Source organism: Mercenaria mercenaria, unplaced genomic scaffold (assembly GCF_021730395.1).
Source record: "Mercenaria mercenaria strain notata unplaced genomic scaffold, MADL_Memer_1 contig_2963, whole genome shotgun sequence".
NCBI lineage: Eukaryota > Metazoa > Mollusca > Bivalvia > Venerida > Veneridae > Mercenaria > Mercenaria mercenaria.
In genome coordinates this window covers 3,018-75,106 of record NW_026461059.1, presented here as the reverse complement: position 1 = coordinate 75,106, position 72,089 = coordinate 3,018, and the positions used below count along the sequence as shown (strand labels likewise).

The 72,089-nt window shown below is 34.8% G+C and overlaps 3 protein-coding genes and 1 non-coding gene across 5 annotated transcripts; 1 reads left to right on the top strand and 3 right to left on the bottom strand.

Moving 5' to 3' along the window:
• Window positions 1–438: 438 nt before the first annotated feature.
• Window positions 439–9,985, bottom strand: LOC128552621 (28S rRNA (cytosine-C(5))-methyltransferase-like). Its single transcript, XM_053533665.1, has 5 exons — window positions 9,746–9,985; window positions 9,010–9,127; window positions 5,912–6,014; window positions 3,804–3,945; window positions 439–465 (listed from the first exon to the last, which is right to left on the bottom strand). Exons 1-5 carry the CDS (start codon window positions 9,968–9,970, stop codon window positions 439–441), a joined length of 615 nt encoding a protein of 204 aa, XP_053389640.1. The 5' UTR covers window positions 9,971–9,985.
• Window positions 9,986–17,204: 7,219 nt separating this feature from the next.
• Trnaa-ugc (transfer RNA alanine (anticodon UGC)) lies at window positions 17,205–17,277 on the bottom strand. Its single transcript has one exon. It is a non-coding gene; the product is annotated as a tRNA-Ala (tRNA).
• Window positions 17,278–29,700: 12,423 nt separating this feature from the next.
• On the top strand, window positions 29,701–38,086 carry LOC128552618 (ultra-long-chain fatty acid omega-hydroxylase-like). The gene is made up of 11 exons (XM_053533662.1): window positions 29,701–30,139; window positions 30,436–30,583; window positions 31,493–31,674; window positions 32,338–32,462; window positions 33,299–33,361; window positions 33,782–33,905; window positions 34,576–34,708; window positions 35,357–35,486; window positions 36,106–36,384; window positions 37,081–37,146; window positions 37,614–38,086. The coding sequence occupies exons 1-11, from the start codon at window positions 29,930–29,932 to the stop codon at window positions 37,714–37,716; spliced, it is 1,563 nt and encodes a 520-aa protein (XP_053389637.1). The 5' UTR covers window positions 29,701–29,929; the 3' UTR covers window positions 37,717–38,086.
• Window positions 38,087–38,227: 141 nt separating this feature from the next.
• Window positions 38,228–44,774, bottom strand: LOC128552619 (uncharacterized). Of its 2 annotated transcripts, none has more exons than XM_053533663.1 (9): window positions 44,631–44,774; window positions 44,036–44,208; window positions 43,333–43,438; window positions 42,800–42,922; window positions 40,879–40,956; window positions 40,625–40,685; window positions 39,643–39,758; window positions 39,160–39,271; window positions 38,228–38,842 (listed from the first exon to the last, which is right to left on the bottom strand). In XM_053533663.1, the coding sequence occupies exons 2-9, from the start codon at window positions 44,173–44,175 to the stop codon at window positions 38,628–38,630; spliced, it is 951 nt and encodes a 316-aa protein (XP_053389638.1). In that variant the 5' UTR covers window positions 44,176–44,208; window positions 44,631–44,774; the 3' UTR covers window positions 38,228–38,627. The 2 variants fall into 2 exon arrangements, with proteins under 2 accessions (XP_053389638.1, XP_053389639.1); XM_053533664.1 differs by having other exon boundaries at window positions 44,036–44,203.
• Window positions 44,775–72,089: the final 27,315 nt, after the last annotated feature.

The following is a 72,089-nucleotide window of genomic DNA, read 5'->3' as shown; positions in this document are numbered from 1 at the left end:
AGCCCTAGAGAAGCAGAGTGCTCTAATGGACAAGGTATTAGAGAGATCGAACAAAGCTTATGAACTCATTTGTTCGGTACGTAGAGAGCAGGACCGGTGCAGAGAGAGGGAGGCGAGGCGCTATGTAGCCAAACCACGGGAGAGATCACGTTCTCGACATTAACTGTAAATCATGATGTGCTTCAGACTTAGAGACTCATGAAATAGTTTGTAATTTCATGAATAAATAGTTTATATTGTGCTATTTCTTTATATGTTTGTGTATAATTTATTATAACAAACATTTAGCAGGGGGTGGATGTGGGGCCCAGGTGACCATGGTTGTTGGATACAAGAATAGTAATATGATACTCTGTTATGGTTCGAATCCGGTCTTAAGGCTTATCCGAATTTGTGCAACTTTAAATGTTATTATCGGCTTATTTTCTGCTAACGGTGTTAACACGCTGTTTCTGCATAGTTTACCTGATGAACAACGTACAGACATATGAACAGGTTGTCATTTTTAACGCTAGGTGTCTCTGTTAGGCCATTTGATAAATATTCATAACTTCTGTTGATTTTGTGGGTACAGTGGCTGGAAATGTTGGAGTTTACGACATTCCATCTTTGAGTAACCCCTTCCGGTAGTCGATAAAACTCATAAATCAGGCCAGAAATTGAGGATTTTATCACAAATATATTATTTTTGTCTTGCATGTGTTTAAAAGATTTATTTTAGGTACAACACAAGTTATCTGGAGGTAGGATCGATCCCGAAAGACTTGTGGAACAAGTGCGTTGACGATTTGACGATAGTAATGGCGGAAGAGCCGAGACCTTGAGTTCCAGCAATTCTGACCGACTTTCCAGCAAATCCAGCATCGCATGGTATATAACGAAGAGCGCGCATTGGATCTACCTCTTCCACGCCTTGGAAACATTCAAACAAGTCAATTCATTAGATTTAGTGATTTTTTTTAAAGTTATTTACGCTAGTACTCGGAACAGGAACATTTCGAAAGTGAAAGTAAGGATGGCGTTCGATGTTTGGATTCAAGTTGGAGTTTCTGGAGTTCAGTTAAGTTATTTCTTGTTTTGAATTTTTATTTTTTTAAATCATGTACAAGAACATGGCGGACGATGATTATTTATCCTGAAGATTGATGACAGTTCTTGGACTATATTGTTTATACAGCGGTGTGTGATGCGGTCAGCCAATCAGAATGCTCAGCGCCGATGACGTTTGTTTTGTTTATGTTTTGCACATGTTCTTCTTTCGTTTTGACGGATAGACAGAAAGAAATGCTGCGATGATCCTGGGAGTACTGTCAGCTGCCGATCGTTATGAAAACTTGTTACTTCAATGGTTTTTACAGTTCTGTTATATTCCGAGTTGCTCATGTTGACTGATTCATGGATTAACTTGATGTACAGAAACGATTATTTAACTATGCATAAAGATGAATGTTTAGCCTAACTGATGTTTTTATCTTTGTGAATTGGGCGATATGGGGGTTATGCTCGTGTCCAACCCTTTTCATTTTTTATCAAGTGCTGCATTATATTTGAGGAACTTCGATTCATTTAGAAGATGCTGAATTTCAAGATACATATTTAATACTTATTTCCGCATGAAACTTTGCATGTATTTTATTTACATGGGCAGTGGTATATGAGTGTCTCACTCGTCTCACTCTCATATTTGCAGTTTGCACAGCTTAGATGAGTAATGCTCATCTTTGTGCCTCCTAATGTCCATGATTGAAGACCTAGATCCTGACCAGTCATTTAAAAGTTCTGAAAGAACAAGGGGTACAGAACAGAACAGTACAGAACAGAACAGATAAATACGATTTATGAATTTTACATGTACACATTTTTTTTTGAGAGTATTTTTCAATTATATTGTTGAAACTTATCAGATATGGCTTGTACTTCATCCCTCATGTCTCTCATTCTTCAGTTGGTATATTATAGGTACATCGGGAATTTAGGGTACGGCTCCTTAGGTAAAATTGCTTAAGTAGCCTTGCATGAACTAGGATTTGAACCGCACATTTTTTTTAATGATTGTTTTTAAGTTCATCGTCCCTGGACCCCGACAATATATCAACCAACAATACAAGAGCTGTCCAATAACAGCTCGCTCAGCTATTTGAATCCCTTCCACCTAGTAAAAGCTTGCATACAAAAGCTTTAGCAAAATTTTGAAAGCTGGAAAAGGGACATAACTTTACTAAAATGAAAGCCAGAGTTATGAAACTTGCCATGTGATGTAAGCCTGTGATATCAATTTTGAAACTCTGCCTGGTTATGTGAGTGCCGAAGAAAAGGTGATTACCAAAAGTCTACTATTAAAAAAAATTCAAATAATCGAGCTAAAAATGCAGAGCTAAAAATGCAAGTGTTTTCATTATCACTTCAAAATATTTTCATATCTTGAACTTTACATCCAATAAACAACTTGTACACCATATAGTAAATACCACACAGGCACTGCTGGTAAGGTGCCAGCCATAAAAGTTGCAGATCATGGGTTCAAAATACATTTGGTTCACAATCAATGCTTCTCATAATTTTATGACATTAGACATACATGTGATACGTCCCGGATTGTCCGGGATTGTCCCGGAAATTACATACTCGTCCCGGTGTCCCGGACAGTCTTAAAATGTCCCGGAAAAATAAAAATACAGGAACAAATAATGATAATCCCCCAAAAACTTGTTTTTGTCTATAAGTTGTTAAATTTTACACAATAAACAGTCCCGGTGTCACATTGTTTATTCATAATCAGTTTCATGCCCTCGAGCCACATGTTGATTAAGCCCGCTTTGATCACGCGACGATCTTTTGGCGACACTGATTAAGTTACAGTCGGTTATTATGATGACCCTGATTAAGAACTGACAAGATTATGCAATCAGTAACTGTTTTATGATAGTTAGATTAGGAACAATAGTCGTAAATCTCTTTGTTTTTAGCACGTTGGCGGTAATGGAAGAGATTGTTGAAAACGGTCAATTAAACGATAATTATTTTAAAAGGTTGTAATTATTTAAGATCTACATCGATTGTCACACATATTCTGAATGAAAATGCTGAATGCCTTTGCCGACCGACCCATGAAAATTGACCCGACTCCAAACATTTTATATTGTCGATTTTATCTTCAAGATTTATTTATTCCTTTTAGGATTCAATTTAATTATTAGATAAATGTTTAAGCTTTAGAATGATACCAAATTAGCTAGAATCTAAATCACGATGACCAGGTTGATTCTTTGTATATAGTAAGTCTCCTAATTCTGTTCACCTTGGGAACGCAATAAATTCACGTGCCGAACTATAGATGTATTACTGTATACATGTATTTACCTCCCTTAGAAAGCTAGACGACATTTGCCGCAAATTAATACAAGCGAGTGAACAATGTTTATCTCGGGGAAACTACATGTATATTATGATATTTTTGCATGAAACAGACGAATACCAATGTCACGGTGTATGTCCCGGACAAAAGGTAAAAATCCCGGAAATTTTAACTCAGAATCCCGGAAACGTTCTGAAAAATTATGGCGTGTATGCATTAGAGCTGGTTCTTGAGATACAACACTGAGACCTGAGACCAGTCTAATAATGCTGTTTTACCACTGGTCAAGTTCAAAATGAGCAACCAGATGCTTGAGCTTTTAGACTGGTCTCCAAACAATAACCTGGCACCCTGGTTTTTCCCAGACTCAGAATTCATATATCCTCTAAGCATTTTTACAATAAAACTAATAAAGAAATGTATAATGTAAGCAGAAAACGAGACTGACCTTGTCCTGGATAATAACTTTACCAGACAAGTACAATGGATGATTATGAAGCTGTGTAGAAGAGGGAAACATCAACACGTTAGGTATATGTTCATCCTCTATAAACCAGTCTCCGCTGTCACATTCTGTCATGCTGACCGACCTGAACAAAAAACACAATGACCGTTACCACGGTAATATGTAAACAATACAGTAACAAATCAGTACTTGGAGGAACTGAATCAAAACATTTTTCTAATGAACTGTTGTCTAATATCCTTTTGCAACTGAAAACATTGTGCAAAAAATATGCAAATTCAAGACAATTCATTATCAACAGGATCTATGTTGGATTAAAAGAACAAAGGGCAATAATTATGTGGAGACAGACAAAACAGTTATGGTTCTTGCATAAGTATTTCCTCTCAATGTCCTCTACCATTGTGAGATATATAAATTCCATCCCTTGAATAGCTTTTCAGTGATATTCCAGGCATTGTCTGGAGCATAACTAAATACAAGTAAAAGAAAGGTCATAGCTCTAAGTGGGGCAAGGTAGAGTTATGTTTTTTGAACAATGCACTTCTTCTACATGTCCTTTACATTTATGAGAAATATGAACCAAATCCCTTTTTTAATTCTTGAGAAATCTTTATGATAACAAGAATACTGCCCAAAGCAAATTGCTGCAATGTGTATATCAAGTTTAACCCTTAGCCTGCTGGCGGCAAGTGATTCTGCCTTTGCGACCAGTGCAGACCAAGATCAGCCTGCACATCCGTGCAGTCTGATCATGGTCTGCACTGTTCGCTATTCAGTCAGTATCTTTTTGGCAAGGACCCCTTTTAACAGTTAATGGAACTGTCCGAATTGAAAGATGGACAAGTTCATTATAGAAATTTAGCAGGGTAAGGGTTAATGATATGCAATACCTATCTTTCACTAAAATATTTTTGGTTAGACATCAAATTCGAATGTAGACAGTCCTAATCAAATGTATTAAATTTTACTTATATAAATTGATTGTTTATATAGAACTATATTCAGAATTAAATGCCACATTGGAGGGTAGTACACATTTATACTGTGTTAAGCTGTACATGGGTTAAGTGTGTGCTATTTCAAACCTAAGGCATAGTACTGTTGATACACATAAACCATTTTATCTTATGTTTACGTGAACTATATATAGCAATCTTGTTTATATTTTCAAATATGGATTTTCCAACTAGTATACCTTTAACCCTTATCCTGCTAAATTTCTATAATGACTTTGTCCAAATTTCAATCTGGACAGTAACATTAACTGTTATAAGGGGTGCTTACCGAAAAGATACTGACTGAATAGCGAACAGTGCAGATCTTGATCAGACTGTGCAGGCTGATCATGAACTACACTGGTCACCAAGGCAGAATCAGTCGTATCAAGCATGATAAGGGTCACGAATCATCAGTCAAAGCTTGATGTAAGTCAAAGGGTTTTAAAGATACCAAACGGTAACGTTTTTGTACACACTGTCAGTCTCGCATTGACCAACTGACCTCAAAATCAATAGGGTTTATCCACTGCCCATCAGCAATGTGTGTGATAAGTCTCCCAATCATAGATCCAAGCATTCTTATCATACTGATCAGAAATAAAACTCAGCAGCTAACAGATGTACAGACAGATGACCAGCCCCATCAACTAATACCTCTCTTCAGGTATATACAAAAGGGAGATAATTCCAAATGTATAGAAGGTAGAGTTAAGGTTCTCATAGTATTATACACTGCACTTCTTCCTAATGTCCTCTGTCAATGTGTGGAAGCTCAACAGAATCCCTAAAAAGGTTTACAGATATGGAAAAGGACTGACACTGGTTACAACTGGGCTTCCACCAAAAAGGTGAGTCCCTAAAAAGTAAAGATACATGCTGTAGGTATGATTGCATAATGTTTTTGTTAGGTCAATGTCTTAAAACTATACAAAGTAAATAGCATGTTAAACTTAATTCATACTGAAAGCAAGGTAAGCTAGTTAAATGAAGTCAATGAATTTTGTCTCTATTTGCAAGAAATACGAATTCCTGAAAATGACCAAGAATTCTTTAAAGAGCCAGGACAAGTAGAAATTTGTGACAACTCACCTTGAATGTTCTCTCAACTCAAATTGTTTTTGTAGTTCTCTCATCACATATTCTTTTCTGCCCAGTATTGTGTTGATCCTTACATACTTTGGTAGTGGTTTATCTATAACAACATGGAAGAAGAAATGTGTGTAAACTATTAGTATTTAAGGTAGCTGACCCAGAAAACAATCAGCTATTTGCACTCCACTTAGTATTCTCTAGCAATCTGGACTTGACCTAATATTCTCTGACAATTTGGACCTGACTTTGTATTCTCTGGCAATTTGCCCCTGACTTTGTATTCTCTGGCAATTTGCACTTAACTAAGTATTCTCTGGCTATCTGCACATGACTTTGTATTCCCTGGCAATTTGCACCTGGCTTTGTATTTTCTGGCAATTTGCACCTAACTAAGTATTCTCTAGCTATTTGCACATGACTCTGTATTCTCTAGCTATTTGCACTTGACTGTATTCTCTGGCAATTTGCACTTAACTAGGTATTCTCTAGCTATCTGCACATGACTTTGTATTCTCTAGCTATTTGCACTTGACTGTATTTTCTGGCAATTTGCACTTAACTAGGTATTCTCTAGCTATCTGCACATGACTTTGTATTCTCTAGCTATTTGCACTTGACTGCATTCTCTGGCAATTTGCACTTAACTAGGTATTCTCTAGCTATTTGCACATGACTTTGTATTCTCTACCTATTTGCACTTGACTGTATTCTCTGGCAATTTGCACTTAACTAGGTATTCTCTAGCTATTTGCACATGACTTTGTATTCTCTAGCTATTTGCACTTGACTGTATTTTCTGGCAATTTGCACTTAACTAGGTAATCTCTATTTGCACATGACTTTGTATTCTCTAGCTATTTGCACTTGACTGTATTCTCTGGCAATTTGCACTTAACTAGGTATTCTCTAGCTATTTGCACATAACTTTGTATTCTCTAGCTATTTGCACTTGACTGTATTCTCTGGCAATTTGCACTTAACTAGGTATTCTCTAGCTATTTGCACATGACTTTGTATTCTCTAGCTATTTGCACTTGACTGTATTCTCTGGCAATTTGCACTTAACTAAGTATTCTCTAGCTATTTGCACATGACTTTGTATTCTCTAGCTATCTGCATTTGACTGTATTCTCTGGCAATTTTCACTTAACTAGGTATTCTCTAGCTATTTGCACATGACTTTGTATTCTCTAGCTATCTGCATTTGACTGTATTCTCTGGCAATTTGCACTTAACTAGGTATTCTCTAGCTATTTGCACATGACTTTGTATTCTCTAGCTATTTGCACTTGACTGTATTCTCTGGCAATTTGCACTTAACTTAGTATTCTCTAGCTATTTGCACATGACTTTGTATTCTCTAGCTATTTGCACTTGACTGTATTCTCTGGCAATTTGCACTTAACTAAGTATTCTCCAGCTATTTGCACATGACTTTGTATTCTCTAGCTATTTGCACTTGACTGTATTTTCTGGCAATTTGCACTTAACTAAGTATTCTCTAGCTATTTGCACATGACTTTGTATTCTCTAGCTATTTGCACTTGACTGTATTTTCTGGCAATTTGCACTTAACTAAGTATTCTCTAGCTATTTGCACATGACTTTGTATTCTCTAGCTATTTGCACTTGACTGTATTTTCTGGCAATTTGCACTTAACTAGGTATTCTCTGTATGAGATTCTGGTATTTTCAAGGAGGAATGGAAAGCCATGTAATTGTGTATAAGCTATGTAAGCAGACTGTGTTAGCCATCAGAGAAACTTACAACAGCTTGTAAAGAAAGGTTTGTTTTTTTGTTTTTTGGTTTAACACCATTTTTAAACAGTATTTCAGTTAAGTTAACATCAGGGAGTTAACTTAACTAGTGTTCCTGGATTCTGTACCAGTATAAAACTGTTCTCCTCAAGTCACTGCCAACCTATACACATGAATCAGAGGTGGAGGACAAATGATTTCAGACACAATATCTTTTAAAAAATTGTCACAGAGAGCATACGCCCTGTCCAGGGATCGAACAGACGACCCCGCCATACGTAGATCTGCACTCTCCCTATTGCGCTAAGCGGGTAGTTAGGACACTGCAGATTGTCATTATGGGTCCACTAACTTAAACTGTGTGTGTTTTTTTAAATTACAACCAGAAGGTCAAGTGAGAGATTGTCAGCAGCCTGGTACATTCCTTTTAAATATGCAGTACAACCTTAGTAACGACAATACCTTCATACAACAGACATCTCTTCACAAAGTTTGATATTTTCTTCTCATATCAGACAAAAATCTTTCCAAAGCAAAACCTTTTGTACAACATATGTACAACAAACATATTCTAGTTTTCCAAGCAATGTTTACCCTACAATGGTTGCACTGTAGTACAAAATATACAACATTTTCATCATACAAAATTATATTTTGTTTGTTTGTTTCGGGTTTAACGCCGTTTTTCAACAGTATTTCAGTCAGGTAACGGCGGACAGTTAACCTAACCAGTGTTCCTGGATTCTGTACCAGTACAAACCTGTTCTCCGCAAGTAACTGCCAACTTCCCCACATGAATCAGAGGTGGAGGACTAATGATTTCAGACACAATGTCGTTTATCAAATAGTCACGGAGAACATACGCCCCGCCCGAGGATCGAACTCACGACCCCACGATCTGTAGACCGATGCTCTACCTACTGAGCTAAGCGGGCGGGTCTACATTTTGTATATACAAAAAAAAAAATTCAATTTAAAACAATGAACTAAACTTAATTGCTTTGGAGATATAACTGCATTAGTTTTTTGTGTTTTTGTTTAACAGGTTTCAAGTCACACAGGCACAATTAAGGTCATATGGCAACATTTCCAAATTTTGGTAGTAGATAAAGACGTCAGGTGCCCCTCCATGCACTGTTTCAATCAGGCATAAGCGGGAAAATCGGTAGAACAACCAACCTTCTAAAAACCAGCTGAATGGCTCCCTCACATAAAGAATTTGACACCTCAAGAGGGGTTTCTAACCCACATCGCTGAGGATCAAGTGATTTAAAGTTTTTGATCTTTACCATTCCGCCACAGAGGCCCACTATTAGTTTTTTTTTCTGTTAGCATACCTGCTACATGAGATGGCAGCAGTTTCTGCAGTGCTTGCTTCAGATCTGTCACTCCTTGTTCTATTTTTATCCTCTCACACCTGCTGTGTATGGCATTTTTATACTTATGAAGCATGACCTGTTGTGAAATCACACGATTTACTAATTAATACACGCAAAATTCAAAAATAATTGTGAAGACCTAAATTTTTAAGGTAAATTATATTCATAATGCAACTTAATTTGGTAACAGACACTGCTCAGTATCCAATTCAAATCAAGCTGGTTCATGTAAATGTATACCAGATCCCAAACAGGGATGGTTGATGATATTCACAATGACAGTCCTTTGGAGTATCCTTCCTCAAACATTATTATATCTGCCAGTTCATTTCATGTCTAAAATTTAGAACCCTTTCAAATTCTAGATTAAACGTCCCGAACTCAGCTGATATTTTCAGCTTATAAGCACAAGCAGGTGAAAATGCTCAGTGTTAACATTGCTGTCTTGCCTTGTGAAGGTTATCATTCAATATGGTCTGTAACTTCTGTTCTTTTAATATCAGTTTAACAATAAAATATTACATCTGGACAACAATATAAATAGCTCAGCCAAGAAAAAACAAAATGGTTATTTCAACGTAAATGGCAAGTACTCCAAAAGACATGAAGACATTGCACCAATCATAAAGACCCCAAAGATGTCAAAACATGAAAGTGAACAACAAAATATCAAAATAATATAAAAAATTCCAACCTTGTATTTTCCAGAAACACCCTTTCCCAGTAAATGCTCGTACATGAGAACTGCTACAAGGTTATCATCATTTCTCAGTCTCTTGTCCTTTAACACACCACATTCTGCTGCTATTTCTAACACAGGTTTACGGTACCTTAATGTCTCACAGGTCAGAGCATACAAAGCTTTCTTATTCTGAAATGACACATGTTTACATTTAAATAGAATACAAAATAGCACCATGTTCTATCTCACATGAAGTGTAGTAGTTTCCCAGTGAGTATTCAGGGGTTGCAAAATAAATTTTCCAACTTGCCCAGCCTGTCCTGAGCCCAAACAGACAAATAGAATTTCACCATATTTTCCTATACAACTATTGTAAGGACAAGTAGAAAATACCTTTTGGCAAAAATGAACAAGTAAACAAGTAATTCAAAATCAGATCTTGCAGCCCCTTAGTGACAGTATAATCTTTAGAACTTAAAAACACATAAAATTGGAAAAGATTAAAGAATAACAGTAAACTTTTGAACAAAAAACATCAGTAAAACCGATGGATGCTGAACCCGAAATTTGCACTCATTCCAACGGATAATGAAGAAACTATGTGCATCTCTTGAGAGTAAAGTGTCGTATGAATTTTTGCTAAATTCCAGGCAGTGGTTGCTGAGAAATACTCCCTGCTATGATGGCGCTATAGTTCACTAATGTTAAATAATCAAAGGGCAATAAATCAGTAAACAAGAGCACCGCCTTGCGGGTGCTGACGCTCATCTGATTTTTTTTGTGTAATAGAAATATTGTCCTTCCCATGATTTTCTAAGTCTAAAAAGGGCCATCATTCTTGCAAAAAGCAGGACAGAGTTATGTTTCTTGATGTACAGTGTCCACTTATGATGGTGAAAAACTGTTGCAAGTTTTAAAGCAATAGCTTTGATAGTTTATGAGAAAAGTTGACTTAAACATAATACTCAACCAAGAAAATGATTTTCTAAGTCCAAAAGGGGCAATAATTATTGCAAAAAGCAGGATGGAGTTATGTTGCTTGCTGTACAGGGTCAGCTTATGATGGTGAACAAGTGTTGCAAGTTTCAAAGCAATAGCTTTGATAGTTTAAGAGAAAAAGTTGACCTAAACATAAAACTTAACCAAGAAATCTGATATTTTCTAAGTTCCAAAAGGGCAATAAATTTGCAAAAAGCAGGACGGAGTTATGTTTCTTGCTATACAGGGTCAACTTATGATGGGAACAAGTGTTGCAAGTTTAAAGCAATAGCTTTGATAGTTTAGGATAAAGCTGACCTAAACATAAAACTTAACCAAGAAAACTGATTTTCTAAGTCCAAAAGGGGCAATAAATCTTGCAAAAAGCAAGATGGAGTTATGTTTCTTGATGTACAGGGTCTGCTTATGATGGTGAAAAAGTTTTCCAAGTTTCAAAGCAATAGCTTTGATAGTTTAGGAGAAAAGTTGACCTAAACATAAAACTTAACCAGAAATCTGATATTTCTAAGTACAAAAGGGGCCATAAATATTGCAAAAAGCAAGATGGAGTTATGTTTCTTGCTATACAGGGTCAGCTTATGATGGTGAACAAGTATTTCAAGTTTCAAAGCAATAGCTTTGATAGTTTAGGAGAAAAGCTGACCTAAACATAAAACTTAACCAGGCAACGCCGACGCCGACGCCGACAACCGCTCAAGTGATGACAATAACTCATCATTTTTTTTCAAAAAATCAGATGAGCTAAAAATCACCCAACTGAAACAAAAAGATAATATATGCATATCTCCTCTTGATAGTAAAGCTTCCTAATGAAGTACATTGTATAGCTAAATTCCAACCACTGGTTGCTAAGCAATACTCCAGACAAGAATTGTACTACAATATACATGTACTGCTGTTGAATAATCAAAGGGCAATAACTTGGTATAAAACAGAACAACCACCTGGGTTCTGCCTATTAAGAAAGAGTGAATCCAGTCCAGAGTGCAGCCTCTGATACCATGCTTATGAAGTTTTTTAAAGCATTTATATTCATCTTTTTTATCCAATGACAAGCTAGGATTTTCAAAAAAGTAACCCAACTTATTTCATATTATTTCATAACTGAAAAAATTGGTCCACTTAATCATAAAGTAGTACAAAATTAATGAGTATTCATTTTTCTGCCTTCTATGGATTTCCCACATTCAGGGAGGGGAGCAACTCCCAAAACAGGGGCTGCATACAAGAAATAATGTGTCTATGTAATGAACAGACCAAGTATATAAATATAAAAAATTGTGTTTTGTTTTCTTTTTTTTAAATGCAAGCTGTACTTTCATAGTTTAAGTTTAACCTTTCGCACCTTTCACTCTTTGTATTATATCCACGATCAATTACCTCTACTAGTCTAAAAATAAACCAGAGTGCACTAACTTTGTCTTGTTTTATTTTTAAGTTATACAGTCATGTAGTTGCTTAAATAGTACTGTTAGATTATTATGAGTTAAACCTGCATTTGTTTTTTCATTAAATAAGAATGTAATAATTGCGTTCTAGAAACAACTCGATAAGTGAGTCGTCTACTATGTATTTATAATTACATCCGCATGGTTTTGTGTACAGACAATGTTGGCCACACCTCCCAGAGAAATTCAAATTCAAATCTAAAACTCTATTCTCAGTTACCTTTGCAAAATAAACAGAACCAGATTTTTTAATCAGATATTGTAAAAAGTCACTATGTACAAATGTGCAAATTAAAACAAATATGTTTTCTACAATTAACAGTAATTTCAAAGAAGGGTTCCCTGTGTGGTTTAGTTTACTTGAGATGGAGATGTCGCAGATTGATGAAAAAGGGACGTTTTAACTTTATGTCTGTTGTAGATACACTTATTGATATTCTAATGCATTAAGTTTGCCTTCACTATGCTACACTCTTTTCGGAAAACTTGATTGCATTAGAAAGTCATAAAAACCTAAACCCTATACTTGTGTGACTAACTTTTTCAAAAGCCTTGCTAAAATCAGAGAAAATAAGGTCTAACTGCGACTAGATCATCAACCAATTTGAGGTGTTGCGTTTCACACGAGTGTTGCTCTCTGAATCTGTACTGCAGTACATACAGAATGTTGTACCTCTGTATTGCAGTTCATACAGAATGTTGTACCTCTGTATTGCAGTTCATACAGAACATTGTATCTCTATATATTGCAGTTCATACAGAACGTTGTACCTCTGTATTGCAGTTTATATAGAACGTTGTACCTCTGTATATTGCAGTTCATACAGAACGACCGTCACGTTGTACCTCTGTATTGCAGTTCATACAGAATTTGTACCTCTGTATTTCAGTTCATACAGAACGTTGTACCTCTGTATTGCAGTTCATACAGAACGTTGTACCTCTGTATTGCAGTTCATACAGAACGTTGTAACTCTGTATTGCAGTTTCATACAGAATGTTGTACCTCTGTATTGCAGTTCATACAGATTTTGTACCTAGTAAGCCAAAATTAAAAATATGTTTGTTTGCTGTCCCCCTCCCTGAAAATGCTGCGCCCCAAAAGTTTTTATTGGATAATGCTGGTCAAATTCTTTTATAAGTTGCGATATGACAAGTGCCGCATATATTTCAAGAAAGCAAAATAATATTTATAAGTAAATTGTATTATTTAATTTTATTCTTTTGTACAACATATACAGTTTGTATTTTTTTTTACAGAAGAAATATTCTGTAAGAAACGATCATATATCTAATGGTAAAAGTAAAGTCTCCCCACCCAAACAAAAACAAAAAAAAGAATTGCCTACCTACCTACCTACCCAACTTTAACAAGAGCTGTCTCCATAGGATGACACATGCCCCCGATGGCACTTTGAATGAATAGTAACTGTTATGGCTGATGTTAGAGTTTAGGACCTTTGACCTATGGACCTGGGTCTTGAGCGCGACACGTCGTCTTACTGTGGTACACATTCATGCCCAATAATTTTAAAATCCATGCATGAATGACAAAGATATGGACCGGACACGCCCATCAATGGACTATCATGAAATATGACCTTTAACGTCTAAGTGTGACCTTGCGCGCGACACGTCGTCTTACTGTGGTACACATTCATGCCAAGTTATTTGAAAATCCATCCATGGATGACAAAGATATGGACCGGTCACGAATGCACTATCATGATCAAAGCGCTCAAAGCGCTGATGGTGGCTGCTAATCAATGTGTAAAATATTACAAAGAAAGTGACATTTGAGGAATTCTTAATATAAACCAGAAGAACTTTTTTTTGGGGGGGGGGGCCAAAAAAAATCACTTTGGTTTTTAAAAATTTAAACCTTTTTTCATTGCCAGTCATTGTTTTCATACACACTGATTCTGTCTTTTACGAATAGTTTGATCCTTTTTGATTATTTGTGACGAAACAACAACTTAAATTATTTTACTGTAAAAAATTTATTTTTTCTACAAACCATTCAGCTTTTAAGATTTCTTTCTAAAGCTTTGGGCAGTGCCTGTCATTAATTATATACACACTGATTTAGTCCTTACGGATAAATTTTGGGTTTTTATGAAATTTTTGTGGAAGAAACACACAAAAATGCACCCCAAATGCACCTCAGAATTTCAATTCTGCAGCCAGTGTATTTAAGAGGCGCATTAATTATCACTCCATCTGTTATACCCGGGAAATCAAAAGTCCTCTAGACATAACAGCAGGCTTCGCAAAATGTTGGACATTTTTAAGTCAGACAAACATACAACTTTAGTCAGACCGTGAAAAAAAACGAAAAATAAATTATGTAACTGGCGAAACGAAACGTTTTAATATTTTAAACATATTTGTATAATCCAGATATTTTGAGCCGCACCATGAGAAATCCAACATAGTGCGTTTGGGGACCACATGGGTCCAGACCAGCCTTGTGCATCCGTTTCAGTCTGGTCAGGATCCTGCTGTTCGCTTTCAAAGCCTATTGCAAATAGAGAAACCCTTAGCGAACAGCTTGGACCCGACTGTGCGGATCCGCAGGGCCATGCTGGTCACAAATGCACTATGTTGGTTTACTCTTGGTGCGACTGAAGTGAGCAGAATCTGTCTTTAAAACAATATTCAATTTTTAAGTTGGTCAAATCTGTTATCCGATGGCTTGATACACTCTGACATATTGTCGTTTCAAAAAACGAGTTTTTGATATCATCGCTGCGCCCGTTGATAATTCGTGTTTTGTTAGACGAAAATTTTACCGAATACATGTGTAACTATGCATAATATAGTATCTTATGTTGTACACTTGCTGAAGGAATATTATCCGTGGGGAATATTATTTTAGAAAACATACATGTCTTTTATTCTCATAGCAGGTCATATTGCAAACAATATTGAATGAATTTTAGTGAATATTCTTTTGTTTTGTTCACTCTCGTATTGCAAAGCATGTTTAATTATATTTTGTTCTTAATATAACGATGAACTGTACATGTTTAAGTTATATCAAAAAAATTACTGTCCTGTTCTGTTCTGTTCATAAATCATCTTACTAAATTATGCGCTAATTAGTGTTAATTTGGCAGTAGCAACGCCTGAGGAAAACGTATCACTGCTGATTATCGATTTTCTATAAAAGCCTAATTAACATGGTCACAATTTTCGAGTGTTTGAAACGACAACGAGACAATACTGTCTAAAATTCGGTAACATTCTTAGATCACCTAAGGTTGCATTAAATAATATCTTATATTTTGATAGCTATGATTGACGAACATTTAAGTTTTTTCTGACATACTTGAAAATTGTTACAACTTGCTGGAAAAAGCTATGATAGGTACAAACTGGTATTGTCTATGGACCGGAAATGTTCGGGAAAATTTTCCGTTGAAATCCGTTTCTATTTTTAGCCGTGGATTATCTGTGGATTTATTAATCTGTAGATTATTGTTGCTATTAGAAGTCATCGTTCTTTATCAAATACAGTCTTATATTTCGGGAGTTATACATGTGACAATGCGGTTAGGAAACATGTTTGAATTGTCAGTCTGGATTCCCGGCTAGGTTTCAACTTTTTCTACGTTATAAGCTACGTGACCTCGGCCAGTACTATGGGAATAGCTAATCAATATCATCGCTCAGTTCAGGTGACATAGGGCAAACGTTCATTCACGTGATCATAAATTTGCATATTTGTATTCATACACATGGTTGTTTTAATTAAAACGTTGGCTTCAGTTTGTATTGATTTTAGTTGCCGAATTTACATTAAAAATGGTATTAAGGCATATATTGTTGCATTGCATATTCTGCACGTTGTGTAGATAATTATTTCCCTGGAAAGCCTGGAACTATTTTTGGTTGTTAGGATGGTCTTAAGAACTGACAAGATTTCTCAAACAGAGTATTCTTTTTAACACTGGTGGCAGCAGCCACCAAAAAATGACCTTTAACGTCTAAGTGTGACCTTGACCTTTGAGCTACGGACTTGGATCTTGCGCGTGACACGTCGTCTTACTGTGGTACACACTCATGCCAAGTTATTTGAAAATCCATCCATCGATGACAAAGATATGGACCGGACACGAATGCAGTATCATGAAAAATGACCTTTAACGTCTAAGTGTGACCTTGAACTTTGAGCTACCGACCTGGGTCTTGCGTGCGGCACGTCGTCTTACTGTGGTACACATTCATGCCAAGTTATTAAAAATCCATCCATCGATGACAAAGATATGGACTGGACACAAAAATTGCGGACAGACAGACCGACAGACAGTTCAAAAACTATATGCCTCTCTTCGGGGGCATAAAAAGTAGGGTCGGGAGACAGCAAACAAAAGCTTTTTTAAATGTGGCCTAAAAAAGGAGGATATATCTGGTGCAAAAAGATGTTGTCAGTTAACAAAGAATACACTGTCAGGTTAAAGTGACAGGATGATAGCTGAATGGATCACTCTGAGGTCCTTTCTATCCCTACATGCATTAACCCCCCCCCCCCCCCCCCCCCCCCAGATAAACCTGCCTATTACCCACGGGTACTCTGTGGCTGGACATATTGCCGCCATGTTGACTACCAGCTGTGATTTGACAAAAACACCTGCGCATGCTGGGAAACTTGCTCTTCTACCTGTCTGCAGATTCTGCTGTTTTCTTTGCCAAGCTGGATTCAATCCACTTCTATTTGTTGAAAAAAAATGGTAAGAGAATTGCCTTGACATTTTTTTATTATCATACATGTCATAGGCGAATACAGAGTATTTAAAAAAAAAGCATCAAATTTTCAAAATCGAAAATTGACGTTGGATATTTGGCGACTATAAATTTAAAGAATTTGAAATAGCAGAAATTGGTCTGGGGGAGACATATTGTTTATGCCCTGTCCATCAGTCACACTTCATTTCCGATCAATAACTGGAGAACCATTTGACCTAGAACCCGCAGCTAGAGTATCTAAGAACCTAGTGTTGTATTTTGGTGAGAAAATCATCTACCCAGTGTAGGACTCGAACCTACGACCCCCTGCTTGCAAGTCAGGTGCTCTACCAACTGAGCTAACCGGGCTCCTGGTTTACCAGAAGCCTCGAATCACTACACTCCTCCTCACTTTAATTTTGAAGGCTTAAACCTTATCGTGAAACCATAGAGCGAGGCATCAACTGTTCAGCTTCCAACAGAGTATAGCCTCTGCAAATCCCGCATGCTCTATATAACTGGACACGTAGCCTTCCTTTACAGTGGAATTGCAGAGCGGGACATCAACTGTTCAGCTTCCAACAGAGTATAGCCCCTGCAAACTGCATGCTCTACATAAACGGCCACTGTAGCCGCACTTTCCAATTTACCTCGTCGCCAATTTTTTATTTTGGTGAGAAAATCATCTACCCAGTGTAGGACTCGAACCTTCGCCCCCTGCTTGCAAGTCAGGTGCTCTCCCAACTGAGAAAAACCGGGCCCGGGTTTTACCAGAACCTCAATCACTAACCCTAAAAAGGGGGGAAAAATTACCTAAAAAATTTGTGGGTTTACCAAAAGAAAAAACTTTAACTGTATACTGACCTCAAAACCCAATCCCAAAGCCAACTAAATTTTAATCCATTTTTACTTTTCAAAAACCAAAAAAACCGACCCCTAGGGTGCAAAAACCCCATTATTTTGACATTTAAAGGTCCCCACGTCAAAAAAAAAGAATTCTGAGCAATGAAACAAAACCCCTTAAACTTTGATGAAAACCAAAAATTTTTAAACGATTTTTTTTTTTACAGCGTGGGCTACGCCCTGCTGTCGAAAGGGGAAATTCATATTTTTCTATAGACGTTTTGTTTTGGTCAAAGTAAGTTTCCCGGGAGACGCTAGGGACTAAAATAGGGGAAGGGGGCCCTTTTCCCGGGGAAAAAAAAGGGATTTAAATGATAAAAAGGGCCTCCCATATGTTTTTTACGGGAAATTTATTTAAATTATTTCTTATTTTTTAAATTTTTACTAAAAAAAGAAAAAAAAATTACAAAAAAAAAAAGTTTTTTTTTTTTTTTTTTAAAATAAATTATAGCCCAAAATACGATCATAAATTTAAACCCGGTGATGGGAAAAAAGGGCTTAACATTTTGCGAAAAGGGCCTGTCACATTTTTATTTTTAAAAAATTTTATTTAATTATTTCTTCTTTTTCATTATTACAAAAATAAAAGAAAAAAAATTTACAAAAAAAAGTTATAAATTTTTTTTTTTTTAAATTTTTAAAAAAAAATACTTTTTCATGACATAAACCGCCTGTTTTGGGAAGGCTAACATGATCGGGGGGGCCCTTGTAAGGGTTTATTTTTGGAAATTTTTTAATTATTACTTCATTTTTTAAATTTAAAAAATGAAAAAAAAAAAATTTAAAATAAAAAAATTTTAGTAATCCTCGTTTTTTAAAGGGAATTATAGAAAAAATACGGGTCTTTGACATAAACCGCGCTGATCCAAAAGGGGTTTAAACATGGGGGAAAAGGGGTTTAACTTTGACCCGGAAAGGGGGCCTGCTGTTTTTTTATTTTTGGGAACTTTTTTTATTTTTTTATTAAATTTTTTTCCTTTTTTAGAAATAAAAAAGAAAATAAATTATGTTTTAATAAAAATAGCTATTTTGTTTTTAAATGAATTATAGACAAAATTTTGGGTTTTTGACATAAACAAACGTTTAACGAGAAGGGCCAAACCCATGATGGGAAAGGGTCGGGCACATGTTTATTTTTGAAATTTTTTAAATTTTGTTTCTTCATATTTCGTATTTCGTTTAACAAAAAAAAATTTAAATTTAAAAAAAAAGATAAATTATCGTTTTTTAAATAAAACTAAACACAAAACATTTTTCCGTGCAAAACCCCGCGCGATGGGAAAAGCCCGGGCCTTTGAAAAAAGGGGCGAAACAAACAGGGCCTTGTTTTAGTCCTGAAAGGTTTGTTTTGGTTTATCACACCTATTGATTATATCAAAAAACAGTTATTTGTAAGCCACAAGTGCCTGGACAAAAAAATGTTTTTTTATTATAACAATATTTTTATACATTTTTCCTTTTGGACAATAATAGCCTTTATTGATTTAATTGCTTTTTTTAAAACCAATCCGCTAAATTTGATTGGGTTTAAAAAAGTCACCTAAATTCTTAGCTTTGCAGGGGTGTCCCTTTTTGCAGGGCCCGGGTTGAAACAAATTTGTATATTCTTTGAGGTAAGTGCATTTTAATATATAAGCTTTTATCTAATTTTAAATACTTGTCGTTATTCCTGCAATTGAAAAATTTTTAAAAAAAAAAAAAAAATTACATTGGGTTTGTATTTTTATTTTTGCACAAGAAATGTTTTAAAAACCCGAAAAATTATATCAGCCGGCGAACAGTAGTTGGCAAGTTGTTTCCTCCGAAATTTAAGAAAACATACCCAAAATAAAACATATGTATTTAAAAAAACATTATCGTATACGGGTTTTTAAAAAATTTTACGTATTCGAGATAAAAAAAAAAATAATTGGGATATCCAATCTTAATGTTTTTCTAAACGTCCGTTTGATGCTTTTTTTTTTATATTTATTAAATTTTTTTAATAATGTTGAAACACTACACGTTTATTTTTACATACCAACTTTGAAAAGGTAAGAAGCTATTTAAAATTTTTTTTTGGGAACTTTGCGGGAGTAAAAAACTTTAAAGGGTAACAGGGGTTTATATTTGCACGTGCCTTTGGGAAAGGCACCAACGCACAGGGTTTTGTTCACTTAAAAATATGATTATGATATTTCTTTTTGGGTTTTCAAATTGTAAATATTTTTTTTTACTTAATTAGCAAAAAGTTTATAAAGTCTTTTCTTTCACCCAAAGAAATATTTTAAATATTTTTCAAAAAAAGAAATTTTTTCTTCTTACCTTTGGGTTTTTCCTTTAATTAAACTATCATACATTTGGGCCCGAATGGGTTTTTCTTTTTGACATTCCCGTACCCCAAAGAGGCACATTTTTAAATTTTAAAAAGCTATTGCCACTGGATGCTTTTCTAGGCGTTTTAACGAAAATGTCACCCAAAATAGCATTATTATTCGAATGGTTTTTCGTTTTTGAAATCGGTCCCCAGGGTTTATATTTTTATATTAAATTTAATTTAAAACTTTAAATTTTCTCAATGGCAAATTATTTTGTCAACGTAAACCCCTAAAAAAATCTTTCCTTTTTTAAAAAATTTTGATTTACACGGGGAGCAATCAGTTTTTCTCAACTTTTTTGATTTATAGGGGGAATATGAATAACCCCGTCCGTTCGTTTAAAACAAATTTTAAGGTACTTTTAAAAAGAACGATGAGCAAAAAAACTTTAAAAAAAAAATTGCAAGAAAATTTGTTTTTTTAAATTTCCCAAAAAATACATTTTTAAATATTTAAGGGAGATCTGGGATTTTTTATCATCTCTTTTAAAGTGCAAATTTTAAAGGGGTTTTTAAAAAAAAACTAAAATACATTTAGTTTTTTGTACTGACGCGTTAATTCACTATATTTTCAATAATTCATTTAAAAAAAAATAAAGTTATTTTTTTTTTTGTTTTTTTCTTTTTTATTGGGTAAATTTAAAAAATGAAGAAAAAATAAATAATTTCCAAAAAAAAACATATAACAGGGGCCTTTTCCCTCATGTTAAACTCTTTCCCATCGCGCGTTTTTGTACTGGGGCTTTTTTTGCTATAATTCATTAAAAATCAAAAATTTATATATCTTTTTTTTGTATGTTTTTTTCTTTTTGATTTGATAAATGAAAATGAAGAAAGAAAAAAACAATTTCCCAAAAAAAACCCTATAGCAGGCCCTTTCCCACATTTAAACCCTTTTTCCCAAACACGCGGTTTTTTGTCAAGAAACCCTATTTTTTCCCTAATTCATTTACAAAAAACGAAAATTGGGTAATTTTTTTTTCTTAAATAATTTTTTTTATTTGTTAAATGAAAGGGGGAAAAAATAATAAAATTAGTTTTCCAAAAATAAACATTTTAGGGAGGCCCTTTTTCCCATCATTTAAGCCCTTTCCCGGGTCAACGCGGGTTTTTTTCATGACCCCTATTTATCTATTTTTTCATTTAAAATTCAGTATTAATACTCGTATTTTTTATTTAAAAAAAAAACAAATTGATAAATTTTTTTCTTTAAATTTTTTTTCTTTTTTTGTCATAATGAAAAATGAAGGGAAAAAGTTTTAAAACAATTTTCCCAAAAATAAAAAATTGGCAGGCCCTTTCCCCATCATGTTAGGCCCTTTTCCGACAAAAATTTACGGGAAAAGGGCCCTTTTCCCGGATCTAGTCAGCCCCTTCAAGAGAGGGACGGTTATTTCCCGGGAAACCCGGAAATTTTACGGTAATGAGGGTTATAATTTCTTATAAAGAAAATGGTTTTTCGCGGGGCCCAAAATTTTTTAAAACCCGGAAAAGAAGTTGCGAAAATTTTCATTTTTGCAGGGAAAAAGCGTTTTCCATAATTCCAATACTGGACAGGGATAAAGACTTTCAGGCATTTGGGCCCAAATTTTTTCCAAAGGGGGGCCCATCCCCCGCCCCACCCCCCCGGAAAAAATTTTTAAAATTTAAACACTTTATTTTTTTCATTCTGGGGGCGTTTTATGGACTAAAATGTTAAATTTTGGGGGGGGAAAAAGATAAAATAACTTTTTTGAAGGGGAAAATTCTTAGTTTCTTTTTGATAAAAAATAGGAAATTTTATCGGGTGGGAAAAAAAGTTTTTAAACAAGATTTTAATTTAAAATGCAAATCCTAATGTTCCTTTTTCGAAAAAAAATTTTTTTTCCCTTGTTTTTTTCCCTTTTTTTAAAAATTTTTTTCCCGATGGGGGGCCGGGCCCCCGTCCCCCCCCCCCCCCCCCCCCCCCCTATGGGGGGGGGCCCCCCCCCCTGGTGACCAAATGTTTTGGTTTTTATTTTCAGTTTTGTACTTGTATTTGGGTTTTAAATTTTAAAAGAGCACAAAATTTTCTGAACAGTGTACAAACTCATTTGTTTTTTTCAAGAAAAGGGGGGAAAAAAAATTTAAAAAAAAAGCAGAACTTTTTTTTTAAAAAAAAAATAAAAAAAGAGGGCAAAAATTTTAACCCTCTTTGGGGCGGTTCAAAAAACCCCCTGTTTAAAAATACAAAAAAGCCCGAAACGCGTGAAAATGTTCCCAATGTAAATCGGGTGAAGTAAGGCTTTGTATGCGTCGGGTTTATTAAACTGGGCGAGTCTAAATTACTTTTTCTTTAGGAAAAAAAAAAAAGGTTTTTTTTGGTCGGCTAAAAAGATGAAATCTTTGACAGTCCCTTTCTATCCCGCGATTCCCCAAGTCTTTAAAAGGGCCCAAAAAAACCCCAGTGAAGGGATTAGTTTCCATTAGATTTCTCAAACTTCAAACAGTTCACTGCATGAATGAAGTTAAGTTGTGTGAATTCCCTTTGCTATGACCAATATACGATGTAATCTGTCATATTTATGACTTGTAATTGTGCAATACTCGAATGTAACTCATTAAGCATAAATGTGCATTTTATGAATTGCGCAGGCTTACAAAGCTTGGGTAACATCCAGCGAAAGACAAAAAATAGTTCCACAGGGCTCCAGATAAGATGCGTATTAGCGTAAATTACAGGCCCGTGTGCAGGATTTGATTGCTGGGGGGGGGCCCTACCTGGGGTGGGTTCGGGAGGGGGTACCCCCTCCCCGATTGTGAATTTTTTAAATATGGCACATGAATAGATGCATTTTCCTGCTACCTGAAACATCTTTAAGGATGCATGAATGTATTATATATTTAAGGAAAAGTCTACTTTTTAATCATTTCATCAAGCCTTTTCAATGTATGTATGATTGTACAGTCACAGTGTATGGACTTATTTTTCTGTATGATACCCAGTTGAAAAAAAATGTTGAAGTTTTAAGATGATTATTAAGTAGACTAGCTCCTAGACTATGATGATTTTTTTTCACATTTTTATGATTTCATGTAGTGAACTGAGCCAGTCTATATACTATGTCCAATATTACAATTTTAACATCAGTCCTCTTAGAAAATCTCTAGAATAGACTGGCCTTTGTCTCTATGAACATAAAAAAAAAATCATAGAAATATCGTAATTATCAGTCTAGTGGCTAGTCTAATTATTAAGGGTATCCTATTTGCAACATGGCCAAATGTTTTTAGATTTCCAACAAAACAAACGAAGTATTATGACAATTACTATTTACATCACAGATTTCAAATAACAATGAACTCCTGTACCAAAGATCTATAAAAATAAATAGATGTGTATTTTATACTTCTTTGACTGTACAAACTATAACATCACAGCACATATTAGATATTTTTATGTATAAAACCCTGCATAAGTAACGAGTTTTAGATACGTTTTGTAAGATTTACTGAGGAACTATTTTTAAAACTATGAGAGTTTTTAAGTAATGTTATTGGACCCAAAAGAGTAAAATTGATACAGTAGTTTCAAATTCATAATTGTTGTAAAATAAAAAGATAGGATAAATATGTATCAATTTAATAAATTTGGGAAATGTGCCTTAATGTAAAAACAAAATACAACCATCATAATGTTTCAATTTTCAAATTCATTTTATGATTTACTTAACAAAACCAACAATGTAATGATCATTTTATAACACTTCCAAAGAGTAAAATACATAATAGTTTCTCCACTACCCAATCAAGTACCGATCAAGCGATCAATGAAGCATGCACAGATAAACTTTTAAACTGGACACGGTTTTATGGCTCTTTAGCCTGTGTATTGCTGTCAAATCAAGCCAGTTGCGCTGGTGTATAAATTTGTTAATTGAGGGGCCCATAGTAATAAAAATCGTAACTAGCCAGCCAGCTGGGGGGGCCCGGGCCCCCTGGCCCCCCACCTGGACACGTGCCTGAATTACGTATAGAAATAATGCAAATACGCATGTCTAATAATTTCTAAGCGTATAAAAACGTATATAAAATACAGAAATGCACAGAATGCTTTTTTAAAAACAAAATTTGAATCGTCTGAATGCGTTAGGTAACATAGCCGATCCCGATCAGCCTTAATTCTCCCACATTGAACGTATACACGCATCGTATGATTTCTATAAACTTTGCGTGGGTTTCTACACACACACATGAATTTTGCAGTCAGTAAACGGATAAATTATCGGAAGAAGAAGCTCTTACTGGTTTGTTTAGTTACTACAGATATTAAAAATGATTTTAATTCTTATTTTTCGAGAAATAAACAAATCGGCGAAACATTAAATTGTATTTTCTTGTAGTTTTTGAAATCGAAAGTAGATCGTCTATGTTTGGCTGCTTTCACGAAACGAAAGAACTTTTTTATGAAAAGATTTAAATAAGAGGTAATTTAACCGTAAACCTCAATGTCAGATACTGCCAATTACTGCTAAATGTCTTCGTATCATCACAATTTGTAAAATAGTTGAAAATGGAGAAAAGTGTAATCGTATCCGGAAATAATATTTTGGGTAAATATCGAGCTGTGTTATGAAATTTTAACATTCATGTAACATACATGATAGATATTATTGTAACAGAAATGATTCTACAATTTATTTTTATTACACCTACATATAATCTATGCCAGACTGGTATTCTAGTCCTGAGGCATGATCTGAAAGTAAAAAGATGAAGTGACAGTCATACTTTGGATATTGTAATACTAGAAAGAATCTAGATCGTAACCTTTCTTGAATTTTGACTGGTTTGGATAATTTGCTTACGATTCAGGTTCGCAAAAAAATGAAACCGTCACCCATTCTGCTTTTCATGATGACACATGGCTTGATTTTTGCAGTCAGTAAGCGGATAAATTATCCCGAGAAAGAGCTCTTACTGATTTGTTTAATTACTACTGATTTTAAAAATGATATTATTTCTTATTTTTCGAGAAATAAACAAATCGGCGAAACATTAAATTGTATTTTCTTGTAGTTTTTAAAATCGAAAGTAGATCGTCTATGTTAGAGTGCTTTGACGAAACGAAACATTTTTTTTTATGAAATGATTTAAATAATTTCACCGTAAACTTCAATGTCAGATATTGCCAATTGCTGCTAAACTGTCTTCATATCATCACAATTTGTAAAACATATTGTTGAAACTGAAGATTTTGGCGATATAAAAGAAAGTGTAATCATATCCGTATATAATATTTTGGGTAAATATCGAGCTGTGTTATGAAATTTAAACATTAAAGTAACAGACATGATAGATATTATTGTAACAGAAATGATTCTAGAATTTATTTTTATAATACATACATAGAATCAATATCAGACTTATATTCTAGTGCTGAGGCATGACCTGAAAGTAAAAATATGAAGTGACAGTCATTCATACTTTGAATATTGTAATACTAAAAAGAATCTAGAGGTAATATTTAGAAATTGAAACATAAAATTTTCAGTTAGAAATCGCACCAAAGGCTGTATCAAGGGTCTACATTTTCAAAATTTCCTTGTGGTGATATCCCAAACCCTAATTGCAGGAGGGGGTATCCTCCCACACCCCCCCCCCCCCCCCCCCCCCATATTGCCACTTTACAGTTTGATACATTTGCCCTTTTACCACCTGCCACAATGCCCATTTCAAAATCTGACTGCAGTTCAAAGCGGGAAGGAACGCCCCTCCCCAAACCCACCCTGCTACCGACCACGTAAAAATGGCTCAAACATTTTTTCAGCCTAGTCTGGGCCTGTCTGTCTACATGAATCAAAACAGATAATTGAAAGTACATAGACTTGGGGACTACTGACATGGTTTTGAAGGGGTTAACAGGTCTGAAATAGAATAAATGATGGTTTTAACTAAAAAAGAACTGCATTTATTAATATTGGTTATCTTTTCCGAAATTGGTAGCTAGTCCGAGTAACTTCTCTTAGTTTCGAATGCGCAATTTTCCTGTCAGTGTAAACATTCATGACACTATATATTGACACTCAGCAACATTTACATGTCTTTAAACGCAAAAGTAATTATACTTTAAATTCACATCCCTTATAATATGATTGAACAATACCTAGCGTGTGACACGGTTATTGCCAGGCCCCTTATCTGTAAAATATTTGAACAGTTCTTTCGTCCATCCGTTACAAATTGTATGTGGCAATCCGCGCTATAAAATTTCAATATATAAATTTTCATATTCAAATTTTATCATGTGCGAATATATACCAGCCGATAATTGCCTGTTTTGGTAATGCCGGAGGCAAATGTTTACTGGAAAAATATTTATAGTCATGGGCAGTATCTTAGTGTCACCTGTCAAATTGTAGTTTGTACTTTCAACATTTTTATTTTTGCGAACCACTCTTCAATTTTAGAGAAATATATTGGGTTTAAATACTTGTATAATGTCAATCAAAGTTTTACTAGGCATCAATTGAATGTCCATTTCATCTATTGTAACAAAATCTCTGTTCAGTTGAGGGAAAAAACTAAAACCAAACTGAAACTGGTAGACTATACTACCAGTACATCAATCATTGGCCGACTCTCAGGCCCTTCAGGCCTTTGATTTAAATGTTGCTCTTAAACAGGGGTAGCGGTTGAACTACTAAAAGTACAACAACAGTTAATTCACAACAAATCGTACGGTATGTTTTATAATCAGTAGAAGCTAGTCGCATTTACGCTTATGAGACCTGTTTCACCCACAAGTAAAGAATTCACATGTCCTTCATGAAATATATTCCCCAGCGCACATATACTTGTCCTATTCAAAATGATCGGCCGCGATCAACAATGGTTTTACGTAGATATCTTAATATCATTTCAATTTCTAAGCATCTAAGCTTGGGATTGGAGGGGAAAAGTATAAAAATTAGGAAGTGGCTAGGGGTCCGGTAACCACAGGTGGAAGTAACGTAAAGGTCTGGGATACAGTAAAAATTTTATACACTTAAAAATTTATTACAATGATAATGTTTCTGAAAAAAAAAGCCATTTTCATTTTATTTTGCCCCTGTGACAATGAGCCATTAGCGAGGTGAAAATGAGCATTTTGACATAGATCTATGCATCATCATGTTTGGAAACCCCGGAAATCGCATAAAAGGCCATCAGTTTCTTATTTATTGTTTAATTAAGTCTAAATATTTTAATATTATATCAGTTTTGAAGCAGGAGAAAATCTTCAGTCATTTTACCAGGTAAATCAGGGGTTGTGAGTTCGATTCCCCTCTTCTCCAAAATAAAAATTAATAACATTTTGATAAAAGTGGTGCTTCATAGGTTAGAGACCATCAATTGTTTTTCCATAGACTTCCATTATAACACGTCAACATTAAATCGCCCCTATTGGATGTACGCACGTATTAAGTGTACTATATACTGACTAAAGGTTAGGGTTAGGTTTAACACAGGTTTAATCGTGTACATTCAATGCGTGCGTACACTCAATGCAAGAGATTTAATGCCTATACATTATGACGTGTTCCATAAATCGAAACATGTATATCTAATCACATGTTTCCCAAGAACTATTTTAGTTCCACCAAAATATCGGACGAAAAACATATGAATAATGATACTTCATTTAAGTAATTTTCGCGTGAATGAGACGACCCCCTGTTTACATCGTTTGCATTGCGGGAGAAATTCGTTTGATAACACTTTTTTTTTCAATACACATAAAATGTAGCAAATTTTGTCAAAATGTATAATAAAATACTGTAAATACAGTAAAAAAAAAAGAAAAAAAATCTCCTCTTGACTGAACTATCAGAACGGACAAACATTACCTTATTCCCAAGTATACACTATCTTATTCCCAGTAAGTCCACTTTACACCTGTCGCGCTAAAAAACCAGGGACGATTCTGGAATTTGAGCGTCTTCTGTATCTTGCACTATCCTCCCATTAAAAGTATACGAGGAGTCGCCCATATATGTGTTAACATTGGCAAATATAAGTGAATATATATATATATTCATTGTCCTGCAGTGATTTTTAAAAAAAATGCATGAAAATGCTCTGCTGGTAAAAATGCATATTCATCGAAATGTATAATTTCTTTTTAGACAGTAATCATAGACTAGAATTTATGTTATGAAAGAGGGCAGTTTTCAAACACAGCAAACACATTACACCAATAGGAGACAACTTTACAAGGCAAATATACATAATTGAGCCGCGCCATGAGAAAACCAACATAGTGCGTTTGCAACCAGCATGGATCGTAATTCCCAGTTCAATTTCAACAGAAGTCCGGCCCCGAATAAACTCGAATTATATTGTTTTACTCCGAAGGTTGTGATGGCTTATTTCTGCCAACCACATACACACTTATCTATTTCGAAGTTTTCCTACAGATGTCACTTATTCAGTTATCATTTAGCAAGTAGAAAAGTTTCGAGCTACCAACTTAAGTATCTTAACAGGACAAAACTACCTTTTAGTGTCCACTACTGCTATCCATATATTCATTTACGTTATCTAGATATCTTGATTTTTTTTTCAGTTAGTCAGATATGTTATGATAACAAGAATTTTAACATTTATTCAAAATAGACATTATCAATTTTGTTCTCCTCCAACTCATAGATGCGAGTTCGCCCCTATCGTCTTCAATATAAACTATTTTAAGCTAGCTGGCTGTCACAATATCCACTTATTTATGTGAATAAGTGGTGGCTATGGTGACTGATTTCTGCCATTTCGCCCCGCCAACACGAAAACACGACAACACGAAAAAACGACAAATTTAACACGCCGACCGACATCCTAATCAATATATCACAGAGAAGCCCGCCCGCTTAGCTCAGTAGGGAGAGCGCAGATGTATGGATTGCGGGGTCTTGAGTTTGATCCTCGGCCGAGGCGTATGTTCTTGACGGCGATTTAATAAAAGACGTTGTGTCTGAAACATTCGTCCTCCACCTCTGATTCATGTGGGAAAGTTGGCAGTTTCTTGCGGAGAACAGGTTTGTACTGGTACCGAATCCAGGAACACTGGTCATGTTAACTGCCAACCGTTTCATAACTGAAATACTGTCAAAAATGGCGTTTTAACCCAAAACAAACAAAATGAATTTCAGAGAAATGGTAAATCAGTGTAAGGTTTAGCCACTGAGGCACTTACAATCGGTTTATTTCATCATTATTCTTAAGGATGGAATTTTCCTTTGCAGTCAACCCTAAAGAACAGTCTTGAGAAATGATAAAGGGTCTTTGTTAACCGATGGACTTTTAGAACAGGTAAATGTAAACTGATTTACAGGAAGAGAAAATTAATTAAGACCTTTCAAAGCATGTTATATACTAGAAGCTGTGGCGGATGTTATTATGAAGCGGTTTTTATTATGAGGCGGCAGTCTTTAGTACAGGTTTAAATGTAGAAATATTTATAACAAGATGGTCACATTAACACTAATATCAGCGTGAACTCACGTGTCCAGTCCAGAAACGGTTACAAAATTTCGATTACTGGACTAGTATCAGTTTAAGTTCAGATAATGTAAATATACACGAGATAAAATAATTCAACATTTGATTTTGATACATCCTTGATGAAATACCAAATTTGGTATCTAAAATATAGTAAAATTGGTATTTACAGCGAAATATATCTTCAGAGATAGATCTTATTACATAAGTAGTTGCTATATTCATCGACTCCTGGTTTACTAGCATTTGAGTAATTTTTAGAAGAAAACAATGTTTGGGAGTACTACAGTATCAAATATTGTACCCAGCTCTTGGAATCTTACAGAGTCAGTGATATTAACAAGTTTGTCAGTGTTAACTGGGACATTCCTTCTTTATAAGGTACTAGGGCTGATCAGTCAGGTTAGAAAACTGAATGTGTACTTTAAAAATGTTCCGGGACCAACAGGACGACATTGGTTCTATGGCCATCTTCATCTGGTAAGTACTTTGAAGCCAGTCAATACTTTATTATATCATTTCCATTGTGACAATGCATTCATGGATTTGAGAATATTAATTTGTTGTACATGTATAAAGAAATACGGATATAATTACTTGGCAGCATTCTATGAACCGCTTTATTAATGCCAGACTAAAAGAATACGTATTTGTTGTTACAGAGATATACAAAAAAAGACAAAATTCCTAGATAAACAACAGAAAAAACACGTCGATTGCATGGTTAGCTTGGATGAAAATCTCTAGTGAAAAACAGTTGTTTTTTTTTTTTGTAGTTCCCCAAATTACCGTCAGAGAGAATAAAGTTTATACTTGGACTGGGATCAAAGTTTCGCCGATATTTTTGCTTGTGGGTCGGCCCAGCCAGAGTGACTGTCATCGTTAATCATCCAACCACAGTAAAGGCGGTTATGAAAACATCTGGTATTATTTTATTCTTCATTCATGTTTCCGCTGTTGTATAAAAGGATTCTAAAACTAGGCTATTTCTTACCATATGTGTGTTCGGGTTTAACGTCTTTTTCAACAATTGTTTAGTCATATAAACGACGTTATCTACTTGTAGCAGTGAGCACAATGCCCAACTATATAGTGCTGCCTCACTGGAATATCACGCCGTAGACACGTGACATGATACCCCACCCAGTCACATTGTACTGACACCGGGCTGACCAATCCTAGTACTATCCTCTTAATGCTGAGCGCCAAGCGAGGAAGCTACGTCGTTGGTATGACGCGGGCAGGGATTGAACCCACGACCTCCCGCACTCGAAGCGAGCGCTCTACCACTAGGCTACCGTTGCAGTCACTTATCATATGAAAAAGGCAAAACTTTGGAGACCAGTTTCGGAATCCAACCTTACCATTGGTCAGATTTTAAAAGCTCAGAAGCAACTTAGTTGATACTGGATATTTGAGAGTGATCACAAAACTCTTTTAGAGGAACGTTTCTTTTAAAAAAAATTTTCGAATTTATAGATGCCAAGGTTTTGACAAAGTATTTACTTTCATTTATTACAATTGAATTTTGCCATAATTTTTATGCAAGACAAGTAAGGGTATAGCATCTGACTTCTTGTCCGGAGATCGCGGGTTCGAATCCCGATGGGGGCGCAATTAGACTGGGAGCTCCTCGACCTCTTTCTTAGGTGCGGGTACTGACGACAAGTCCGGGAACATCGAGCGTAGTTAACGTGTGTTGTAAGACCTTTCTGTAAAGGTCGGGTTGAACAGATCAGCTTAAACAAAACAAAGAAAAGTCATATCGTGCGAAATTTATATTTGACTGTTAAAAGAGCGACAGTGTAAAATAAAACTTATATTTTGATTTAGAACCCAAACCAACAAGTTTCGGCGGTATGTACCGATTTGGATTGCCTTGGCTCGGGAGAGGATTGCTGATTGCGGACGGAGCAAGATGGGCTCGATCCCGGCGGCTGTTGACGCCGGCATTCCATTTCGATATTCTAAAACCATATGTAGATATTTACAACGAAGCCGCCGAGAAACTTATGGTAAAGTAATTGTTCAAAATAAACTTCTAGAATAACCAGATTAATTTTCTGTTCCATAACTTTTGTTTATTGTTCAGAATATTACGTACTAATTTTGGTGGAAAGGTGTAATTTTTCATTAAAGTTTAATACAAATTAATTGCCGGCGCTGTCCTAAAAACAGGAACTTCGTTCCACCCGTATGTTTATATACCGTATATTTATATATACTTATAATATACAGATAGACTTTGTAGGTACAAAAGTTGGTTCACACAGCACTTCCAAATATTAAATGTAATAAAATCAGCTTGAATTTTGGGATTGTAGTTGTGCATCTGTAATTTTCTGAACCAACTTTGCAAAATTGTTCTATATCCGATATTGTGTTTAAATTAGAGATTTTTCGAGACAGTTATAACGCCCGTTTAAAGTTCCATAATCGAAAAGTCAGACACATATGTATGTATACCATCTGTGTTACCGCTTTTCTCTGAGGATAGACAATGGAATTTGAACAGAATTTGATTTCCTTGTTTGATGAAGATGATACAAACATGCATAATTACCTTAAAAATTAACCCATGTCTTCATGTTCTGTGTTAAAACTATATGATAGAATTGCAAAATGACATGCGGAATGTAAAAATACTTTATCTACATTGTTGTATTATCATTTTCAAGGACAATTTGGATAAGTACGCGGAAGGAAATGAAGACTTTGAGGTGTTTACAAACATCAGTCGCTGCACGCTCGATGTGATACTACGCTGCGCATTTTCCTACGAAACAGATTGCCAGAAGCCAGGGTAAGAGTACCCTTGTAAATAAGCCATAAGCCACTCTGAGTAGGTGAATTAAAATGTCAGCATCCTTTTAATTAAACTTAATTTTATGTCAGAAGCCAGAGTAAGTAAATTCAAACGCCTGTAATCAACTTAATTTTATGCCAGAAGCCAGAGTATGTAAATTCAAATGTCTGTATCTTTGTAAATAACCTTAACTTTATGTCATAAGCCAGAGTAGGTGAATTAAATGTCGGTATCCTTGTAAATAAACTTAATTAAATTTAATTTTATGTCAGAAGCCAGATTAAGTAAATTCAGATGTCTGCGTCCTTGTAAATAAACTTAACTTTATGTCAGTAGCCAGAGTACAAAAATTCAAATGTCTGTATCTTTGTAAATAAAGTAAATTCAAATGTCTGCGTCCTTGTAAATAAACTTAACTTTATTTCAGTAGCCAGAGTACATAAATTCAAATGTCGTACAATGATATCTATGTCAAAAGCCAGGGCAGATAATGTCGAATGTCAGTACCAGCTGGTCAGTACCCTTGTAAATAGCGACTATTATGCACGAAGACAAATGTTATTGCCCTTGTAAATGCAGTGATTTTTATGTCAGAAGCCAGGGTATACATGTAATAACAGAGGCCAGGAGAGGTAATATCAAATGTCAGAACCCAAATTATGCTAGAAAATTCGGGGTATGCAGAACCGTAAGATTTTACATCAGAAGTCAGGGTATATGTTTATATATCAAATGTGAGTACCCAAGTAAATGGAGATAAAAAGTACATCAGAAACAAGGGTAGGTAACATCAGCATTATGTTGATGCTGATAACGTTTTTCTTTTATTACAGGTCTGCACATCCATATCTTACTGCTGTAAATGAACTGTCAGAGATATGGTGGAAGAGGGAAAAGTTAGTACAATATAATTTACAAGACTGGCTTGCTCGTTTTATCGAGTCTGGCTTAGTAAAAAGGAAAACAACGTTAGATTGATAAATTTAAAAAATAACATTTCAAATAGGTCATTTGAGAAGAAATTTGTTTTAGAACGTTAGGAAAAAGAGACGCGAAAAGAGTGAGCGAAAGAGATGCATTTTACGGCGATTTAATAACATATATCACGGAAGAGCAATGTATTCGTTGGTAAAATTCAGTCTTGTCCGTCTTATACGATGATAAAAGACAAATTTATAAAAATCACATGAACCGCAATAAATATTTTATTCGCATGTTCTTCCAGTTGAAAGTTTTGTTATATTTTGGAACGCTTCTTTGCGTATAAACAGAGCTTATCAATATCTGTTTTATCTCTTTAAAACCATTTATTTCAGGCGTCTCATGTTGTACCCGGATTTCATTTTTTATTTAACACCTACGGGTCGCCGCTTCAAGAAGTACTGCGATTACGTCCATGGAGTAGCAGAAGAGGTGATCAAAGAACGGAAAAAAGCATTGGTTAGTCACGTGATACATTTTTTTCAGAAATTGAGAAGTAAGATAGCATGATGATGCATGTATTGCATCTTACAACAACAACATATGCATATAAATAAAATGAGCCGCACCATGAGAATACCAACATAGTGCATTTGCGACCAGCATGGATCCAGACCAGCCTGCTCATCCGCGCAGTCTGGTCAGGATCCATGCTGTTCGCTAACGGTTTCTCTAATTGCAGTAGGCTTTGAAAGCGAACAGCATGGATCCTGACCAGACCGTGCGCGGATCCATGCTGGTCGCAAATGCACTATGTTGCTTTTCTCATGGTGCGGCTCAAATGGTGTTTGTACAGAAACTTTATTATTAAGGTAGTGGGTACAAAATGACAATCGGCATTTTCCGTTCAATTACGTTTTCTCCGTATGTGATTTCGGCATTCCTCGGTTGTTATAGTTTCTGTTAAGGCCGAAGAGTGCCGAAAAAGCATACGAGATTACGTAATCACACGAAAATTTCTGAGTGTCATTACAGGTCAAGTATCTTAAGATACTACTGTTTATCTTGAAAAAAGCTTATATATGACCGTAATTCTCAAAGCGAGTAAAACTAAACAGTCATACGTGTCAACTTCTGAAAAATGCCATATTATACATATGTTCGTAATTTACTCCATAATTCATTACAGGAAAGATCTACAAAACCTGCAGAAGGCAAATATTTAGATTTCCTTGACATACTCCTCACAGCGAAGGACGAGGAGGGAAATGGAATGTCTTTGTTGGATATCAGGAATGAAGTGGACACTTTTATGTTTGAAGGTAAACTTATTTTTCTGGATTTCGTGTGCTTGAAATCCTTCTTGGTAACACAGTTTGGTCCCGAATACATGAAGAGATGAATATGAGGCATTCATTTGTTAAAGAAAAATGAAGTCCGACGGACTGCGTTAATTGATTGATAATGTAATATGTATGACATTAAAGATAGAAAAAAGAGCGAAAAAAATCACTGTTAAGCTTAATAGACTGGCTCTTCTAAGACAATAATAAGTCTATTCTTTCAGTATCTTCAGTAATATTCATGGTAAATAAAGCTTACAGGACCATGCCTCTATCATGCGTTCTTAATATACATGATATATAAGAAAAACAGCAAACAGTCTCTCAAATATCCGAAAAAAAGTCACACGATAACAATTTGGTTCTATAAACTGATGACAGGAAGCGCAGCTATTTTACACTACTATTTCCGAATCGAGAATATAGTTTTCTACAATGTGACTGTCTAGAACTGACTCGTATTTCTTTACTTTTTATTTATCAATTTAAAATGGTGGAATTCCGAAAAAAATGTCACAAATGATCAGGCGTGCCCTTATAAACGCTGACTTCCATTTTCCCCCTTTGTTCGACATCTGTTATAGCGGACAGCTATTACAATGTTTGATTCGGTCTTTTTTTATGCAGGTCATGACACTACTGCGAGTTCTATCTCCTGGACTCTGTATGCTCTTGCGAAACATCCGGAATACCAGAAGAAAGCACAAAAGGAAATTGATGAGATTTTTAGCTCTAAAGATACTGAAGAAATAGAATGGTAAGTGGCCCTTCACCCTTGGTTCATGCGGGGAAGTTGTCAGTTACTTGCAGAGAACGATGTTTGCAGTACTGGTGCTAAATAGTAGGTTAGCTTATCACCGTTTTTAAATGAAATAGTTGAAAAACGACATAAACGCCGCCTGCATCTCCACCCCAACCCGTAAAAAAATATCAATAAAAATGTTACAGTCTGAGAATATTGTCTGCATCCGGACGCGGGTTTCTGTTTACAAACTGATCCCAGTCTAATGGCATAAATGACGGAGGATCTGCTCAATACTCGAAATAAAAGTTGCAACATACTATAAGATTCTTTCACTGTTGGTAGGTGCAGATGGGAATATCCGGCTCGAGGGTAACGGTTTTTGGCGGTAACGAGGCTCAGCCGAGTTACCGCTCAAACAGTTAAACAGATGTGCGTCATTTACAGCACGAGCATCATCTTACACCCCCCCCCCCCACCCCAACCCCCCGGGTGAAAGATAGAGTGTTTCAGACCAATGAAGTCTCCAGAAATCCCAGTCTGGTATGCAAGAAATGTATTTTCTCTCTTTACAGTAGATATATTGTATGTGTTTAGGACACAGATAAAGGCTTCATTAATACATTTATTTCAGGAAGGATCTTAACAAGCTAGAATACCTGACGATGTGCTTGAAAGAAAGCCTGCGAAACTATAGCCCAGTTCCATTTATACAACGGGAGTTTACGCACGATTTTGAAGTAGAGGGCCGCAAATTTCCGGCGGGAACTCCGGTGACTGTGCACATATACGGTGTACATCATAACCGAGATGTGTGGGAGGATCCGATGAGTTATAAACCCGAGAGATTCTCGAAAGAAAATGTTGCAAAAATGGACTCCTACCAGTTTGTGCCTTTTTCAGCCGGACCAAGGTATGTTGCTTAGATAAGAGTTTTGATTAAGCTGGTTTACGAATCCTAGTATAGAAAGCTATAGCTTATTTGATAAACACTTACATTGATTCTATCTAATAAAGCTCGACGGTCACTCGCGGTTCCGCTTAGTACTGCATTGGTAACATACGGAGTTGATGTTGCGAACCTGCTACTGCTGAGTTTGACGGATGACACCTTTACCACCACTACCTCGAAATAATGCATTAGATTATTTTACATCTGCATAAAAACTTAAGTATACCCAGAGGAATTCAGACAGTGCGCGCTGAAATAATAATCCGTCTATATAGATCTATCGAACCTTCCTAAAGTTGCGAAATATTTCCGCTGCAGAACTCGTGCATATTTCCCGATGCAAATCTAATAATCTTTTTATTATATACGCATCTACACGTATAAGTACATGTATTATATAAATGATGTAAATTGTTCTTTAACATGAGTAAAATTGAAAATGTCGTCGTTAAAGGCATTTTACACGCGACGACACACGTGAAAAATGACGTCACGCACCCCGATATGAAGTTTGGACGTCAGTATGGAAAAATGTCGACGTTTCAGGTTCCGTTGTAATTTACCTAACGGAGTTTATAAATGAGTATGTAATAAATCGAACTTATTGCGACGTAACTTTGATTTTATCATTGGGTTTTTTTGTTGTTTATTTTTCAGAAATTGTATCGGTCAACATTTTGCCCTGAATGAAGAAAAGGTGATCCTGGCACGACTACTTCGACGGTAAAATCGTTTTTCCCCCATATTGATAGTGAGTTAAAGCAGAAGTAGTAATGACAATTTGTTTATTCGAGATAACAGAAATATTTGAGACTAAGCATTGTTTGACAATATCCTCAATGATTATTAACCAAATATTTTATAATTATCATAATGTGCGATTTCTTCAAAGAACTATATAATTATTTAGTTACGAGATTAAGAGTATATCTGATGTGAAAAAATGTTTAACCGTTGCATGAGTTTCAAGTGACGAAACAGATAGAAAAGTTTGACCAAAGGTTTCAAAATCAGTATCAAGTGGTGCACGAGTACAATTTATTGAATTGTTTCGGCTTTTATTTAAATAGCGTGGTTAGGGTAGGGGACAGCTTAATATAACGTCGGCACAACTATATAGGTAATATAGCGACCTTAGGGCTTTTGGTGGAGGAACGCACTACTAGTATGCAGCAATTGTTATCTTTCAGGTTTTCGTTCCATCTTGATCCATACCACGTGGTACAGATGAAGATCGCGGCAACTTTACGGACAGAAACTGGAATCAGGATGTACTGTACAAAACGATTTTAGCTGGATTATCGGATGTAAAATACAATGTGCACCAATCATTGCTCTACAGTCGAGCTTGTCTTTTTGGACTATCAGTATTTGATTCAATAATTCATCTATAAAACCTTTTATAGTAAGCGTCTCCTGGGAGATAGTATGAACAGTTCTTTCAGCAGAAATGCTGTTTTCATGGGATCCTTTGTTTGCACCTACATTTTGGTCCATGAATATTTTTTTCCAGAACTTTATATAAAAAATATTCACATAAGTATATTATTCCTATACAAACTAAGACAGTTTGAAATTTTCATATGAAAAATAAAATAAATGATTTTTTTAGGACATTTTATCGCCCAGAATAGCTGAAATTTACAATGCAAGACGATAGATTAAAAACAACTCAAATTATGTTTAAAAGATCCTAAAACAATGATTGGATACCGCTTGTAGAACGATAGTATTGTCTAATGCTTGAAGAGAAGACAAGGAAACCCGTGTAAGGAAAAGACTAAACAAAAGTATAAACTCGTACTGCTGTGTTGTATTTTAATTGCTTTTCGATCTTTTCCTTCAGGTCTATATGATTGATTCTGTATATAGTTCTTTTTGTTTCAATAAAGATTAGATAAAAATCATAAAAAACTTGTTTTAAACATTGAAAAGCCAGTGCAAGATATTGCATAAAATACCACACACTGTTATATCGTCTTCATAGTTATTGTGCCTGGTGTATGTAAAATACAACACAATTCTTTTTTGCGTGTAAGTGTATACTGGATGGCAATCAACAAAACAATGCACGTGCGCCGATGCATATTATGCTCTTTTGATGTTTTAGTTTATAATTTTCATATTCAATCAAAAAGTTACAAGTTCAGTAGGTACTTCCTTTGAAAGTAAATGGCTTTTCAATAAGCGCTTTGCCAACTTGATCACGAGATTTCCGTGAAAGTTTTCGACACCTTACGTCCTTGATTTTCTTGAAACCTCACCAATTCTTTTGAAACTATTTTTGCTTTTGGTGCTGGTCGTCTGCGCTTGCTCAGAGTGGTTCCCAGCACCGACGTAAAGTACATAAAACTGAGCAGCATCTGGGCGGAAACGAACAAACTCGTGTACCAATCCTTTGGTAACGCGTCGGCTGCGCCTGGAAGATAGCACGAAAACAATTTAACTTTTGAAGAAAAAAAAGGTGATTCCGTGAGATAATGTTTCCTTATTTTTTCGTTATAGAAACAACGCTTGCGATTTAGGTGCTAGTATCAATTTTTTACATACCAAAGTAGTTTAATAGTGATATATGCCTATATCGATTTCAAGGTCTGAATAAGCGAAAATAAGTTTCTAAGATTCTCGAGAGGAAAACTTTGTTTTTGTTTGCATGCCAGATGCTCCTTAAGTTCAAAATTTGAAAACAACAAACGAACAGTTTCATAGAAAATTGATCATGAAGAGAAATTTTACCACATAGCGTTGCCGTGGAGACGGAGAAGAATAGAAATCTCGTATACAACGTGACTATCATCACGGGACTTGAGTTCTCTTCGGCGTCAGATACAAATTTCCAAGATCGAGGCTAAAATATAATAAACACATTTATTGTATGCAGTATTTTAATGTAAATATACATTCTTATAGCTTTTGAGAACCTGTAGTTAATTTAAAATAGCTGTTCAGATTAACAATCAAAGTTGAAAAACTGTTTCTTCATATTACTACAAATGTATTTAAAGTTAAAGTATATACACTCCGGAAGCGGCCTACTGTTTATATAAAAATAACGAGTTACTCGGGGACATTGATCTGGCACCAGGACGCTTCCCTAGGATACTGTTTTTTCCACTCTTTCTGCAAACAAATAGCTGTTATTGACCTTATTTAACAGTCAACATTACACACTTTTTTCTGTCAATAAAGATTAAGACTTCAAGACATGCAACAACTCACATCCATTCTGTATGATGCCGTGTAGATGCCGGAGAAGAGAAGAACGGTAGCTATATATGACTGTGCCAGCAGAATTCTAGTTACCTCCCTTTTCTGAATCTGACTCAACAACTGAACTGTAACAAAAGTGTTGTTTTATTTTATTTTATTAAGTGTGCAGCACTTTACTGTGTGATAATGTAGCTGAGTATTTTATGAACTAAATGTTAAACGTCGGATCAAAGTCATTTTTATCATATTAATTAAATTTTAAAGAAAATACCTTGTTCTTTCGTTCATTCTATCTGCCAGTTCTTAAACCATTTAAGGCAGTAAAATAACATTAAAAATCGTCTTTTTAAAATTAGCAATGAACATTTCAATATTTGACCAAAACATTATTCTAACATGACTCGATTTGATTTCCGGTTAAACAAAGAAGGAAATCAAGCTCTGTATATTCTGCGATAAACAACGGTTGACGCGCGGACCGGTAAGAGAGCATTATGACGTCAATTATGACGTCAAATTGCCAAATGACGTCCGATACATTACTCATCGGGCAAATGAAGTCCAGCATAATATTTATTATATTATGTCAATGAGCATGTCAGAATGAAAACAATCAAGCCCTTCTTGATATTTATCGTCTAATTTAGCATGGTTCATCGTTCAGATGCTTCAGTATTTAACCACTCGGGCTAACGCCCTCGTGGTTCAATTCCTACGCATCTTAACTCTGAACCATGCTAAATTAGACGATAAACCACTCGAAGGCTTTGATTATTTGTTAAATCTATTTTACAGGGTATTTGCTAAATAAATAATTCACAGTGTGTAAATGACGTCAGAAAATGTTATCTGCCTCCGTGGTTAGCCATAAATATCGTTATGTTCAATCCTTTTTTTTTTATTAATTTCTGCACAATGTAATACTTGAACATCCTCGTAAAAAACAGTCCCGCCAGTTTATCCAATTGTTATTTTTAACAATTTTGCCTACCTGAGATGAGAATAACGACTATGAGATTTACTGTCTGTAAAAACAACATGGCTATGGAACCCTGAAATTAACAGAAAATGTCAGTCGTACAACTGAAGACAGTTAGATAATTACAATCTTTATAAATTTGAACTATTGCCTTCTCGAAGTACATTTACTTGAAACTGGGCTGGGAGGTGTCGATTAATCAAGTTTTAAGAACATTCTATATTTACTCTAATAATATGACACAAAGAAAACTAGATATATCTCACGTATTTTAATGCTAATTGTTTATCGTCGTCATTTTTCGGCAGGCAGTCCACTAACGCCAACATTATGATACAAACGAGCTGCAAATACAACATGAACAAACATATTTATTATACAAAATGTATAAGAATTTACCCACAGCCTTTGTAGCGGGTTGTAAGTCTAGTTTTATGTATATTTTGGCCATGAGTACACCCAAAAATGTTTTCCAAAGCCGGACGTACTTTTTTTTAATTTCTAAAACTTATTAGCGCTAAATTTCGATAAAATCATTAAATAATATTTTTGGTTGCGGGTTTACCCCGCTACCAAAGTTACAAGTGTATTTCTGACAATCATGCATATAGCATCTTTATTTTATTCCTAATAACATTCAAAGGATGTTCATGTGCTACACAAAATAGTCCCATTCATGAACAATGCGGATGAATTATCAATGATCAAGCAGTTCTAATTCAACATGTATCCATTCACACTGACCATTTAGATTATATAAGATCTATCAATGATAGGGTATTTCAGCCCATCCTGTACGAAAAAAAGGACCTGTTTTACAGCTGTAAAACGTCTGTAAAAGACCTGTATTTTGAAATTACAACTGTAAAAGACCTGTAAGTGGAAAACTGATCAGAAATACAGTTAAAATTTCCAGGTGTAAAATATGAAGGTCTCAATTTACAGCTGTAAACATTTTACTGTTGAAAGTTACAGCTGTAAAATGGTCATGTCTCAAAATTACAGCTGTAACATTTTTGGAGGGAAACATGAGTATTGTCAGCCATCTTTAATGCATTTTGGTTGGATATAATTGAAATTCACACAAACATCACATCTTGTAAAATTTTGGAATTTAAAGCGGTATAGAGTAAGTACAGATGTTTAATTATCTATTATAGTTGTAAAAGGACATGTATAAGTACATACATTAACTATTTACTCTATACTGGAAGCCGATAAGTTTAAAAGAAATAATTACAAGATTGTCATATGTTTTCATGACTGACAAAGAAAGTTTTATAAACGAGATCTGCATATGTTCTACTTTGTATCCTACTCTTGAATTTTGCTGTTGCTATACTGTAATCATACCACATATACTTTACGTACTAGATCATTTATTTTGCCATTTTCATAGTAATTGCTACCTTATCTAGAGAATTGCAATTCATCATAAAACTTTTTGCACCTCTACTTTCGTCCCTTAAAATAATGCTCTCTTTTTCAATACCTATAATATTTCTACAGCTGTAACTTTTGGGCATTTTTACAGCTGTAACTTTTTTTTACAGGTGTAGCTCATTTGCATATTTCGAACTGTTTTACAGTCATTTGACAGCTGTAAATTGAAATCTACAGCTGTAAAATCAATATTGTTATATAAAATCTACAGGTGTAAATTTGGAATAAGCATGACTGTTATTTTGAACAAAAATACAGGTCTTTTACAGCTGTAAAATTTCGTACAGGATGGTTACATCATTTGATTTCCAACTGGCAATTTAGATAAGTTCATGTAAGGTCAGGTAGAGTTCATCTTAGATATGAGGCACATTTGTATTTTGTTTCTCATACATGTATATTTATAGATTGGCATTTAAACAGAAAATAAATCTACCAAAACCCGCTACCACCAGACGTCTCAAGGCTTTGATTAAAAAGTGTCATTGTATCCGAAGGAAATTCAGCCAGTAAAACGATAGGGTCATGTGCTTGACGTGATTTGAATATGCTGGTCTTCTCGATAAATGACTGTTCAGAATTACCTTAAACGGAAAGTATTCATTACTACAGCTATCATGAACGGACCAGTGTCTTCTGTCGATCATATCACATATACATGCTTTCCAATCTTGCTTATTTCTCCTAATTAAATAATTCAGATACCAAAGCAAATGAAACTAAATTGAAATTTGGGGACAGTACCTGTAATATTACTGTGGCAGATATTCCTTTTGCTCCGGTAAACTTACTTATCATTTTGGACATAGCCGTCTTCACGTTTGTACAATGACAACGCTGAAACATTGGTGTTTCTTTCTGCATTTCCTAGAAATAAAATAACATTGTTGAATTTATATACCAAAGCCTCCCAAAGCTGAAAACATCTTCCTGTTTTTTTTCTGGCTTTCCCCATGTTCCCTACAACAACTGCGTATTCTCGATGAAGCTTGCTTGGCTAGTTTCCATTAGAATTAATTAAGAATAGCCAAACAATAATAAATATGTCTATAGAGTGAACAGAGAGAAACGAGTACATAGAAATAGATGTAAATATAGGCAAAACATCACAAAGAAACGTTGCACACGAGAAGATGACGAACATGTCCTGTCAGAAGTTACCGTTCATTACTTTCTTGATAATAAGTGTATGACCGACAATTATATCATCACTTCTGAGGATGTTTCAAAAAGCTCTATAGAACACATTAATCACAAAGAAGTAAGTTTTAACTAACGATGTACTGAAGTTCATCTACATGTCTGGACAACAGATCTGAGGCATCGTTGAGGTACGTAATCAATCTCGCAGCTTCTATCAAAGACATTTCAACTCTCGTTTCTCTAAAAGATAACATTTTACAAGAACAATGCCACGTTATGATGAAGTCTCTATGAAAAGTTCGTTATACTAATTGTATATATACATTGATAGGTAGCTCTGATGAAATAATTTGTCAAAACCAAACCCTTATCATGCTTTCGCTTTTGTGACAAGTGTAGATCATGACCAGCCTGTGCATCCGTGCAGTCTGATCAAGATCTGCACTGTTCGCCATTCAGTAGTATATTTCTTGGTAAGGACCCCTTTTAACAGTTGATACTGCCAAATTGAAAGATTCTAAGACAAGTTCATTGTATAAATTTAGCAGGGTAAGGGCTGAGTGTATTCTGAATTCATATTACGAGGCTCAGAAGGAAATAGATCCTCATAACTCTAGCACCTGATTGGTTGTTCCTGTTTTGAAATTGACCAATGAAATTGCATTATGAGACTGGTTTTCAAACTCAGTACCTGTACAGAAGATCCAAGGAAGTATTACGCTCGATTAAGTATTACCTATTAACACTTGAGTTTACTTACTGAAACGTATGTAACTTTTAATATAATATATTTTGCTGGAACTAAAGTAGCATTTTTACGTTGCACTGTATGCTTACTTTTTCTCCACGTCTGGTTTCGGCATGTGTACTGAACTGCCTAGCAAACAAACATCATCGTCTGCTGCATTAACACTTCCGGGACACGTGTTTTCTTCGAAAATATGGTCTTCCTCGGATGGCATCCTGATGTCTACCATGGGTTCTATCGCTTTGATATAATCTGAACTGTTCTTAAAAAAATTTGTCTGGTAATCAATAATATTTTAGAAAGCTTAAATTTGAACAACAGCTACGAAATTCATTTCCATGATGTTTTATATTTCCCACAAAATAAGTCTAAAAAATCAGTTCGAAAATTCATCACTGGGTAAAATTTATACAGCATACACAGTGTACTGTATTTTTCAGATTTTCAGTGATAGAATATCTTCCGAAAATAGGCGGTCTTAATAGGAGTAGGAAGTAGAAAGTCGATTTAAACTACAATGTATACTATTACAATGTGTAAAATAATCATAAAAACTTCCTGCTGTAAAATGTAATGAAAAGTTAATTCATATCCATTCTTTTGTGATGAAATATATACACAAAGTCATCTAAACATTGTTATCAAACATGTAATCAAAATTTTAGAAAATGTCGAATAACTTACGTAATGTGTACCCCTGCACGCTTTAATAACCTTAACACCTTTCCAAATACTGTAGCACCAAGTCCAAAATAAAAACAATAACAAACGGTATGATAATGGTAAGATACTCTTCACAAATGTCAACAAAATCGTCAGAACATGTTTTATGAAACATACATATATTGTAGTTGGTAAATTTTTATCTTCTATTATTATTATTATACATCATATCAGTCTGATCATATGAGCGTATCGTACATTAAAGCTACACACCTCAAGATTTATGGTAATTTGTTCGAAGTTTATAAAAGGCTGTCTTCAGTTAGTAAAGCTGTAATAACTGATTACTTACGTGTTGTAGATAAAAGTTTCAGTAATTTAGAAACGAGTAACAGTAATACGCGATTACTTGCGTCTTATTTATAAAGTATCAGTGTTTTAAATTTAAAAATGGTAACTAAAAAGTAATTACTTGCGTATTATCAACAAGTTTCAGTTATTTAGAAACAAGTAACTGTACAAAGGGATTACTTGCGTCTTTTCCATACAGTTTCAGAAATTTAGAAACAAGTAACTGTACAAAGTGATTACTTGCGTCTTTTCCATGCAGTTTCAGTAATTTAGAAACAAGTAACTGTACAAAGTAATTACTTGCGTCTTATCAACAAGTTTCGGTAATTTAGAAACAAGTAACTGTACAAAGTGATTACTTGCGTCTTATCAATAAGTTTCAGTAATTTAGAAACAAGTAACTGTACAAAGTAATTACTTGCGTCCTATCAACAAGTTTCAGTATTTAGAAACAAGTAACTGTACAAAGTGATTACTAAGTAATTACTTGCGCCTTATCAACAAGTTTCAGTAATTTAGAAACAAGTAACTGTAAAAAGTAATTACTTGCGTCTTTTCCATACAGTTTGTCTGAATTCAGAAACTGGTAGGTGTATGCGTCTTATTTAAATTTAGAAACTTGTTACTGTTACAAGTGATTACTTCAGTCTTATTACTATTATTATTATTATTATTATTATTATTATTATTATACCAGATTTATATAGCGCCCTTTTCATGATAAAAGTAGTATATTACTACTGATAAACACGTTCAAAGGCGCTTTACATATAGAAACGCAGCCACACAGGGCGCGAAATTCATCCTCTACTAGAACAGACTCAGAGCGATCTGACCAGAGGGACAGAGTGAGATAAAGCCCCCAGAACAGATAGAGAGAACAGATTTAGATACAGGCCTGTCCGGCTAACTTAGCCTAGCTCTTTGCGAATAGACAGTCTGGTTTTTTAACGTGCCCGGTGTATAGAACCGATACGCGCGAAGCCGTCTTTCCTGGGAAGAACCAGTACAGGCCTCTTAGTGGTGGGAAACACTTTAAGAGCACTCAGAAATTTCCAGTGCCTGGACCGGGATTAGAACCCCGGACCTCTGGATTGACAACCAAGCGTGTTACCACTAGACCACCGGTCTTATCTATAAAGTTTCAGTAATTTAGAAACTGGTAACTGTAAAAACTGGTAACTGTTAGTAGTGATCACCACTTTATCTATAAAGTTTCAGTATTTTAAATTTATAGAAACTAGTAACTGAAATAAGTGATTACTTAAATCTTATCTATAAAGAACTGGTAAATCTAATTAGAGACCACTTGAGTCTTATTCATAGTTCAGTCATTTAGAAAGTTGCAATAAGTGATTACTTGCGTCTTATCTACAGTACAACAAAACACTTTTACTCAAAAAATGTAGAAAACTCTCAACAGCGATATTCACTATGTGGCAATTTGGTAGTAATATCTAAGGATTTCAGCTGTACTTCGAATCATACAAATGCTAAATATGCTTTTTAACAATACCAATCATTTTCGCTATGTTTAAACAATTCAAAATAAAAAGAGAACTTTTTTATGTTAATCTAGGGGCATGCCCCTTTAACTACTACTGCAGTATCAACTTCCCCCGGATAACATAGTCACTTGATGATCAAAGGCGATACAGTTCCGTAAAGTACATTGTTTTATTTATTTCTACTTTAATTATACCAAAGTCCAGATTAATATGTTTAAGCTCATTTACTTTTTAAACTCAGATTTTTTAGTTAAACGCTCGCAGTCGCGGTAAAATGTTTCACCTAGGTTGACATAGAATGTACATGACATAACACTGAAAGAAGAGATATCAGTGAGAGAATACACGTGTTAGATATTGGTAAATAAGCAAGAAGAATGTTATTTCAAAACGTTTCAAAAGGTTTACAGTCTTGTGCACAATATTTAAGTTCTCGCAAAATTCATATCTAAATAAAATTGTACCGTTGGTTACTTTCACAGCACCCACAGTTTACCGACTTTTTGAGATAAAGTAATCGCATAAAAAGTTAACGAATCGCTTTAATAAAAAGCTAAAATATTTTGCATTAAACAAAGAAATGATTTTCTTTTAAAAACACTAACTTAATTTTAAAATAGGCGCTTGACAGAACCTCGGTCCTCTCGCGGAGTTTTTTTCTCATGAGGGTGTTTTTGGCAACCATGGCACATGTGCCAAAAGAAATATTCATTGGATTCATTTCCGTGGATTTATGTTTAAAGGTTGTGCTGTATGTTCTTTGTTTTGAATTAAAAGCGTTTTCTTGGTTTTCAACGGGCAGTTTCCTAAATTGTCTGGCTGTGTTATTTCAAGAACCCTTTTGGTATGAAAGTATAAAGCATATTCTACGCTGGGTTTCACTTTCACATTGTCAGATACCCGCGGGTGTGTGCAAGTTTTCATGCAATTAGTAATAAAACAACAAAGTTTAATATACTTACAAATAGTCTTTAAAACATACAGCATGTTTCTCTCCAATAAATACTAACAGTCCGATTGTTTCTAGGTGGAAATGCAACTCCGTATTTTGCCTTTGTCCGTACCGATTTGGATTAATATGTATGTCCCGATACATAAACAGTTTTTTGTTTCAATTTAATTCGTAGTTATTTTAAGCTATTACGAAAAGGAAGCAAAGGCAGACGTATATGATACGTGGGTACTATCAGCGGTAACTTGATCTAGGATGTACTCGGCTCTTACTTTTCAAACTTAATTACTAGACTTATTATGACCTTGAGCTTTACCTACTGACCCCACAAATGATAGCGCTCATCTGCTGATTAACAGTCCTGGATTCCAGGCCTTCTACAGTTCTTGACCGGAAACCATTTTCAGTCCCAATGTCACCGTCATCTTGACCTGCTGACCTTTAGAACGATTGCGAGTACAATGTCAACCCTAGGTTTTTGCTGTTTTGAAGGTGAAATCAATGCCTTTCACAAAATGAGGGACCTCTGTTACAAAGTGGTCAAGTTACCGGATTTTGAATCACCATAATTCTGCGAGTTCAAGTGTAACCGGAGCTCAAATTCTTAAATGGGAAAGCCACGAAGCCTGCTTACAGAATAATGTTGTTTTTACCGAAGTGTTCATACATCAGGTGTCTTCCTCAACCAATATCATCTGTTCAAAATCTTTAAACTCTTTTTTGCTTTAAAAGTAAATTTATCAAGATGATTTTCAAGCTGTATTCTCAGCAAAGCTAGCGGTGACTCGGAACAAGATTAAATTTTAACAACACTTCCTCAACTAGAGTTAACTTTGTGGGTACTTACTGACATTACATCTTGACATACTAGAGGACATTCATAGACCATACACAATAACCCCAAGTTTGGTGGTAGAAAAACCAATTTTCCTCCAATTATTGAACCATTTTGGTCTCGATGTCACTGTGACCTTGACCTTACACATACTGACTTCCAAAACAATAAGGTCACCCACTAACTGCTGGCAAACATCCAATGAAGTGTGACAACTGTAGGGCAAAAGATTCTGTAATTTTTGGTCAAAAACTGAAGTGCCTACGCAGACTATAGACCAAACGGCTGACTTGAGCAAAACAATATACCCAATCTTCTTCAAAGAAAATGATCAAGCTAAACAAGGAAAACTTCTGCTTTCAGAGCTCATGTTTTATTTTACACCAAAATAAATATAAATACATCTTTCTACAAAATAAGTACAAAGTAAATAAGATTATCACTTCAAGGGAATCAGTACTGAACAGTCTCTGCTTATAAATCAGAAATCTAATCGTGAATTCAGAAACTTTATATTGCTGCATAGCAATCTCTGGTACTTACATTGTATATTACGCGGTGTACATAGAAAATGAACAGTTCCAGTATGACAAATGCATAAGCATGCTGCATCATTTAGGCAACTAAATGGGAGTCACCATTTTGCAATATTACTTCATTTAAAAAAAAAAAAGACTACAAAATACAGAAATGACTTAATGTATTAACAAAAGTCATGACTGACTAGCAGACACAACCACTAAATCTGCTGCTCTCTAAGATATAGTAAGTTAACTTAGTATATGATTCACTAGTCAAAAACAAATTGTATTCAAAATTAAAGAAACAAGAGGACCATGATGGTCCTGAATCGCTCACCTCTTCCCACATGACCCAGTTTTGAGTATGACATCGTTTTTTTTCTATTATTTGACATAGTGACCTAGTTTCTGAGCTCATGTGACCCAGTTTTGAACTTGACCTAGATATTATCAAGATAAAAATTCTGACCAATTTTCATGAACATCCATTGAAAAATATGGTCTCTAGAGAGGTCACAAGGTTTTTCTATTATTTGACCTACTGACCTAGTTTTCAAAGGTACGTGACCCTGTTTTGAACTTTACCTAGATATCATCAAGGTGAACATTCTCACTAACTTTCATGAAGATCTCATGAAAAATATGGCCTCTAGAGAGGTCACAAGGTTTTTCTATTTTTATACCTACTGGCCTAGTTTTTGACCGCACGTGACCCAGTTTCGAAACTGACCTAGATATCATCAAGGTGAACATTTAGATCAATTTTCATGAAGATCCATTGAAAAATATGGCCTCTAGAGAGGTCAAAATATTTTAATAATTTTAGACCTACTGACCTAGTTTTTGACCGCAGTTGACCCAGTTTCAAACTCGATCTAGATATCATCAAGCTGAACATTCAGACCAACTTTCATACAGATCCCATGAAAAGTATGGCCTCTAGAGAGGTCACAAGGTTTTTTTATTATTTGACCTAGTGACCTAGTTTTTTAAGGCACATGACCCAGTTTCAAACTTGACCTAGATATCATCAAGGTGAACATTCTGACCAATTTTTATGGAGATCCATTCACAAGTATGGCCTCTAGAGAGGTCACAAGGTTTTTCTATTTTTAGACCTACTGACCTAGTTTTTGACCGCACATGACCCAGTTTCAAATTTGGTCTAGATATCATCAAGATGAACATTCAGACCAACTTTTATACAGATCCCATGAAAAATATGGCCTCTAGAGAGGTCACAAGGTTTTTCTATTATTTGACCTACTGACCAATTTTTTGATGGCACGTGACCCACTTTCGAACTTGACCTAGATATCATCAAGGTGAACATTCTGACCAATTTTCATGAAGATCTCATGAAATATATGGCCTCTAGAGAGGTCACAAGGTTTTTCTATTTTTAGACCTACTGACCTAGTTTTTGACCGCACGTGACCCAGTTTCAAATTTGACCTAGATATCATCAAGGTGAACATTCAGACCAACTTTCATACAGATCCCATGAAAAATATGGCCTCTAGAGAGGTCACAAGGTTTTTCTATTATTTGACCTACTGACCTAGTTTTTGATGGCACATGACCCACTTTTGAACTTGACCTAGATATCATCAAGGTGAACATTCTGACCAATTTTCATGAAGATCTCATGAAAACTATGGCCTTTTGAGAGGTCACAAGGTTTTTCTTTTTTTAAAACCCTACTGACCTAGTTTTTTTTGCCCCCGCACGATTACCCATTTTTCGAATTTTCCCCTAGATATAATAAAAGGGGAAACTTTCTGACCAATTTTCATAAAGGGATCTTTTGAAAAATAGGGCCCTTTTAGTGAGGTCACAAAAGGTTTTTCCTTTTTTTAAGACCTACTGACCTAAGGTTTTTTCCCGGGCCCCCCACGAAACCCATTTCAAACTTGCCCTAGAAATTTCATCAAGGTAACTTTCAGACACATTTTCATAAGATCTTGTGAAAATATATGGGCCCTAGAGAGGTCACAATTTTTTTTATATTTTTAGACCAAATGACCTATTTTTTTGAAGGCACGTAAACCCATTTTTCAAAACTTGACCAAAGATATCAAAAATAACATTCTGACCAACTTTCAAAAAAACCCCATAAAAAAATACTTCTAGATTTGGTACAAGAAAAATTTTAAAATAACGGAAGGGGAGGGACGGACGACGGACACCGGCCCCCACCGCCCCCGACCCCCAAACAAAAGCTCACCTTGTCACTTTGTGCCCGGTGACAAAAAAGATTTCTTTTTTTGTATCAACACCCAAACACCCAAAAACTGTCTTTTATCATTTTTAAAATTTTTTCCACTCTGCTCCCAAACCCTATTTTTTATATAAATCGAAAGTTTCTCCATTTGTGATGCTGTAACAATTGTTCTGATGGGCGGTTTTTCCCCCGGCAGTGAAAACTTACACTCTTTTTTCTGTCTTTCACTCAGAAAAACCCCCATTGGTCGGGTTTTCTTTGTGGCCCTTTAAAAAAAGAACAAAAAAAATTTTTAAAAAAAGGGGGGCCACAAAATTTTGTTCACCCCAATTTTTAAAAAAGGGGAAAGAGAAAATTGTTTAAAAAACCCAAGGAGTTTCGAAAAATCAAAATGAACAAAAAAAAGGGGAAACCCGGGGGGGGGAGGGGCCACAAGCACCCCCCTTTGTGGGGGACGGGACCCAAGAAAATTCTTCAAAAAACATTGTTTCACTGTTGCGATGGGGTTTTAAAGAACATAAATTTCCCCTCTCGGGAAAGGGGTTTTAAAAAAAATTCGCACAGTAGGCATTTTTAAAAAAATTAATTTTAAATTTTAATAAAAAACTGTTTTATTCCCTTTTAATAAAAAATATCTTATTTTTTAAACAATGAAAAAAAAAACTTCTCTCACAAATGAAAAATAAAAATTTCTGCATCTGGATGGCAAATCTATTTTTTTGGTTTTTTTCCCTAAAATTAAATTTTACTTTTTCCTTTAAAGAGAAATTAATCTATTGCCAGTTTAAATGCTTCTGAAATAGCGGTTTTTTTAAAATATTTTTCATGTGGGAAAACTTCTTGAATTTTTTAAATCTCCTTTAATTTTTTTTTTTCATTTTAAAATAAAAATAAAGCTTTCATTATCCCTTTTAAAAATTTTTTTTGAACCATGACAAATTTTAAATTTTTTTTTTAAAAAGTTTTGTTTTTTTTACGGGAAAACATCTGCTTCTATGCTTACAAAAAAAAATTTGAAAATACTTTAAAGAAAAACCAATTTTCATTTTAATGGTGCCTAAATTTTTGGGGAAACTTTTTTAAAAAAAAACTTTGTTACATACCAAATTTAGATTTTGGCATTTTTTAAACTTGTTTACCCCTGGCTGTCTTCTTTTTCAGCCCCTTTTACAAAACTTCATCAACGGGGATTTTTGAGACTTCCCGGGACCACTAAATGCCGATCCTTCAGATTTAAACCAAACTTGCACCCAAAAAAATTTTTCAATACAGAAAAACCCGGGGTGTCTATTAAGCCCCAAAAAAGGGGCAGCGCTTAGGGTTTTAACTTCGGGCTCTGGGGGGGCTTGATGTAAAGGCAAAAAATGTGTTTCTTCCCCTTTCCCTTACTCACCTAAAGATGACAAAAAATGTTTTAAAGGGTTTCCCAAACCCTTCAGATTCAAAAAAAAAGTGAACATAAAACAAAAAAAAACCCCAAGAAATAAAAAAAAATTTCCCCAATTTTTCCCATTTTTTTAAAAAAGGACCGTAATTTCAACAAAATAAAAGAGTTTAAGGAAACTGACCTACTTATTTTTTTCTAATGCAACAAACATGCTTCAAACCCTAAACCCTTAAAAAAAAAATCATGAAAACGGGGACCTGTACAAAAATCTAAGGTGTATCTATCCAAAAACCCCCCCCCCCCCCCCCCCCCCCATTTACCCTCAGAATAGTACTTAAAAACACCCAGTTTTGCAACAGTTTAAAGTGAGGGGGGGGCAAAAATGCAAAAAAAAACTAAATTTTTTACACCCCAATTTTAAACCCGGGGGAACACTGTTTAAACCCAGTGCTGACTATCAAATTTTCATTTGTTTTAAATTTTATACATTTATCTTTTTAATTATTTAAAAAAAATAAATTTTCCTTGCATTTTCCTGTAGTTTACAATTACAAAGTTTTTTTTAAGGGGCATTTTTTAAAATTCATTTTAATCCCAAACCTTTTCATTTTTTCCCGGGTTTTTTGTTGATCAAAACCATTTTTATTTTCCTCTGAAAAGGCAGGGGTAAAGGTCCAAAAAAAAACTCTTTCAGCTTCTAAACTTCCAACTTCTTTCTAAAGGGTGCTGTTGTACCCCGGCCCGAGAAAACATTTTTCCCCTCCACCGGGTATTCATCTTACCATTCTAAAAATAACTTTTTTAAACATTAGTTTTCATCATTTTCATAAGTCTGAAAATCTTTTTAAATTTAAATGGCATAAATTCTTTGTGGTTGTTTTTAAAGAAAACATAAAACCCCAAAGGGTTTATGGCAATTTGGGGTTTTCAATTTCAATGAAGGTTGAATATAGTTTAAAAAATTTTTTCATTCAGTTTTAAATTTTCGGGATTGACAACACCGAAATCCATAAAAAGTAGCCCCCAATAGAATTTAGTGACTTACCGTGCTAAAAAATTTCCGGGGATCATTTCCCAAAAGTGGAAAAAACGGGGGAAAAAACCCAACACTTGTATTCTATTTTTTTTTAAAAGGTATAATAAAATTATGTAGTGATGATAACAGGCGACAAATATCCAAAGATACGTGAAATCATTCATATTGGGGTTGGGGGAAAAAATTTTTCCTGGTTTTCAGGGTTTTGAGTCAACCCCACGAAATTTAACCCCAACGAACAAGTAAAATTTCCCCATTTTTTTTGTTCAAAAGTTAAAATTCCCCCGTTTTTCATTTTCCCACGAAATTCCCTTTTTGCCCAAAACCCACTAAATTTCTTGCACACGAAATTAAATGATTTCACAGTCAAACAATTAAACAAATAAATTGGGGCCCTTTTGGTTGATATTTTCTCCCCAAAATATACACCTAAAATGCAGTAATATTTTAAAAAAAGAAACAGACCCAAGTGAAAATGCCAATTTGGAGTTTTGCCTGAAATTCCCCACTATGAAAAATAGTATGTTTGTTTTTCAATAAATAAGCCAGGGAATTAAAAAAATGTCATCGGAACTGGAAAAAGGCCCAAAGATTTTGCCTGAAACACTACAACGGGACTGGCAGTATACAGACATATAATATTTTTCTAAACATGAACATACCTCTTGGAATGGATAGGTTTTTACTCTTTTTCGTATGTGTGTACGGGTTTTTCCCTTTAAAACCCTTCCCCTTTTTTTTTGGCCCGTTTTTTGGAACTCTGCTTGCTATAGGATCCCGGCTAAAACAGAATGGAATTGATTTTTTGGTGTTTGGGTTCTAGGGGCATAAAGGGCTCTTCTTAAAACTGTCAAAAATTTTCCCGACCTACAGTTTGTCTTTGGAATACCCCTGGATGGTTTTTTAAAACACTTTTAAAACCCCCTTGGATTAGTTTTTTTTCCCCATCCTGGGCTTTGAAATTTGACCTTGATTTAAAACCGTTTCCTTCAAAGGAACATACACTGACTGGCCTTTAATTTTGTAAACTTTGTATAGACAGTTTGGGCATTTTCTACTTTTTAATTGGATTTTGGGTTTCCCCTTCTGGATTAATATAAATTTCTCATCACCCACATTTCATCTTCATAAACCCTCTGGTTTATAGGGCCTTTTCGGGAGACAATTTTTGTGAAAATTTTTTCCAAAAAAAATTTTAAATTGTTATTTTGTGTCATCCAGATCAAATCGGATTTTTTTTGTTTTTTTCCCTTTATAAATTTAAATTTTCAGATCTAATGTTTATTTTTGAATTTTTCATCAAACGCTTTCATGGGATTTAAAGAAAAATCTGGGCTGGGTTAGATGGGTATTTTGAAAATTTTAATCCTTATATGATTTAAAAGCAGTTTTTACTAGAATTTTTTGGGGCCTTCTGAGGTGTAATACCCAAAACGGGAAACAACATGAATGAAAAATTTTTTAAAAATTTTCCTTTGAGGTCCCGAATGAAGCAATGGGAAAAATTTTTCTTCGGCCCCCCTGGAAAAAATCCCAACCAGGGGGTGGAAACCGGGTGTGAGTTTTGAAATGTTATTGTAATTTTCCTTACTGGGGAACAGCCCAAAGTGTCCTCCCAGCTAGGCCACTAGGATACTTGTGAGGCAATTGGTTCAGACAAAGTGGGTTGCCACCCCAGTTGGACATTTGTAAAAAACCCTTGAAAGAAATAAAAATAAAATCAGAAAAAAGGGGGCCATGATAAACCCAAGGTCATTTCCCGATTTTCACGCTTAAACAGGTTTGAAAAAGTGCAACCGAAAGAGGACCATTATATGTTCCAATTTGAACAAGGCTCCCCCCAAAGGGGGGCAATATACGCCCGAAGGATTTCATCACGGGAAAAGGGACAAAATTTAAAGAATTTTGATGTTTAGCCCAAAGGAGGGGGAACCCGCAAAAGGGAAAACTTCAAAAAACAAATCAAAGGGTCCACAAAAAAATTATTAAAGTCCCAAAAAAAAAACCCTTACCCGGGTTAAATTTTATGTAAAAATACCCCAAAAAATTTTGAGGTCCCAAATTCCATGTTGTACCACAAAAAATGGCCCTTGGGTTTTTTCCCTACTCCCCAATAATAAAAAAGTTTAAAAAAAAGCTATTTTAATAACATAAAAGGGAAGAAAAATTTAAAAAAACAAGCCCCTGTCCCCTAAGGGTGAAAAAAATGCCCCCGCAGCGCCTTGCCCTTTTTCCCTTTGGGGCCCCCAAAAAGTCAATAGGGTCGTGAAACCAAAAAAGTACAAATAGCATGGGGAAGTTTGAAGGTCCTGGGTGCGGGTGGTTCGCGGGGGTAAAGCCCCCTTTCATGAAAAAAATTTAAAAACTTTGGCCCCCGGGGCCTTGACCTTTGCCCTGGGGGCCCCCAAAGTCAGAGGGGGTGTGTCCCTCAAAAATTACTATAACAGCTTGTGAATTTTTAAAAGGTCCTGGGGCAGGGGTGCGCGAGTAAAGTGCCTTCATGCAAAAATTTAAACTTTGGGCCCCTGTGCCCTTTTACCTTTGACCCTGGTCCCCCAAATATCAGTAGGGGCCGATAAAAATAAGTACATCAGCAAGAAAAGTTTGAAGGTCCTGAGTGCATTTGGCCCGGGCGATTTAAAGTCCCTTTTCGGGCAAAAAGTTAATGTTGTGACGAAGGGAAATAAAATAACGGAGGGACGGGGAAAAAAACTAATACCCTCCCTTTGGGGGGTTTAAAAAAAAACTTTTTGTAAGTGAACAAAAAAGAGATCTGCCAAAAAAAACAAGAGCACTGCAAAGCAGAGCAATATACCAAAGAAAATAAATATAGGGACCTTTGCCCTTAAGTGTGCCCTTGCCCTTAAAGCAACCCAACCGGGACATACGCTCTGCACTTTCTTTTCTCAGTGTGGTGAAAAATTTCGGGCCAAGTTTCTTTGGAAACCCTTTCCCGCAGTTCAAGATTTTACAAGCGACACAAAAAAAAAACTGATATGACTTTTGCCCCCAAAAGTGTGCCCTTGACCTTGAACGGTCGTCCGGGACTGCACTCCCCGGTTGCCCTTGGGGGGTGGGGGAACATTTGTGTCAAGTTTCTTTAAAACCCCTTAAAGGGGGTTTCAAGAGTTAAAGCGGAACGAAAAAAACCTGATAGGGGAACCTTTTTTTGACTCCAAAAGGTGCCCTTTTACCTTAAAGCGGGGGAAAAATCAGACACCCAAAAACATCCCTCTGCTTTTTGTTGGGTTTGGTTGAAATTTGTGTCAATTTTCCCCTTGAAACCTTAAAGGGGTTTTAAAAGGGGTTTACAGAGGGGACACAAATTTTTGCAAAGGGGAAGACGGAGGGGACACCCATCAAAAACCAAAATTTACTTTCCCTTCGGGCGAAAAAAAATTCATTAAAGGCGATTATTTTTTACTTAAACTAGTTGACGAATGACAAAAAAATTTCAAACATTTAAATTTTTTTACATGCTTTTAGGGTTTTTAAAAACTGGGTGAAAAACTCACCCCAAAAAATGGGGGCGGGGTTTGGAGTATTTTGGAAACCCAATTTTGGAAAGATATGCACCCCGGGATCATGAGAAGAAAAATACTTTTAGGGGGTGGGGCTCAGTTCCCAATTTAAAACAATTTTGGGGGAGCAAAACCTTAAAAAAAAAACCAAAACAGACGGGTTTTGGGTAAAGGTTTATAAACCAGTTGTTTTAAAAGGGAATTTTTATTTTTTAAAAGCCCCTCCAAGGGCCCCAAAAAGGGCCAGGTGCCCCATTTGAATAAATACGGGGGTGGCCCTTTAAACAATGATGCTACAGCCCCCGAGTTTGAGGGACCCAATTTTTTTTCTGTAAACGTACGTATGAAAATAATGAAAAAATTTTTTTGGGTTTAAATTTTGAAAGCCCTGAAATTCAAAAATTATTTTAATTGTTTTAAATTTTAAGGCAGTGGCTAGGTACCCTTTTCCAGTACCTGGGAAAAAGGGTCCAAGTACCCGGGCCCCCATACATGAAAATTTATATGGGCCTATTTTAAGTAAATGTACCAGCTTTAAATAAACTGTATTAAAAGGAAAATTATTTTATTTAAAATAAATTACATTTTTGTGATTTTTTATTTATACTTGTGATTTATTGTTTATTTCGCAGATTTACGCCCCTTCCTATCGCAGTTTCAAAAGGATGGCCTGTTTGAAACCAGGCTGGTTCTTTTTGAACCGGGTGATCCAATTGCCCCATAACAAAAAAAATGTACACATAGGCCTTAAAAAACCATTTTGCCCAAAAAATATAAAAATTGTGTTAAAAAGACTTTAAAAATGATGTTAGAAAAACCTTTTAGCAATTTTTTTTGGGCATGTACTCTTACTTTGGTGGTACTTCGTGCTCAGACAAGCATAAAGCTCCCTTTACAGATTTTTTCCCACAAAAACGAAAATTAATTGACATATCTATCAAAAAGGGTTTTTTTTTTATAATATACCCAAAAAAAATTTCATTAAAAAAATTTTTATTTTAAAAATTTTAAATAAACTTTGCCATTTAAGCACGCGACGGAAAAAACATCTCTTTTTTGTTGAAAACATAACAAAATGTTTTGTATATGGAAAAGCTGTCTCCCAAACCCTTTTTTTAGGTAGCGGGAAACCCCGTGGGTTACCTGGGCCCTTTTTCTCTAGGTCCCCCTTTTGGCCATTTCCCTTTTTTTAAAAATTTAATTTTTTCAAAAAAGGGTCGGGATGGGATGCCAAGTGTGAACAAACTTGAAAATTTAACTTTTTATAAAAAATATTAATTAATTTTTTAAATGTATTGTTTATTTAAAACCTCGACCGTTTATCCGACTACTCCTTCAATCCGAAATAGGGAATTTTGGTCATGCCCAAAATTTTCAATCAAAAGCCCCTCGAATGAAAACGTTACAATAGTAAAAAAAATACAATGATATATAAAAATACATAACCGTGTACCAAAAAATACTTTTAAATCTAAATGTGTGGTTAAAGTAAAAACACACTGTTTTAAATTTTGGGTTTTGATCCCTTTTCCCAAAAAATTTCGAATCGCCTCTGTTTCCCCCATTTGTAAACATTAAAGGGGCTGGTTCCCTTTTTAAATTTGGGAAAAAGTGGCGCAGAAAAAATTCGATTTGGGTTGGATCATTTTATGTAAACTTTTTCCCAATAGTCTAGATGTAGATGTAGCCCCGGAACTTTTTCCCCAATATGGGCAAACTTCTCCTTTTTTTCACCCGGAAATCAGTGCAAGAAAACTGAAAATAAAGTCAGCAATTTATTTCAGGTTTTTAAAAGGTATTAAATTGGAAATTTTTCCCCTTACCAACAAAATATCCCCAAAGGGAAAGGGTTTACTTACAGGTTTCTCGAAACCACAGGTAAATTAAACCCAAGGGTCGTAGGAGCGGGGTTTGGGGAAAAGAATTTATTAATACCAGCTGATGCAAAAAAGGGCAGGGGAAAGGGAAAACATAACGCTTTAGACACATTGGAAACATCCAAAGATTCTTAAAATATTCATTTTCCCCAAAAAACAGAAAGCCAGTGAGACATTTCCCCGGCTTTTTCCCCCACAACAGCACCCACAGTGACCCCTTTCCCAAAGCTTATTTTAACTGGGGGCCTGTCCAAACCCTGCCCTAAAACTTTAAACACCGACCAGTGTAAAAATTTTATTAATGAAAAATTTTGAAAGTTTATTTTTTTTTTCCAATGTACAAATTTTGGGTAAAAACACCAAAAATTTTTTTTTTTCAGTGCATACACATAATCTTAAAATTTAAGAAGGATTGTAGTTTTTAAAAGAAGAAGATGGGGGGGGCCCACGGGGGCGGACTCGCTCCCCCAAATTTCGAGCCGGCAAAATGCTGAACTCGAAATTTTTAAAAAAAGGCTAAAAAATTTTAAAATGAAAAGAAATACAGGGGCTTCCCTTGCCAATTTTTATTCATAAAGAAGTGCATCAGCGATAATATGTACAAAAAAATCTTCCCATATCGCGACCCTTTGCTAGATATAACCTTTGTGACGGGGGTTTGTAAAAAAATCGATAATCAGCAACGACAAAGGTCGTTGTTTTTCACCCCCCGCAGACTCTGATTATAGGCGTTATTTTTAATTTAATGGGGGAACAGATTAAAAAATTTTTCAATTAAATTGTGTCTCAATTTCTGCCGACAAAGGCTAGATCAAGTAAAAAAAAAAAGAAAATCGGCACCCCTTTAAATTTGTCTTTTCAAAAAATATTTTTAGTTTTTAAATATATTTTACACTTAAACATATTTTTTGAAATATCCAAAAAACCAACCTTAAAAATTAAATTCAACGCAACAAATAAAGAAAAATTCTCATAGATTTTTACGGGGTCTAGTTACATTAACAAGTTTACAGCAGCATCACATGTTTGGTTTCTGCAAAAAAAACCCCTTACCCCCGTTCTTTAAACCCCCTAGGGGTTTCCCGCTTTATGCCCCAGGGATTCACAAATTATAGGAAAAAAATTTATTGTAAAAAAAATTTTATTTTGTTGGGGGCCCTCCTGTGCATTTGGGATATGTAAATTTTTAAGGGTCGGGATGAAAAAAATTCAAATGGGGGCAAAATATTTCCCCAGAGTTCAAAATTTTTTTAAATTATCGAATCCATTCTTTTAAAAACGAGAATTTTTTCAACAGCTACTGAGCAGTCCAAGAATCCCCTTGTTGCATCTTTTACCCCAGTTTAAGGGCTCCCCGGGGCCAAACCCCGCCCCTTTTTCAGGGAAAGGGGGTTCCCCCCTTAAAACCTACCCCCTCCGCCCCCCCCCAATGCTCAAAATCGTCCCTACCCCCTGTTAAAAACAGTTACCTTCGAAAACCCAAATAGGTAGCAACATAAAACCAGACAGGTCTATAAAAAAATAAAATTTGTTACAATATCTTTGCCCCCTAAAATTTTTTTCCAAGATAAGAAGCAGGCAGGGCCAATTTGTTGAGGTAGAAAAAACCCCAGTTTTACTGTAGTATGGGGGTGGGGAAAAAAAAGACAATTTAAAATAATCTTTTTTTCCCAAAACAAAACTTGATTGAAGAGAAAAAAAAAGGGGTGCACATGGAAAGAATTCTAACGGGAAAAATTTGGAGATATTCGGTATTTGGTTTTGGGGACTATAGGCCCATTTTTAAAACCTTAAAGAAACTTTTAAAGTCTGAAAATTTTTTCCCAGTTTTTTTAAAAAGGGATCTTTGAAGCCCCACTTCGCGATTTGAAAAACGGAATAGGGCCCCTGTTTGTCTTTTTAAAACCCTCGATTTCACGGCCCGAAACTATCTTGGTGATTTTTAAAAGTTAGCTGGTGCGAGTGGGAATGGACCAAGGGATGATCGAACTTTTTTTAAATTATTTACTTATTTTGGGTTTAAGTGCTTCTGTTCTGGGGAACCTTTAATAATTTCGTCCCTTTGATGCTGCCCTTTAAACCGATGAGGAAATTAAAATTTTTAAAATTTTTAAAGAAATCCTAGATATTTTGCATTTTGTAAAAGGTACGAAAAATTTAAAAAAAGATCAACGGGGTAAAAAAAAATGAGGGAAAGGAGGATACAAGCACCCCAAGTGATGGATTAAATGGGAAAGAGGAAACTAAAAAATTTGTGCCCGAAAAGCTAACAAGAAAAGGGAAAAAAACCGAAAGAGTGACAGAAGGAAAAAAATGGCCAAGAGAGAAACCCCAAGGCCTTGAATAAAGGGGTTTTTTGGGTTATACATCACTCTAACGCGCCCCCGATGTGTTTTTCCCTTTTAACAAAGAAGGCTAAAAAACGAGGGGATATTATTCAAAAAATTCCCAATTTTTTCTGAGTTAAAATTTATTACGTCACGGCTTTTAGGCGGCACGTGGAAAAAAAATTTAACAGAAAACAGGCAATATTTAATGGTGTCGTAAGGACTTTAAAAAAAAAATTAAAAAAAAAATTCCTTGATAACGGGGTTAAAAATCGAAAAAATATATCTCAAACATGATTTCCCTCATAAATTTAAAATCATTGTTTGTCTTTTAAGGAATGCCCACTTTTTCTTTCACTGGGGCGGGTCCTCGTGATATAATTCCTTGCATCTGAACTCCAAAAAAAAATTTTTATTGTTTGAAAAAATCACGGGTTTGGGATACATTATTTTTAATCAAAATAATTAACATTGGTGATCAGGGAAATGGGGCCCCAAAAAACTTTTCCCATATGTATTCGGAAGGAAAACTTACACATTTTTTCCTCTTAAAAAATTTTGGGGGGTTATTATCAAATAGCCCCAAAGGCATTGTGTAGCTCTTTGACAGAATTGATTTGTGTTTTGGGAAAACCCTGTTACCCGTTTTAGAATAAAACTTTAATTTTAACTTAATTAATGACGGTACCCAAATCCCTTGAAAATTTGGAAAAAAGATTTTTAAAATTTGGACTCAAAAAAGGGCCCTTTCTCATTTGTTGGCCGGGGTTAATTTTTTTGCAAATCAAAATTTTAGCCATTGCTTTAAAAAGGGAAAAAAAAAAAAACGAAAAAATTTTCAAAAAATTATCTGTCATGTGAGAAACAACCGTTCAAGCGGCCCAGTTCAAAATCAAAATGTTTTTTACTGTAAAAAAGAGAAACGTTCAAAAATGTTGAATTCCTGATTTTTAACTTTTTTAACCCCGCCGAGGGAAATTTCAGAAGAACTATTGTATTTTCCGTCTTTGGGTGTTATTTGTAGACACCGGGGTCAACTAAAAATTTTTTTGAAAAGCTCATATCTAAATTAAATTGCCCTTCATAATGAATGAAACTTCACACAAAACCATCACCATAGTAAACCAATGATAACAAAAGCTTCTTTAAACTATTCCCGTCTTTTTTTATGAAACTTTTGCCTTTTTTGTAGAAATTTTTTTTTATCACAAAGTTCGTTTGCGATTCCCCGGGGAGTTCATTTTCCCTTTACTTTTGCCATTCCTTTCGAAATTTTCAATAGTATAACGAGGTGTTTTTTTAACCCCTTTTGCTGTCATTTGGGAAAAAATTTAAATTTCCCCTTTAAAGCAACAAATTAGTGTCAAATGTGAATATAAAAAAATATATTAAATTGATGCGTGCAAGTTTTAATTCGGTAGGGGGTTGGGGTTTTAAATTTTAAAAAAATTTTGGGTGAAAAAAATACAGATATTTTCCTGTATATTAGTTTTCTTATTACACGTACGCATTTTACCACAAAGGAAATAAATAAAGGGGACAAAATACAAAACCGTTTTACATAAAAGGGCCCAAAATATAATTTTTTTTTTAAAATTTAAAAACATAAAATTACTGAAAAACACATTTTTTTACCTCTTTGGTAACTAATTACAAAAAAGGGAAGTTTTAGTTTGGGAAATAAAATGACAAATTTTAACGTTTTAAAAGAATAACAATTAAATACAGGGGGTATTTTTTTGGGTTTTTTAAAAAAGTGCAGTATTTAAATCGAAACAAAATGGAAAAAAATATCAAGTGATACTCAAAGTTCTATGAATACGGATTCTACTAAAACCCTAGTAATCTACTGAAAATTTTTTTTTCCGCAAAAAACCGGGTTATTTTTTAAAACGGAAAGAAACGAATTGATAAGTTAAATTTCTATTTGACACAAAGGTCTATAGAAATAAAAATGCTTACAAGGGCCATTTTTATACAATCTACCCTATGACACATATCCGCCCATCCAAACCCCTTTTGTCTGTTTTATTCTCCTCGCCCCCCAAAAATAAAAAATTTTGCTTTTACTTTTAGTTTCTAGTTTTATTGTTCAGTTTTTTTTGTAAACCCCTAAAAACGCACCGCATTACTTTTTTTTGAAGTTGAATATCCTTGAATATTGCACTATTGTATTTTTATTTATGTCCCTTTTTTTCCCCTTTAAAGTAAAGCTGCCCATGCTTTTTAAAGGGGAAAAACAATTTTGTTCTTTTGTTAAAATTTTTTCTGCTAGGACTTCTTATTTCATTTTCGAAATTTAAAAAATTTTCCAAAAAAAGGGGGTTAAAAAATGAGAAAAATTTTCAGATTTAGATATTTTATCAAAATTTGGGGGCCATTTTTTTTTCCCTGGCAAAAAAAAAACCCAAAAAAGGCGGATTTCTTAAAAATTTTTTTACAATATTTTAACTGTATTTTCTTTTTTGTAAAAAATTCCTACTTTTTCAACCCATAATGAAAAAGGGAATTTTTTAAAAAGTTTTACATCTTTCACCCAAAAAAACAATGAAATTTTGTCCCCTGTAAAAGGTTATTTTCTAAATAAAAAAATTCGCAGTGGGGTAAATGACGTCCAAACACAAAAAGTTAACTTTTTTTTCAGGGTTTTTCCCTTTCCCTTTTCTTAAACAATTTTACGCAATGGATCCAAAGCTCTAATTTGTTACGACTGTTTTTCCATACATGAACATAAAAGTATCTAATATAAAAAATCATCATGTATGCGTTCTAAGTCCCGTCCCAAAAGCAAAAATAAATGTAAGTTTGATTTAAAAGTTGTACATAAATCAAAATGCAAAAACAAGCAAAAAAAAACATCTTGTGGGAACAAACCCCATATCCAGATACAATTCTGGGGCCCATCACTGATTTAAATCAAAAAGGTAAATAATTTCAATTGGGGAAGACAAAAATTTCTAATGTTGGGATAACTTTGGGTCTTCCAATTGCTTTAGTACATCTGATCGGTTTTACGTAAATATGTTTTAAAATTGTATGTAGTACGCTTTTCCAAAAATGATCTCATTCTTTTCATTTGCCAATTTTAATCTCTTTTTTATATTTAATTTTTTAAATTTCCCTCCTTTATTTGTTAAATAAAAATGGTTAACTTCTCTCATTAGTAAAAATGACTCTTTCTTATTAAATACTATTATCGTTATCATTTTGTTACTACATCATCGTGTAATTAAAATTTTAAAAAAACAATTTTTGTTTTTTCTTTGTTTCAAATCATTCGTGTAATTTTTATATAAATAATATTGGGTTATCATTTTGGGGAAATACAAAGGGAAACATCATCATAATATTTAAATTTTTCTTCTTCTTTTTCTTCCTTTCCCTTTATCTTTTATTTTGTAGTTATTATCACTATCATATATCTTTGTATAAGGAATGCTTAATTAAACTAATTCCAAAACCCTTCATTTTTTTTATTTGCTATTTAATGTACCCCCACTTGGGGGGAAGGGGCCCCCCCGACTTCTAATGTTTGCAATAAAAATTGTAACCAAACCCTTTGCTTTTGTTACTTATTTATGTAAATGGGGCTATTTTTTTATTTTTTGTTCAGAACAAAAAAAATGATTAAATCAAAACTCTTTCTTATCTTTTTTTTTCCTTTCCTTTTCTTTTCATAAAAGTTTGGGGTTTTTTTGTCCCGCATTTTGAAACCAACCAAGTAATAAACCCTTCGGAAAAATTTTTTGACAAAATCCTTTTACGTAAGAGAGAGAAGGGACGAATGGGCGTCGAGGCTTTTCCAAATTTTTTGAGACCGCAGTCCGGGTTTAATTAAATTGATTCAGGTATAAGTTTATAAATTTTTAAAAGCTTTTTTTTCTTTTCGAATGGTTTGCAAAATATTTTTCATTTCGGGGGTTTTTGGATACAGAATTATTTTTTTGGGTAACCCCTTTCCCGTTTTTTTCCCAAATTTAAAGGGTGAAAGGGCGGCAGTCCCCTTTTTTTTGAAATTTCTTCAGCCCGTTTTCACATTTTTTAGACCTTATGCTTTCATCTACATCTGTACGTGATGTGTGAACCCCGACCATTAAAAAAATCACAAAATAATATTTTAGGAAACTAATTTTTTTTAATGTATGCATGTGTTTAAAATTTTTTTTGGGGATTATTAAAGAAAACAACTGTTGTATAAAAGAAAAATAACTGTTTCCCTAAATGCTTTCATGGCAAGTGTTGAGCTAATGCCAAAAATTTAGCCGTGTTTTTTATCATACTGTTGTAAAACCTTTCACAACAAATTTCTAAAAGCCAGATTTCCCTTGGTTTTTTAAAAAGGCGGGGGGGGAAAATTAAAAACACACGTGGATCCGGGTTTAAAATTTTTGGGCCGGGCTGAAAATTTTGCCATAAATTAATTGTTTTAAATAAATTTGGGATAAATGTTTTACCAAAATAGATTTACGTGTCATGCACAAGACCCAACCCCTAAGCCTCGGTTAAAATTTTTCGGGAATTTTTCCCATTATCACAAGATATTATATTTTTTGCTCACCTGTCGCATATTTACAGGGGGGAGCTTTTGGGAAACGTTTTCCCCGTCCATGTTTCCCGTCCACAAATTTCTTGTGAACAAAAAATAGGACCACATTTTGAAACAATTTGGGTCAAACTTGTAAAAAAACTTTTATTGGGATGATATCTCAGTTCCCTTTTGAAAAATGGCCATATACCAAAATGGGTTTTTTAGAGTTTTGCCCCTTAATGCATCTGTCAATATTTTGGCCCCTCCCTTTGGGGGGGGGGGGGGCTGACCCAGGGGGTTTGGCCCAAAAAAATTTTGTTGTCTTTAAATTTCCCCCCCCCAAGGGGCAACCTTTTTTGCTAAATCCCCCCCTAGAGCCTGGGGTTGGGGGCAAACAAATGTTTGTCAAATTCCCCCCTGTCGGGGAAAAGGTCTTCTGTCCAAAAATCCCCGGGAAAGCCCCCCGCTCCCCCGGGCGGGCAAAAAATTTTACAGGGCCCCCCCCCCCCCTAAAGGACCAGAATTTTTTCTATTTTGTGCGTCAACAATTTCTTGCCGCAAAGATAGTGGTTTTTTTTTATGATTTTTTTTTAAAAAAAACTTGCACACAACTTGTATCGCCATAAACTTTTGGGTTTCCCTTTTTTGAAATGGCCAGATCCCATTGTGGGTTTCCCGGGGTTTTTGGTCCTGAAGAGCCAAAATGAGCTATTTTTTACCTTGTCTGCACATTTCAGCTTTAAATTTTTTGTTTTGTTTTTACCAAACTTACACAACTTTATCACCATAAAACTTAAATTTTCCCTTTCCCTTTAAAATGGCCAAATTTCCCTTTTCGGGTTTCCCCGATTACGGCCCCTGAAAGGGCCAGAATTACTATTTTGACCTTGGGCTGCACAAAAGCCCGCCCTTTATTTAAAAAATTTTAAATTTTAATCAAATTGCACAAAAAATTGGGGTCACCATAAGTTCTTGGTTCCTTTCTTGAACTGACCGAATTTTATTATGGGGTTTCCGGGGTTTTGGGCCCTGAAAGGTCAGGAAATTTCTATTTTTACCTTGTCGCACAGTAGCCCGCTTCATTTTAAAATTTGAATTTAATTCCCAAAATTGCCCCAAAACTTTTGGGCACCATAAGATCTGGTTCCTTTGTTGAAACAAACCCAAACCCGTAATGGGGTTTCCAAAGGGTTTTGGCCCCTGAAAGGGCCAAAAATTTGCTTTTTTTACCCTTTTACTGCCCCAATAGCAGTTTATTGATTTTAACCAAAATTTCACACAACTTTTATTTCCCCCTAAATCTTGGTTCCTTTTTTGAAAATGACCAATTTCCCTTTTGGGGTTCCCCGGGTTTGGTCCCCGAAAAGGTCAGAATTGCTATTTTTTACCTTTTCCCGCCCCAGTAGCAGTTCATTTAAGATTTGAATTTAATCAAAATTGCACCCAAAAAATTTTTGTCCCCCATAAAATCTTTGGGTTTCCCTTTTTTGAAAACCAAAAGATCCCTTAAAAGGGTTTTCCCGAGTTAGGCCCCTGAAAGGGGCCCAAATTTTGCTTTTTTTACCTTTTTCTGCACTTAAAAAGCTTCCCTTTATTATTTTATTTTAACCCAAAAATTGCCCCCCCAAATTGTATCCCCCAACAAGATCTTTGGTTTTTTTTCTTCCAAAATGGCCCCGATTCCTTATTGGGGGTTCCCGAGTTTTGGCCCCTGATAGGACCAAAAAAGCTTTTTGACCTTGTTTCCCCAATATTTGCTTCATTTTGATTTGAATTTAATCAAAATGCCAAAAAAATGTGTCCCATAAGGGCCTTTTTTCCTTTCTTTAACCGGCCCGATTTTCTTTTTGGGGGTTTCCCGAATTTCGGCCCCTGAAAGGTTTCCCAAATTAGCTATTTTGAACCCTTTTCTTCACAATAGCAGCTTTTATTGAATTTTTTCCCAAAATTGCACACAAAATTGTATCACCATAAATCTTATTCCTTTTTATTTTTCCCCCGAAGGGCATATTAAAGTTAAAAACCTCGGTGCCTTTGTTGGTTGCAAAATTTTCCCCTTCCCCCCTGTAACTCTTAAATTTCCCTTTTTTAATGTTACTATAAATAGCTAAAATTTTGTAACTTTTTTATTAAGGGCCGAAGGGGAAAAATGAGACCTTTTTTTCTGTGGTACAAAAGGAAGGTACCCCCAAAATTTTTTGGTGTATTTTGACATATTTTAGCTTGAAAAAATTTTTTTTAATTTGGAAAAAACTTTCCCCCTTTTTTTCCTGCCTTCGGCTTTTAAAAACAAAAAATTTTTTCCAAAACCCCCCGGGTTTTAAAAAATTTAGGGAGGGAAAATACTGGCCGAAAAGAAAATAAAAAAAATTTTTTGAAAAAATTTAAACCCATATTTTTTCAAAAATTCTTTTAAATTTATCTTGATTTGAAATTTTTAAACTCATCTGATTTTTTGGAAAAAAAAAGAAAATTTTCAACCTTGGCAGTTTTCTGCGCCCGGGGTTGCCGGTTAAATTTTATGTTTTTGGGGCAGCTTTTTTCCTAAAAATATCAAAGCTATTGCTTTGAAACTTGGGAAAACTTTTCACCTCATAAGCTGACCCGTATAGCAAGAAACAAAAAATCCATTTTTGCTTTTTTAAGATTTAAGGCCCCTTTTTACTTAGAAAAAAATCAGATTTCTTGGGTTTAAATTTTATGTTTAGGGGCAAACTTTCTCCTAAACTACAAAACTATTTCTTTGGGGGCTTGGAATCCCTTTTCACCATCAAGACAGACCCTTTAACCCTCAAGAAAAAATAAAATCCATCTTGCTTTTTTTGGGAAAAATATTGCCCCTTTTGGACTTTGAAAAACAGTTTTCTTTTGGTTTAAGGGTTTTTTGTTTAGGGCAGCTTTTTTTCCTAAACTACAAAACAAATTTCTTTTAAAAATTGCAAAATTTTCACCATCATAAGCTGACACTGAAAACAAGAAACAAAAACTCCATCCTGCCCTTTTTTCAAAAATTTATGGCCCCTTTTGGACTTAGAAAATATCAGAATTTTCCCCCTTTGGTTTAAAATTTTTTGTTTTTGGTCAATTTTCTCTTAAAAATATCAAAAACTATTGCTTTGAAATTGAAAACTTTTTCACCATAAAAAACGACCCTGTCAGCAAAACAAAATAAATCCATCCTGCTTTTTTCAATAAATTTAAATTTCCCCCTTTTTTACTTAGAAAATCAATTTTTTTTGGGTTTAGTATTATGTTTTAAAGGGAACTTTTTCATAAACTTTTCAAAGCTATTGCTTTAAAAAATTGCAACAGTTTTTTACAAAACTAAGTGGACAAAAATGTAGATCAAGAAACATAAACCCCTTTTCCTGCTTTTTTCCAAAAATTTTATGGCCCCTTTTTTGACTTAGAAAATCATGGGTTGGGGGCAATTTTCTATTTTTACAAAAAAAATTTAGATGAGCGTCCCCCCACCCGCAAGGCGGTGCTCTTGTTTGACCTTCTTGTGACAAGAGGGCCAAAATGGCCCTATATTGCTCACATGTTATCATTGCACTTAAAAACTTTCCCTTTAAATGCATGATAAAAAGGTGACGATACAGGGCCATCCTTTAATGCAATGATAACAGGGGAGTGATTAAGGGGGCCTTTTGGCCCCCCTTTTCTTTTTTTATTAACCAAATACTTAAAACTGAAAGTAATTACCCTTTTGTAGAAAAAAAAAAGCTAGGGGACCCATCCGAAATCCCCGCGTGCAAATAAACTTGTTTTCCCCAAAAAAGGGTTATTTTGTAAAGTGTTTCAAAAAAATGGACAAATAATCATCACCACCAGGGTTGAAAAAGCAAATTAAAAGCTTTTAAAGATTATCCCGGGAATTATACTATTGATTAACTAAGTAAAATTTGGGCCCGTTTTTATTATCAATTAACACCCCCTCCCAAAAGCTAAAAGAAGTGGTCCGGGAAACAAGACATCCTGAATTGGGGATCAAAGCGGTTTTAAAAAAGCCCAAGATTGTCATGGAAAATTTCGTCGTGTTTTCGCGCCCAAGTGGGCACATTTACTGTTTTGATCATTAAAAATTTCTGGGAAGGAGAAATTAATAAAAAAGTTTTTTCTTTTTAATTTGGGTTTAAAATGAATGCCAAAATCCTGTTTAAAATCAGAGTTTTTTTAACGCATTTGAATTTTTGCTTATACTTTTTATAACCCTTTTTTTCAGTTATCAAAATATTCCCAAACCCCCTCCCCCCTTTCCAACCCCAATTTTTAATGTGACTAATGCAATTAATTTTCCCGAACCTTTTAACTTTTTTTCTTTCCAGCTATTCAGTAAAAAATTTTTTCCAAAGGGGGATAAAGTTTTTTAAACAAAAAGGTTTTTAAAATATAAAACTCTTAACATTCCATTTTTGCTTATCAGGTCCCTAATTTGACTAAAAGAGAATTTGGGGTTTTTCCCCCAAATTTCTGCTTAAATTTCACTTTAAAGGTCTCCTTTTTTTTAGAAAGGGAAAAAGACTTTTTTTTTAATTGGGCTTAAACCCGAGTTTAAATATATTTTATAACTAATACAGGTTTAAAAAATGCTTTAAAAAAATAACTTTAAAAGGGGTTTCATAACTTAAAAAAAGTTACCAAAACCCCCAACTGATAAACGACAGGGAAATGTGTCAAACCCATAAATTTTGGATATCCTACCTCTGGACCTATTTGCCCTGTAAGAAAAAATCTTAAAAAAGTGTCCAAAGTCCCTAAAAAACATGTACAAAGATTCAATTAAACTTATCAAAAAAAGCGCAACTTCATAATTATCACTTATTTTTAAAACCCCAAATTTTATTTCGTTCACGAGGTCACGAAAAAGGAAAACCTTTTTTTTTGCCCCCACAAACAGAAAACTGTTTGCCAAAAATCGGTTTTTTCCCGTATTTAAAATTTCTGTCGCTTTTTCATTATTTAAAAATTTTTTTTTTTTATTTGTTTTTTGTACTTTCTGGTCAAAAAATCTGAACTTTATGCCCCTAGTTTTGTATATTTATTTACTGTTAGAAAGAAAAATAAAATTAGATTTGCGCTGTTTGAAATTTTTTTGAATAAACTAAATTTTTTAAAAAATCGAAAACCCTTTTTATAGTTTTTTTTTAGAATTTTTCCTACATTCCCGTCGTTTTTTTAATTTAAAAAAATTACAGAATTCAAAATGTATTACTTTCAGCGGTTTTTTAAAAATTGAAGCATTATTTTTTAAAAAAAATGAAAAGCAAATACGCAAATTGGTTTTTTTGTAAAGTGTAAAAAAAATAAATGGGGGGTGTAAATTAGATATTCGATAGGTTTTTACGTGGGTCGTGGGGTGGGGAAAAATTTCCTTTTTATGAAATTTTTTTTGGGATCTTTTTGTTCACGGGGAAATTTTCCCCTCAATTCCCGGAATCCCTTGCCATCTCAAAGTTTGTAGACGTTTTTTTTCGATGTTTTTTAAAAAAAATTTTTTTTCTGAATTTTTGTAGGGGATACAAAGGGAAAAAAACCCCCCTGGTCGGTCAAGTACCAAAAGCGAGGCCCCCTCGTTTTTAATCCCAAATAAATTGCCCAAAGCAACGGGCAGTTTTAATTTTAACCCCCCCCCTGCATTGTCCCAAATTTTAGGGAACAATTTAAATCCACATGGGCTAAACTTAATTTCCCATGGGTTGATTCCAATAAAAAAAATTTTATTTTCCCAAAAGGTCCCCTAAACCCTCAAAAAAAATATAAACAATTCCCGCTTGGGTTTTGGTTGGTTCCCCTGTTTTACTTTTTAAACCCGAGTTTTAAAAAAATTGGGTTTTTTCACATTAATCCCTTTTAAAAGGTTGGATGGGGTCATGTGGCCACACTGTTTTCCCCCCTTTTTGGGGTTTTAAAAGCTGTAAAACCCGGGACAAGATGGAAAATACTAGTGGGAAATTTGGGGATATTTTTGGGGGGGGGGGGGGGGGGGGGGGGGGGGGGGGGGGGGGGGGGGGGGGGGGGGGGGGTTTTTGGTTTTCAAAAAAAGGAAAAAAACTGTTAAAGGGCTGTTGTTTTCTTCCCCCATTTAAAAATTTAATGCAAAAACTATTTAAATTTTTAATTGGGCAACTTTTTGTTACTATTTGGTACTCCTTTAAACAACTTGAAAAAAAAAACATATAATAAAAAAAAGATTTTTTCCATTGTCCCTTTGTTTGGGCAAGAACAATTTTTGAATTTTGTAATTGGATGGACCTGAAAAACCATGGCTTCACATCTTTTAAATTTTAACGTTTAAAAAGTAAAAACGGGAAATTTTAAAACATAAGGCCCGGGCCCATAACACACAATATTGTTTTTTTTCCTGTAATCTTTTCACAGAAAATTTTCTGTGATTATGTTGTGAAAACGGG

What these genes read in the sequence shown, in the direction of transcription:
- LOC128552621 (XM_053533665.1), bottom strand. Translation starts at nt 9,970, where the DNA reads ATGGTGCTATTTTGTATTCTATTTAAATGTAAACATGTGTCATTTCAG. An exon ending in GCTGCCATCTCATGTAGCAG is followed by an intron (nt 6,015 to 9,009) that starts GTATGCTAACAG and finishes ATGTTGTTATAG; the next exon opens with ATAAACCACTACCAAAGTAT. An exon ending in GAGTTGAGAGAACATTCAAG is followed by an intron (nt 3,946 to 5,911) that starts GTGAGTTGTCAC and finishes TTTTTTGTTCAG; the next exon opens with GTCGGTCAGCATGACAGAAT.
- LOC128552618 (XM_053533662.1), top strand. Translation starts at nt 29,930, where the DNA reads ATGTTTGGGAGTACTACAGTATCAAATATTGTACCCAGCTCTTGGAAT. An exon ending in AAGAACGGAAAAAAGCATTG is followed by an intron (nt 33,906 to 34,575) that starts GTTAGTCACGTG and finishes AATTCATTACAG; the next exon opens with GAAAGATCTACAAAACCTGC. An exon ending in GATACTGAAGAAATAGAATG is followed by an intron (nt 35,487 to 36,105) that starts GTAAGTGGCCCT and finishes CATTTATTTCAG; the next exon opens with GAAGGATCTTAACAAGCTAG.
- LOC128552619 (XM_053533663.1), bottom strand. Translation starts at nt 44,175, where the DNA reads ATGGTAGACATCAGGATGCCATCCGAGGAAGACCATATTTTCGAAGAA. An exon ending in TAGATGAACTTCAGTACATC is followed by an intron (nt 42,923 to 43,332) that starts GTTAGTTAAAAC and finishes TTTTATTTCTAG; the next exon opens with GAAATGCAGAAAGAAACACC. An exon ending in AACAATTAGCATTAAAATAC is followed by an intron (nt 40,686 to 40,878) that starts GTGAGATATATC and finishes TGTTAATTTCAG; the next exon opens with GGTTCCATAGCCATGTTGTT.